This window comes from Pollachius pollachius (assembly GCF_949987615.1).
Source record: "Pollachius pollachius genome assembly, chromosome: 8".
Taxonomy (NCBI): Eukaryota; Metazoa; Chordata; class Actinopteri; order Gadiformes; family Gadidae; genus Pollachius; species Pollachius pollachius.
Window position 1 is genome coordinate 8109518 of NC_136941.1, and position 60000 is coordinate 8169517.

At 41.6% G+C, this 60000-nt stretch overlaps 4 protein-coding genes across 5 annotated transcripts in view; 1 reads left to right on the forward strand and 3 right to left on the reverse strand.

Annotated features, from left to right (window-relative positions):
• LOC307079029 (serine hydroxymethyltransferase, mitochondrial-like) overlaps window positions 1-4243 on the forward strand; it is a gene marked incomplete at both ends in the record, with an annotated part of 9933 nt that extends 5690 nt beyond the window's left edge. Inside the window, 8 exons of the mRNA XM_079741087.1 lie at window positions 309-390; window positions 562-684; window positions 1249-1388; window positions 2047-2209; window positions 2507-2606; window positions 2937-3092; window positions 3694-3801; window positions 4116-4243. Coding sequence (XP_079597213.1) covers window positions 309-390; window positions 562-684; window positions 1249-1388; window positions 2047-2209; window positions 2507-2606; window positions 2937-3092; window positions 3694-3801; window positions 4116-4243 — 1000 coding nt within the window. The remainder of the gene's footprint in view (window positions 1-308; window positions 391-561; window positions 685-1248; window positions 1389-2046; window positions 2210-2506; window positions 2607-2936; window positions 3093-3693; window positions 3802-4115) is intronic.
• Window positions 4244-12427: 8184 nt separating this feature from the next.
• Window positions 12428-16276, reverse strand: LOC307079474 (NADH dehydrogenase [ubiquinone] 1 alpha subcomplex subunit 4-like 2). The gene is made up of 4 exons (XM_079741838.1): window positions 16128-16276; window positions 13452-13537; window positions 13226-13286; window positions 12428-12995 (listed from the first exon to the last, which is right to left on the reverse strand). Exons 1-4 carry the CDS (start codon window positions 16170-16172, stop codon window positions 12939-12941), a joined length of 249 nt encoding a protein of 82 aa, XP_079597964.1. The 5' UTR covers window positions 16173-16276; the 3' UTR covers window positions 12428-12938.
• Window positions 16277-24347: 8071 nt separating this feature from the next.
• On the reverse strand, window positions 24348-42805 carry LOC307079700 (uncharacterized protein). Of its 2 annotated transcripts, XM_079742182.1 has the most exons (15): window positions 42684-42805; window positions 40347-40373; window positions 37119-37149; window positions 36793-36826; window positions 35377-35487; window positions 33922-34035; window positions 32028-32102; window positions 31711-31748; window positions 30911-31567; window positions 29277-29963; window positions 27350-29147; window positions 26733-26909; window positions 26439-26612; window positions 26257-26303; window positions 24348-26088 (listed from the first exon to the last, which is right to left on the reverse strand). In XM_079742182.1, the coding sequence occupies exons 1-15, from the start codon at window positions 42708-42710 to the stop codon at window positions 25553-25555; spliced, it is 4533 nt and encodes a 1510-aa protein (XP_079598308.1). In that variant the 5' UTR covers window positions 42711-42805; the 3' UTR covers window positions 24348-25552. The 2 variants fall into 2 exon arrangements, with proteins under 2 accessions (XP_079598308.1, XP_079598309.1); XM_079742183.1 differs by lacking the exons at window positions 36793-36826; window positions 37119-37149; window positions 40347-40373; window positions 42684-42805 and having other exon boundaries at window positions 33922-34030; window positions 35377-35467.
• An 8464-nt stretch (window positions 42806-51269) lies between these two features.
• LOC307079703 (uncharacterized protein) lies at window positions 51270-55635 on the reverse strand. Its single transcript, XM_079742186.1, has 4 exons — window positions 55155-55635; window positions 54580-54739; window positions 54065-54218; window positions 51270-53712 (listed from the first exon to the last, which is right to left on the reverse strand). Exons 1-4 carry the CDS (start codon window positions 55440-55442, stop codon window positions 53526-53528), a joined length of 789 nt encoding a protein of 262 aa, XP_079598312.1. The 5' UTR covers window positions 55443-55635; the 3' UTR covers window positions 51270-53525.
• Window positions 55636-60000: the final 4365 nt, after the last annotated feature.

Sequence of the window (60000 nt, forward strand, 5' to 3'; positions counted from 1 at the left end):
CACACACACACACACACACACACACACACACACACATACACAAAGGAGCACAAGCACATGCACACGCACACAGACAAACACAGGGGCCCATGCACATGCACACGCACTGACAGGCACACACACACACACAAACACACACACACACACGCACACACACACACACACACACACACACACACACACACACAATTTCTCTCATTTGAGCATTCATATCTCTACTCTGGTCCTTATCATTGAGCGGCTGTTGTTCTATCATGATGCATGATGTGTTTGGTACCGTTGCTCTTTGCCCCTCTCCATCCCTGCAGCCTCACCCATGGCTACATGACCGACACCAAGAGGATCTCAGCCACCTCCATCTACTTTGAGTCCATGCCCTACAAGCTGAACGTGAGTGTGTCCTGCGTCCGAATCCCCAGTCACCACAGCCGAACCCGGAGAGACATCCTTTTAGCCTCCCCAAGAGGATGTTCATTAATGACCGGCGTCTGAATTCACTGGTGGTGGGGGATTATACTGGTGTCCTGCTCTGGGTCACCCTCCATGTTGTCTCCGCCGCAGCCAGAAACGGGGACGATAGATTACGACCAGCTGGAGAAGACGGCGCGTCTCTTCAGACCCAGGCTCATCATCGCCGGCACCAGTGCCTACGCACGGCTCATTGACTACCCCCGCATGAAGAAGGTGAGCAGCTTTCTCTTCTATCCTCAACTTTCTAAGCCTCTCTAAAAAATGTCTTCTCTTTTCTCAATAGAACTACAACTGGAAGTAAATATAGCAACATAGAAATACAATGATACAAATCCTACCTACTAACCTACTATATTTAATTGAAATTCTATTATTAGTGTGCAGTTGCTTCATTTTTTATTTTAAATAAAAATATATATATTATATAAAAAATACAGATACAAATGGATCATATTCTCTTCTAATCCTTTTCTGAAATGCATGGGCCTGTGCTGTTAGTGTTGTTATAACCAGCTGAGTCCAATCAATAAAGTATAGATGAGTTCAACCCAATACAGTAAAAAACCCATCAAGTCCTGAATTCATCAATTTAGAAAATAAAACAAAAAGGAAGGGATGTGTTCATCATCGCATTGATCCTCCGGTAAAGTTGTGTGAAGTGGACTGTGGACGGAAATGAGCAAGACGCTATTATCCGCTACAATGCGTCTCTCCTCTTTGAGGCTAATGTCTTCCTGTTTATTGCCCCTCACCAAACGAGCGGTGTGTGTGTTCCAGCTCTGCGGGGAGCTGAACGCCTACCTCCTGGCTGACATGGCTCACATCAGCGGGCTGGTGGCGGCCGGGGCAGTGCCCTCCCCATTCCAGCACGCCGACCTGGTCACCTCCACTACACACAAGTCCCTGCGTGGATCCAGGTGACGGATCAGACAGATCCCATTCGTTGAGCTATGGCGACGCTACCCACGCTAAGTCAAAGATGGACATGGAAAAAAGAACTATAGTGGTCAAACTTACTTTATTATTATCATAAAGCTGTTGACACATATGTTGGTTATATACAACCTCTATTGAACCAGGTTAGCCCCACTGAGATCCAAGCACTCGAGGACGAGGTAGACCTGACGGGAACACATGATGAGCTTTCAGCGCTTTCCTTTAGGGAATGAGCGTTGACACACCAGCCCGTGAGAGTTGACACTCCCCTGGGCATGGTGGGCGGCTCTGATCTGCCACCTTTCAACTCTTCTTTGACCCTGTCTGCCACTGACTCCTGATTTAAAATGGGAATTTGTATGAGATGGTCATTAGCTGTGAAGTTCTCCTTTTTTTCGATTTAGTATTTTGTAGTTATTTACTACTTACAGAGACAAAAGCTTGGAATTAGACATTTTCATTACACTAAGTATGTAATGAAGTAACAGGTTTGTTGTGGGTTTTTATTGTCCACTTGAGGCCAGCCAGAAAAAATAGAATGATACCTTAGGGTAAAAGTCAAGTTTAAAACCGCAGTGGTTGTGAAACCTTCCCCAAACCTTGGGTTCTAACCCGTACCATCTCACCTCTACATCCCAGGGCAGGGCTGATCTTCTACAGGAAGGGGGTGCGGTCCGTAGATAAGAAAGGCCGGGAGGTGACCTATGACCTGGAGAACAAGGTCAACTTCGCCGTCTTCCCCTCCCTACAAGGGGGTCCTCACAACCACGCTATTGCCGGGGTTGCAGTCGCCCTGAGACAGGTTTGGATTTATCTTTAATCCCCCCCCTCCAAGTAGAAGATAGGATGTTTTCAGAATGGATGGTGTGTCAATCTTCTGAACTTTGCCTTTTAAAGCTTTGATGACAATATGTGTATGTGTTGACACACAGATCTCAATGTGCATTTATATAGTCTGTTTGAATAAGAGATGGTCCCTTGCCATAGACCACCGAGAAGAAAAACATTTATTTATTTGTATGCCCATGGTCAGTGGAGCTGACCTGCGGTTATCAAGTTATAGTAAGAAGTGTATTAGATGAATCGGCTCTCTTTGCAGGCGACCAGCCCCATGTTCAAGGAGTACATCGCCCAGGTGTTGCTGAACTCTAAAGCCATGGCAGATGCCCTGCTGAAACGAGGCTTCACCCTGGTCTCAGGTACATTGAGGTCCTAGTAAAGATACCTGCTTTTCCCTTCTTCGAAGTCAAGTGGAGTTTTCTTTTCTTTGAATCTTTTAAACAATTAAAAATGTTTAAATAAGTGTTATGATCTGGGTTGGGGGTGTGTGTATGTGTGTGGGGGGGGGGAGGGTACAATACTGTTAACAGATGCTCCAATTGTGCATGATCAAAACGTGCCAACAAATGTCATTTTCATAGCAAGCATCAATAATGATATTATAATAACAAAAAGATTATCCCAAAAAAAGAAGATGTATTAAAACAATACAAAAACAACACACAACACATTGACATCCCATAACCCAGGGGGAACCGACAACCACCTGGTCCTGGTTGACCTTCGACCCCGGGGCATGGACGGGGCCCGGGCCGAGAGGGTTCTGGAGCTGGTGTCCATCACGGCCAACAAGAACACCTGCCCAGGGGACCGGAGTGCCCTGACGCCCGGCGGCCTGCGCCTAGGTAACACACCTGAGGATCCACCAAGGATATCCATCATCGGTTTGATGCACGGATGAGTTCCATCGCGTTGGTCTGTGTGTGTGTGTGTGTGTGTGTGTGTGTGTGTGTGTGTGTGTGCATCTGTCTGCTTGATGTTGGTGGTAATTCTTTCTATCTTCCTCACCTCCCCTTCAGTCATCGTTTCTCCATCGCTGGGTGTGTGCGTGTGTGTGTGTGTGTGTGTTGTGTGGTTTGTGTGTGTGTGTTTGTGACACTACCTTTTATCCCCCTGTTTCCTTGGTCTGTCTGCCTGTCAGTCAAAATCTCTGAGGTCTTTCATGTTCATCCCTTTCTAGAGTACATTTTTATACGCCGTGACACCATCACTCACACAACGCATGCACACATGTATACACTCACACACACACACACACACACACACACACACACACATACACACACACACACACACACACACACTCACTCACTCACTCACTCACTCTCTCTCTCTCTCTCTCTCTCTCTCTCTCTCTCTCTCTCTCTCTCTCTCTCCTCTCTCTCTCTCTCTCTCTCTCTCTCTTTCTCCCTCTCCCTCCCTCCCTCTCCCTCCTTCACCTGACAGGGACACCTGCGTTGACCTCAAGACAATTTAAGGAGGCAGATTTTGTGAAAGTTGTGGCGTTTATGGACGAGGGAATCCAAATCGCTCTGGATGTAAAGAAGAAGAGTGGTAAAATATTACTTTTATTCATTCTTAAGCCCTTAATACTAGGACACACAAAACTCACTATTACAATTTTGAAAAATCAACCTCATTTGTTTTAAAATGTATATATATTATATTTATTCACTTTTGTCTTTTTTGATTTATATTCCAAATGATTGTGATGTCAAATGTGTTGTCAAATGTAATGTGGCTTAAATGTTAGCATTACATCGCCAAGCATTAGAATGTCATGAAATGAAGTTTGACAGGGAAATAATATATAAAAATAAATAACTACAAAAATAAACTTTGCCTAATCTCCCTTCTGGGTCTCCTAGGCAACCTGGCCAGCTTCAAAGCCTTCTTGCTGGAGGACACTGAAACGGTCTCACGCATTTCGGACCTCCGCCAGCGGGTGGAGACATTCGCCAGGCCCTTCCCCATGCCTGGCTTCACTGACCACTGAAGAAGACAAGGCTGGGCTCCCATGAACCCGTGTTCCAGATCCTTCTCTAGTAAATCTACACGGCTAAACAATGAGCCGTCCCCCACTATACAGTCAGAGCTTTTACAGTCCAGTGTAGTTGTTATCAATTACAAAAATAATAATTTGAATATGAATAGACCAAATTATAATAATAATTATTAATAAGCTTTATTAAAATATCTTTGTTTACCTTGGATTTTTGAGGAGTGTAATTGCTGTGTATAGCAAGCCTTGTTTGCCGAATTGCTCATTTACCTCTTTGGTACAGAGGGTTTGTAGAATGCATCATGGGATTTTTTGTTGACTATACTCTGCCATATTGATAGGATTCAAGAGAGTTGCAGAACTGAGAAATCCTAAATAAACGTATCTGTAACCTAGTTCAATCAGAACTTTGTTTGGCCATGTCTCACAACAGAATCACAGTTGCACGTTTCAAACACAACAACGTCTCCTCCCCATATTCTTTTTTTTTTCCAGATTACTTACTTAACAATGACTATTAAAAAGTATTACTACCACCACAATAAATAACTAACCTAACTTCAACACACCTGGACCCCGAAAGCAAACAGCACCTCCCCTATTTCCCCTTTTACCCCCTTTTTAATTGATTTTCCATTCAGTACAGCTGTCCCTGGACACCAGCCAACAGGGACTCTGATGGGATTAAGTTAAGGGGTCCTCTAGTGTCCACGTTTATATGGAGGGCCCTTGATGTCAGCCTGTGGTTTGGCCCCCTGAGAGACCTCCATGTGGTGGTTTGGCACACAGTCCCTGCCTGAACAAAACATAGCAAGTGGGTCCGTGTACTTTGCGGCCAATGGATTTTCGTTTTGAAATGAGAAAACCAAAATCGGGAAACGAGCTGTTTCCCGATTACCATATAGAGATAGGAAAACAAAATTCCGAAAATGACCCATTTTCCGAATTTTGTTTTGATAATAGAAAACGGAAAACGGTAAAACGACCAGTTATCTGATTTTCTTTGATGTGCTTAAACATGGACATCGGGAATTAAAATACTGCGTGGAAATCTTCTTTCTCAATTTTGCGAAGATTTTTGTGTTTCGACCCGGAAGCTATCAGTAGTTGGCGGTGTATTTAATTTGGAGCCAAGCTATCAGTAGTTGGCGGTGTATTTAATTTGGAGCCAAGCTATCAGTAGTTGGCGGTGTATTTAATTTGGAGCCAGACATCCTTGAGACGCACCTCGAAATGGCATTGCACGAATATGCAGGTTTTATTTCAGAACACCGAAATAATGGAATGTCCTGTGGGGATATCGCCACTGCGTTATGCACCCAGTTTGGAACTACACGGGGGTTTTCCGAGGAAATGTGCGGAGGTGGTGTGCTGAGCAGGGGCTTGTCAGGGACTTCTGCCCTGATAGTCAACTTGAAGTTGAAGTCGCTGAAGTTATTCTCGAGGTAGGTTTTTTTTTATCATCCACCTTTCACGATTACCGCTTTTGTTAAACATAAAAAGGAATGCTACTCTTACATAAAAAGCTGACCACAGTTATATGCAAAGTCGGGCATCTGACTGGTGCTAATGCAATTTTTGGATTTAATTCATAAACACGTTGGTTGTTAATCAACAGAAAATATTTCTGTATTTTTAAAAAAATGCACGTATTAATCACATTATTATCAAATGTAACATTTAGGATAAAATGTACATTTAAACTAAGATGATTTATTATTTATAATTAAATATATATATTTAAGCAATATAGTAGGCTGCGAGTGGGGTAGGTAAGGGATATTCCCACGGGTGGTGTTCGGCCGTAGGTAACAGCAGGTAACAATATCCCTTACCTACCCCACTCGCACGAGTACTATATTGCTTTTATAAAACAATTTTATATTCAACCAATTAACATTTCAACACGAAGTTATTGATTTAAAAAATGTTAATTTCACCATTGTTTCACCGCAACAAAAAATAGTTCCAGTCAACGTCTTGGTTTGGAATTACAAGAACTAACAGTTATCATCAACGCGCTTTAGAATGTTTCATCGCAGAGTGATTTATTATTAGCTGTGAAAGTCCGAGTTGGGATGTCCTGGGATATTCCAACTCATGGAACGTCTCTCGTCCAATCAGAAACAGCTTAATAACTCGATAGAACCCAATTGTTTTATAATATGTATATATATTATGTATGCCAAACATCATACCTACCCCCCCCCCCCCCCCCAGACTGGATCGTCTTTTGGTCGAAAAATGATGACTGGTATCTGATATCTATCCGCAAAAGGGGTTAAAGCTTCTGAAGGCAGAGTGGGCAATGTGTTGAGAAGTATTCATCAACCCTACCACATTGCAAGACAGCAGGTAAGGTCAAATAGCATTGTGTTTTCTACATTTCAATAGAACATACGTGTTGAGATTCTAATCATACGAATGAAAGATTATTGAGTTTTTATTATAATGTAATTCTTATATTTAAGGGTGCCCGGAATCTGAACCCCATACCCTACAATGCAGAATACATGGGTCACAAGCTGCATGTAGATCAGAATGAGAAGCTTGTTATGTTTGGAGTGACTCATGTTATGGCTATCGATGGTTTCAGCAAGAAGGTGGTCGGTCACTCCACCATGCCAATAAAGAACAACATCGTGATTTATGAGGAAATGTACCGGTAAATTAACTTCACAGACTTTGTAAGGTGGAACCCAAAGTTGTCTCCTTAGGAGGACCCAGACTTGAACAAGTACATTAAAAAAGGTTAAAACCTAGATTTGTAATATGGAAATAATTAATTTGGAAAAAACAAAAAACTTTTTCCCTCTTCCAGTTTCTTAGTTCATTTTCCAGTTTTACTATTATTGATATCATTCCAATTTTGACAAAAAAATGTAATTGTCACTTTAGCTGGCCATGGCTAAGAGACTGATGCTGTTTATGTATATTTTATGTTTGTCTGTGATTTATCTTCAGGCCTGCTGTTCTTTCCTATGGACTATGGGACCAGGTCAGAGTTGACTGTGGGAAAGAATTATATCTGGCTTTATTCATCCAGGAAAAACTGGCAGAACATCGACACAATACTCAAAGGCAGCCCTACCTTCAGACACCTTCTACAAGGGTAAAATAAATGTGTTGTTAAAAATGAATCCTGGTTTCTTGCCATTGAGGCGTATTTCTAATGAGGGCAGGCAGACTGACACTATCCTTATAACCTGCACAGAACCATGTGATAGAGAGAATGTGGTCGGAGGTGAATGCTTGAGTCAACTACCCTTTGAAGACAGCTCTGGTACAGCTGGTGGACCAGGAGGAACTGGACATGGAGGACAACACATCCAGGTATTGTGTGTCAAACCTGACATGCCAGCTGGCTAGGATTGGCATCACAAATGTCGTACAGGCATGGAATGCACACAGGATCCCAGGTATGATTAATTTCATTTTACTGGCTGTATTACAGGCATAACTTGCTAATAAAGCAGTGTAAATTAATTTTGATGTTCTATTGTAGAGTTCAATCTGAAATGGATTCACAAATGTGTAGCTCAAATTGCAACACTGCAAATCCAGTACTTACTGTAGAGGGGCAGATTCAATTAGTAAAACGTGTTATTAGTTAGAATCAAGTTTTTTGGACATTGACCATGTTCTTGCTATTTTAGATGACTTCTACAGGTTTGGAGTTGAATGTAAATGAATACATGCTCAAAGCACAGACATTCATCTTTAATTTGAGGGCATTTACATTGGGTGAATTTTGTAGGAATGACCCTCATCTGAATGAAGCTTAGTCATTATTGTCAACTCCAATATGCTGTGAAAGACAACTAAAATAACAAGTCAAAACATCATTGGCAAAATGATTACCTCCCCACAAGTGTAACCCCTTTAATCTCACTACTCACTTTACTGTCTTGCAGGAAGGGGAATACCAAACGAACTGGCTAAAGAAGGGTGTCCTGCAAAACTTTCTGAGGAGCTTCTGCCAGTCGGTGCAGTTGCAGCTGACCTGTATCAGCAGGAAATGGGATCAGCCTTGAAAAGAGAATCCATTTTTGGAAGTGATCCTTTCCCCTCTGAAGAAGCCCAACAATGGACTGAAACTGAGTTTGGTTCTCTCTTTGATTTGCTATCCCTCTACCAAAATGTGGTTAACCATAACTATGGCCCTTTTAAAAATGCGGTGAGGTCTCTGATTGATATCACCTCAAGACATGTGCGACCTGTTACACAGTGACCTGCAATGGTCAATGAAGAAGCAGTATACCAAAAATAACAATTTATTACAACAATGATAAAGTGGAAGTTGTCTTTTTTTTCTTCTTTTTTTTTTTTTTTTAAAACGGTCACATACAATATAAACATTACAACAAACAACATCTTTCTGGTCATGTACCCATAATAACATCCAACAAACAAACTGAGGTAGTTCCAGTAATGCAAACATAACAAACAATAACAAACAATTATCTATCAAATCAAATCTATTCAATTATTCTCTCCTTGAAAAGTGACAAGGCAGCAGAGAGACCCTTCACTTCATGTATTTTATTTTCAAAGTCTCCTGCCCTGCATTTCAAGCAGTGGTCTGATGTGACTAACCACAGCTCCACACAGGTACGACATCCAATTATCGATTCACAGCATGTGGCAAACATGGGATCTGCCATTACAGCTGCAAGATTAAAAAAATATATATTATAAATTGATGCAGAAAATAACATTTAATTGTTAGCTGCAATATAGAAGGAAATTAACTGTAAGCAATCAGAAGTGTGTTTTATCGCCGAGTGAATGTTGAAGATGGCGATGAACACCCGTGACAGCTGGTCAGCGCAGTGCTTGAGGGTGGCAGGCGGCTATGTTTTGTACTGTAGAATGACCTACTGTTACATATCTTACACGTACCTTTACACACAAGACATGCAAAGGCTTCCTTTAAGGGCTGCAAACCGACATTTGCCATGATCTCCTCCTTTTGAGACTTGGCCAGCTGAGACTGCTGGTTGATTGAATTAGTGACCTCTTGGAGACTCCCGGCGGCTTGCTTCAGCTGGTCAACACGTCCAAGGACCTCCTGCAGGCTTGAATCTCCATCCCTTCGACTTAAATGTATGAACAGAAAAGAAAGGATTAAAGATTTTTTTAAAATGGTGCATATGAACAAATGTTTGAATATCTTTCTGAATATTTAGCTGGCCATGGCTAAGAGACTGATGCTGTTTATGTATATTTTATGTTTGTCTGTGATTTATCTTCAGGCCTGCTGTTCTTTCCTATGGACTATGGGACCATGGACTATGGGAACATGTCCTCTTGCTTCATAGTCAGCCGTTTGGGTCCGCGAAACAATATGAAGCTCTCCATTTCCATTCCATGCTTAATTAAATGTAACGGTTAAGCTTGTGAGAGCAACTTCCGGGTCACAACACAAAATCTTCGCAAAATTGAGAAAGAAGATTTCCACGCAGTATTTTAATTCCCGATGTCCATGTTTAAGCACATCAAAGAAAATCAGATAACTGATCGTTTTACCGTTTTCCGTTTTCTATTATCAAAACAAAATTCGGAAAATGGGTCATTTTCGGAATTTTGTTTTCCTATCTCTATATGGTAATCGGGAAACAGCTCGTTTCCCGATTTTGGTTTTCTCATTTCAAAACGAAAATCCATTGGCCGCAAAGTACACGGACCCAAGTGCAACATTTAAGTAAAAATACATATTAAAAAATACATTCAAATACTTTTAAAAAAAACGTGTTTGATACTTTGATCTCCATTTGATTTTGTTTAGTGATGACCAATGAGTAAGGATGAATATAAAATGTCAAGATGAATTTGTATAGAAGCATGATCAGTTTCACAGTGAAAACAACTTTTAATTAAAAGCACCTATCATTATAGTATTCTCTAAAATGAATGATATAGGTTTTATCTCAATAATAGTTATCTGTCTATTCTCCTGTTTGTGGGGTCGGTTGACCTGGTTGAGCTACAGCACAGAAGAAATGAGGAAGGGAAGGGACTTTTCAAACAGACGTGTGCTAAACGGCTGCCATTTCCTGTAATTGCTTCATCTCATTCTGAACTCTACAAGCTTGTCAGATCATCAAAATAATCTCGCAAACTCACGGCTAATTCTGTTACTTAGTTTAGCTCCTCATCGTTTTGAGATGATCAGGTTCTTAGTAAGTTAAGAGACAAGCTTGTTATGTTTTATATTGAAGACATGTTTAATACAGACTTATCAAATATATTCAGTATTATATGTTTTGTATAACAGGACAGATGCTGTAATCAGCTCAAACTGAAAACTTTCCATTCAAGGTCTATATGGAGGCATAACTCAATGCATGTGCGTGTGTTGGTTGACATAGTCTATTTATTGGTTGGAACCATGATTGTCCCTTCTGTGAGAGCCAAACAGTATTAAAGATCAAAAGTCAAGGAGGCCTGCAGATACTGTTTTGGGAAACACACACACACACACACACACACACACACACACACAAACACACTGATAGGTCACAGGAGTTGTTAGGTCGTGAGAATCCAGGGTGATACAGCAGAAGAGCATTTATTTATCTTTTCGTGTGTGTGTCTGTGTGTCTGCGTGTTTGTGTGTTAAATTCGGCGCTTTAAGACCCCACTTGGGAAGACATTTAATCTGTGTGTTTGTGCGGTTTCCCATAACAAACCATGTGGCGTTCAAAAGCACTTCCAGTGCTTGATGTTCGCTTCTCTTTGTACTCCCCTCTTTTTCCGAATACAGCGGACAATGAGAGCTGTTGTGCATCACAGCCCAGTCAAACCAAAAGTTCTTAGGAAAGTGCTCAGAGACAAAAGACCAATGAGGAAGAAGAACAGACCGACTAATCATTTGTTGAATATGTTTGATAAGAAAAACAGGGAATGAAGATAAACTATTGACCATACAGAACTAGTGTCGTTTTTTATCGTATTTGTCGTGTTTTGACCGTACACATGGACAGTACCAGCAGAACAACATCTACCGTATGCTGGCTTCTGTCAACACTTTTATTAACTGGTTCTATCTTCACACAGGTGTCTCTTCCAGACATCTGCCTTGGTTATTATAGGAGCACCAGTGTAGCCAGGCATTTCCCTCCAGATCAGACCCTTCCACCAGATAAGCTGTTCCTCCACCAAACAATGACATCACGTGCACACATTGCACGTTTACATGACTCCTCCACAGCTTAGTGCAGTGTGAAGTATATCAGCCACGATTTCATGACAAAGAATTTTTTAATTTAGGTTGTATTACAAAGCTTTGACTGTTTCTGGCCTCCCTTTGGTTAAAAGCTGTAAAACGACTGAAGGTAAAAGTGAAATATTAACACATTAACAAGTGGGGGATAATTTAAGATGGAAATGAAATGGCTGAAGTAGTGGGTGTGAGAGTGTTAGTGGGACTGCAGGTTGGACAAGGCTTCCAAGTGTGTGTGTGTATGTGTGTGTGTGTGTGTGTGTGCGCGTGTGTGCGTGTGTGCGCGTGTGTGCGTGTGTGTGCGTATGTGTGTGTGTGTGTGTGTGTGTGTGTGTGTGTGTGTGTGTGTGTGAGAGAGTCTGGACAGGGGGAAAGGTACACAGCGTACTGTGCTGCCACATGTCTGGTCCCTGACAGGTGACTCTGTCACATCTTGACATGGTGTCTGTGGCTCCCTGATCAAACACACACCGGCTGCTGCTGCTGTTGCTGCCGGCTCTGGGTTTGAGGCTATGGATACACCATGTGTGCTGAATAACACGTACACGCACACACACACACACACACACACACACATACACACACACACACACACACACACACACACACACACATACACACACAGACACAAACACAGAAAGCGAGGCTAAATTGGGTCACAGGAACACCATATATAAAGGGTCCTCATGTAGTGTTGACACGTATGGCATTCAGTGTTAAAGTAGACCTAATGAGCACTTGTTATTTAACTGTCAGTGGAAAGAGATTTGTATCTGTGGCAGAGATCCATTTTTAGATTAAGAATATAATGGCTGTGTGTGTGTGTGTGTGCGTGCGTGCATGCGTGCATGTGTGTGTGTGTGTGTGTGTGTGAGTGCTTGGCATGTGGTGTTGGATGAGGACAACACACGCAATGAGGATCACACTTTTTAGAATAAGCAAAATGTCTTTAAATTATTTTATTACTTCATGACTCACATAAGCCAAAGAAATTCGGGGTGCTGTGAAATCAACCCGACCGGTGTTCCTAAATCTTTACACACTAAGTCTTTAAAGAACAACATGACAGACAAGTGTACATCTCAGGCTATACTGACTGACATTCTCCGATGTCCACGTGTCAATGAAGATGGAACATTTCCAAAGACAGGAATGTCACATGGATAAGAGACAAAAGCAGTCGAATATGTAGAGACGTTTCTGCAACCATTGCAGACCTCCCAGCATCCAACATGGCTACCGCAGAGGTTTTCTATACAAGCAGCAAGAAATAAAACAGAGGAAGATCCGTAATGGCTACATTATACACTCACACACAGCATTTCCAAACTTTGTTACTTGCACTCTTCATGCACCCTAGTCTGCTACTCGCAGACTGTAAAGGATGCAGCTTAGCACACAAGAACATTGTGGCCTACCCTGAGTATTAAAGACCAGGGCTTTAGATTTATATTTGAGCATTATTCAGAAGTTTGGTCCCTCCTTCTTCAAGTTTTTGTAGTCTGTGGTGATGGCTACGAACTGATGGAAACACATACAAGATCACACACAAGGATTATTACACAGTATTGTTAAAAATATATTTAATAGGAAAAAAGTCGAAACAACTGACTTTTGTGTGTATGTGTGTGTGTGTGTGTGTTTGTGTGTCTGCATGCATGTGTGTGTGCATGTGTGTACATGCATGTGTGTGTGTGTGTGTGTGTCCCTGTGTTTGTGTGTTTGTGTGAGTGTACATGCTTACAGCCTACCTTGTACTGGTAGGAGGGGTCAAGCTTATTCCAAGGTTCAGGGTTGTTGGTCTTGTTCCAACTACACAAACACACACACACACAGACACACACACACACTTTTATAAACAAATAAAAAGCATTTCTCTATACGTGAGACATCATTAATAAACTCTGCTCCTATCCTCTGGATGCAAACCCCTCTGTGACTCGAGGGTAGGAAGCACCATGTGTGTGAAGCACTTACGTAACATGGGGACCCTTGGCCAGCCGGAACAGATACAGGCTGGCTCCGCCCATTCCCAAACAGATGAAGAAGAACTGCGGGATGAGCTGTGGGAACGCCAGAGCCGCAGAGACAGGAAACGAGGACGATAGAGAGATAGAAAATAAGTGAGGGAGAGAGAGAGAGAGAGAGAGAGAGAGAGAGAATAAGTGGGAAAAGCGGCAGAGAGAGAGAAAGAGAGAGAGGAAATAATTGCAGAAGTGGCGGAGAGAGCGAGAGGAAGAAAGAAATTAAGGGAAGAAATGACAGAGAGAGTGAGAGAGAGAGAGAGAGAGAGAGAGAGAGAGAAGAAAAATGGCTGAATATATAAACATGGTTGGTTTGTATTATATTCTTTAATCACATCACATGTACTCAACCAAAGCAAATATGTACACCAAAAATAAACCAATATTTCAGGCAGTATCCTTACAGATATTTCTGCTTGTTTAGTTTCACACAGTGTACTACGGTAGCCACCGGGCAGGCCTACTGCGAACACCTAACCAGGAAAGTAAAGTATACAGACAGCGCTGTGATTGACGGCTGAAATCATTTTTTGAGACATGTTTATTCCACTAGGTTCCCCTTTAGTTGAAGAGTGTACTAAACTTCACCAAACTTTCAGGGCTGTCAGAGAGGAGAGAGAGAAGACGTTTTTGAACACAGGACTGCACGTCACTGTCGGCAGTGAAGGAGTTTTTGCTAAGTCGCTCGAGGGAAGATTACATCCTATATCTTGAAAGTACAACTTGGTATATGGCTGGCACTTAAATGTGCTTCGACATAGGTTTAGATGCGACTTATCCTCTGACTTCTCTGCTGTGGGACAGATACAAGGCAATCCAATATCATCTGTGAAATATAACTAGTTTTGACTAGCACTGCCTGGACAGGACAAGATAGGAAAATTAGACAATTTTCTCGTAGTAGCTGTTCATCGGACAGTGAAGAGACCAAGCCATCGTCATTTCGAACTTTGTGTAAATAGGAATGCATTGCTCAGTTTATGAAATCTATATTTGGTAGAAACCGAATGATATCACAATCGGCCTCTGGATAATATCACATGTTTTGGTTTCTCAATTACAATATAAACTCGTATTATCTAATCTTGAATCGCTTTGGAATCTCACCATACTGCCCACCATGCACGTAACCAAGAGTTACATTTTTTTGAGCAAAAATTGAAATTTTAAATACAACTGTATAAAACAATCTGCGATTGAGCAGGCCTACTACTCCGAGATGAATGCATGTCTAATTAAGTTAGAAAGGTTGACCGCTGTGTGTGACATCCAGTGGTGTGTGAGGGAGCCGAACACATACCCGGCCCGCCTGATAATAATATACAATATAATAACATTAAAAATACCAAATTTTATGGATCCATGCCTATAATTTCTTTTTTACACACTTGCAAAAGATTGGGATTAGCTGGTCTAGGCCAAAATGCCAGGGACGATTCTCTGTCCCACTCCAGCCCAGGTCCAGCCTGTAAGCTAATCACATGTTCTCTAGGTGAGGGACGACGCATGACAGAGGCAAGTTGATCAACTGGCCAATGAGAACCCGGGGATTAGCCTCAATGTTGCGCCTCCTCGTTCTGTATCATCCTGATCCTTAATGTATAATAATAGCATGAGGTCACACTTTGAACGTCTTTTCTTAACTTATGAAAATATAACCTACGTCGTTATTGAAGGCATAGATAATCGCAATCGTTCAGTGTTTTTTTTTGCTGTCTCATACGTACTTTCACTTTTTATAAATCTACCTTTCTGTCAGATGATATTCTGAAGCTCACTGAGGTTCACAATGAGCTCTCTCTCTCTCTCTCTCTCTCTCTCTCTCTCTCCCCCCCCCCCCCCCCTCTCTCTCTCTCTCTCTCTCCCCCCCCCCCCCACTCTCTATCTCTCTCTCGTTATGCAGCTGTCCTCCCCAGAGAGCCAAACCACAATGACGAGACTTGTCACCCTCGTCATTGGGAATGACGGCACGCTGATTATCCCAAAGTCAACTCATCCTAGACATGGTCGTTCAGAAGTTCCCAAGAAACGAACACAGTCCTGTTATCCGAGGTGCAGTACGTGGAATTTGCACTTGTCAATGTTTGAATTTGAATTATTAGACAGTTGCGAACTCGTATGCTCCTCTTCCTCGTTCCTAATGCTGGAAGTTTGGCACTATTTCAAACAAGCAATAAGAACATATTAACCTAATTAGGGTGAGAGGTTATGGCTACTTGGCTAGATTAAGTACAATTAGATTGTTGGCTTGGCCAGTATCGCGATGAATATAGGCTACTAATTAGCTTACCCGATGTCAACAAAGGTTAAATCCCCTGGAATAGTTTATACCTGGATAAAATTGTATGCTACTTGTCAGTGTGTTTTTCCTGGAGCTGTCCAGATGCTGACCCTTAAAAAACTATCAAAATACATTTGATTCATTTGCATGAGCAAAGCCTACATGTTGACTAAGTAACACAATCAATTTATATATATTTTTAAACTGTTAACATCTGAGAATCTGTAGCCAATTTCTTTTAAAGCATTTGAAATATAGGCTGGATTTTTATTTTTAAGTCAAATTGACCTATACCTAAATTTTAATATACACACAAAAACAACAGAATAAGAATAAAAAGTTACTTACTCCAGGGTGCTTCTTAGCATGCTCTATTGCTGTCCGGAACACCATTTTGCAATGTTTATATCTGTGAAATTCACTCTAGGATGTTATCTTTCCAGGTTGAACTTAATTATTCTCTGCTTCTGAGCAGTATGCTTCACATCAACCTTGGATCTGAAACAAGACCTGTTGCTTTTGCTGTGAAGGAGGGGTAGGCTTCTGTTGAGCAGAGAGAGAGAGAGAGAGAGAGAGAGAGAGAGAGAGAGAGAGAGAGAGAGAGAGAGAGAGAGAGAGAGAGATATGTAACGGTGGGGTATGGAGAAGGAAGGTAATTTAAACAGATAAATCACCAGATTAGACCCCAAACCAACAGGGTCATGAAAAAAACCCATTAAAAATGGAAATGAAATGTAATTTCTTTATTGAAATATGATAAGCATCTGTATGATCACGCACAAACACACAAGCAGAAGCACACACTCACAAACATCTACAGAGGAATCCCCACAGATTCTCCTGCTTATGTTGGCTGGCCTCCGCTGGCCCCGGGGGCTCTGGTGTGTGGAGCCCTCAGCTCCTCTGGGAGGAGGCCGGAGGAAATGGAAACGCACACAAATACTTGAAGAGCTCCGGCACACCGAGATGGTGGAGATGGCCAGCAGGACAGCACGTCATAAGAGCGGTCACAACAGCTGGTTGTTCTTCGCTGGGGGAGCTTGTTATAGCTCATTATTTGTTGGGTTATATAATGGTTTTATTATCATTTTCATTGTCATTTGAATATTCTGTGAAGCCGTTTTGTTCTGGTTCTGGGATGCATACCCAGAACAACCAGATTAATTGAATGACTTTATTTTTCCTTCCTGTTTCCTTAAGCGTCATCTCTTCAGTACTAGTTAAGTCATTCAGCACACATATTTAATCAAAAAGCAGAGGAGAGTCATACACCTGAACCACTGCATAGACGTGCATCTTCTATGCTTTGCCCCCAAACGTTGACCACGGTGTCGTAGGTTTGCAGCTTTTAGATTATGCTTTTGATTAATGGTGGCTGGTAATAATTAGCACTTCAGGCTTGGTTCCCAGGTTCAAACCAATTAGACGGACTAAGAGGAGGCAGACGAATAGCCTGGAGATTGGAGACGGGCATGGCTGAGGTGCTTTGCTACTAATAACCTGTAGTAGAAGGGGGCTGCAGGCTCCTTGATTGGCTGATGGGAGCAAGTGGAGGGGGCTGCTGATTGGACGGCCTATAATGATAAAGAAAACCGTACATAAGCTGCCTCTCCAGAAACCCTCCCATCTGCAAGCTATCGACAAAGGGAACAATTTACAACCCTTGAAGTGTACTTTTTGCACTCTTTTCAGCCGGTATTGATTTTGTTATGGTGTTGTAATTCCATGTGTCTGCTGGGATCAAGTAGATTCACTGTAGGAATAAGTGCAGTAGGCAACTATCTCTGTCTCTAATTCACCCTCTCTCCATCTGGTAACACATCTATCACCACCAAGTTCTTTCCTCCAGAAAAGCAGCTTACTCTCCAATGTCCTCGGCTGGAGAGGAAGCAGCTCAATGTTAAGTCTTCCTATGTTCCGAACCTCCTGGCCAACTCTTCAGCCGGGTGTCAGGGCTTATAGGAATGCAGTAAGGGAAGGAACATGGCACAGAGAGTTGTTCAGAGGTGGCTGGGTGTATGACGGCACCATGGAAAAACTGTTTGTTTTGTCTAATTGAGTAAGCCAGGAATCAGTTCCATTTTCTGTATATCCTGAAAATAAAAAAAATCCTTAAAATAACTAAATTAACTCATGATGTACATTGCAATTGAGTTATTTGGAATGAAGAGACATACAAATGCACTTTAGATGAGTTTAGAATGAGTTCACATAAATCGGGAACACCATGTCTACCCAACAATACCAAAATTCTCGTACCTCTGATTTTTGTCTTTAGACTTGTGACATCTTCGGGTAGAGCTCTGTATTGCAACATAAATGTGATTTTACACGTTTCATTGAAACGCCACGAGAGGGCAGCATAGACTGCGGAAACGTGCAAGATTGCAGGATTAGATCAACTGCATCGCACAACTGTTGTAATTGTCCTCCTCTGCCGAAGAGAGACAAATTAAGCCAACAAGAGTAACGGGGAAAGAAAAAAGTAAGTTGATAGCATAAGAATGAACAGAATCATTGTATAATTGTAAACCATTTGTCAGTTGATGTAATGAAAGTAGAAATGTAGCCTCAATTACGAAAACAATGTATACCACCCTAATAATAGGATGGTCACTTAAATCAGTGGAATTGGTTAATATTGAAATGAGCATCTTAACCTATGAAGATAACTTGTCTGCAGACAATATAGCAGACTATCACCAGAGCTGCGTTCAGAATCGGCGAACATACGTGAACGTTCGCAGCGAGCGCGTTGACTTTAAACAGTAACATTTGAACGATTTTCAGACAACGTTCTATATTTTTGTTTTAAACTGTAAACAAACTGTAAACAAACAAATGGCGACAAGAAAGGCCATTGTATTAGCTGCAGCCTCCGTGCTAATTGACGAGTTTACAGAAGAAGGTCTAGATATTGTCGATCTCGTAGAAAGTATAGGCCTACTGCAGACAAGGAATTTGGACGATTCAAGAATAGAGGGCTACGTCACCGAAGGTGTGCCCAATTTCTGCAATGTTACGTTCAGATCACATTTTAGGATGCACAAGACATCAGTTGAAGTAAGGGTGTAGATAGGCTATATGAAACGATTTATCTATTGCTTTATGTGTAGGGAAGGTATTAATGTTAATCTCCATCTAGGAGCACATCTCTTGCAGTCCGTGATCCATGTCTGCTTGCGGAGAACTACCTCTTCTGACAGTTTGCCTATGTTCGCGAACGTTTGAAGACATCGGCACGCTTAACAGAACATGTTTCTAATCGTTTGCGAGCGTTTGCCTATGTTTGCGACTTTGAACGCACCTCAGGACATCAATGAGAATTGCAGGAATGCTTTTACGTGGAATCTCCAAAAATATATTATCCTGAGATGAAGGAGGTAGAGTCAGGCTGCCGTATCTTCTGCTAACTGGCAGCTCATTAATCTGCTGCAACTCCTAATTGGTTATGACACTAAAGTTGAGGTCAAAGTTCAGGAGGTTGGTGAAACAGGACTGTACTTCTGAGGGTTGACCCACGGATAGAGGTCAAAGGTTGTGCATGACAGGCAAGCCCCTTCACCCACACACGCACACACAAACAAACATGAACGCCTGCACACGCACACACACACGTATGAAGACACACGCAAGCACACACACACACACACACACACACACACACACACACACACACACGCATGTGCACAGTGGTAACTTCTGGACAGAAGAAACAAGAAGACAAAGATAATGAATGCGATGAGGACATGAAACAGATGGAGAACCGTTTCTGGCTTTATCAACGATGTGTTCAAAGTTATGGTGTGAGTCCACATTTTAATGTTAGCAGGAATAAAAAAAGAACAACACACTTATCTCTCGCGACGTCCACAACCAGAACACTCCAATCGTTATTAAAGACGATTGGTTGCACGTGAGAACCTGAGTTACGCAGAACGCAATTCCAAAAAGCACGGCCTGCTTGACCTTTTGCACTGCTCACATCAAACATTTATGTTTATGAAATGCAAGGTCTTTTTTTGTCTCTGTTCCCATTTCTGTGTGCGGTGTGGCCGATCAACAGATTGGGGAACAGCTAGAATTGGTTCTTCATGAACAAAATGTTTACAGAGTTTGTGTTTGACTAAATTAAGGCTTGTGTGAAATCTTTTTATGTTTCTAAACAGGAAAATAATTTGAATGTAATTTTTCTTCCTACTGGATTGTTTATCTACTTCTCTAGCGCACACAAATACATACAGGCATAGACACACACACGCTCACACACACACACACACACACACACACACACATGGGCATGCATGTACAAACAAATGAAAAAACGAATTAATCATTTTGACGTAGAGTTGTTGTTCACACGCACACACACACACACACACACACACACACACACACACACACACACACACACACACACACAAAGACAACTTTAAGTTGACCCCAGTTTGGCTAATGTTGGCCCACTTAGGCAGTGTTTTCCCAGTCCAACTGTAATGGATTACTCCATTAGTGTTGGTGGTAGCCTAGGCCAGTCCCCACACCCTGCCTTTAGTAATCAAGTTTTAGGGAGGTGCGTGTGTGTTTTTGTGTGTGTGTTTGTGTGTGTGAGAGAACGTGGGTGTGTGTGTTTGTGTGTGTGTGTGTGTTGAGGGGGCGGCTATTGTATCATTCACATGTATCAATCAATTGTTTGCAATTGACTTTAAATGTATAAAAGGTTCCCACAGTCCCCATTAACAGACCAATAAGAGGCAGGGAAAATAAGATCTACGACTAAGATTGGCCACCGGAGCGCAAACATGTTGAACGGTCTGGGTCAGATTAGCACCAACAAGCTTGTAATGAAACAGCCAATAGACCTTTCCCTGCAGTGTGTTCTATCACTTCATCTGCATCTCCCTTCAAGTTAATATCTTTGCCAGATAGAGAGAGGGGGAAGAATCGGGAGAGAGGGGCGATGTGATCGCGGAAAAACAAGTTTGCTTCAAAATGACGCTTTTTTTTTCCATATACCTTTGGTGTCTCTTTCATCTCTTCAAACTATTTAACGTTTCCCTTAACCTCTGTCTTTCTTTCAATCTTTTCATATTTCATTCTCTCTTTCTTAATTCTCGTTTAAATGTTTGTATTTCTTCCTCTCTTCCTTTTCATTCTTTCACCTCTATTTATGTCTGTCTTTCCTCCTCCCTTTCTTGCCTTCCTTCCCATTCTTTCACTCGCTTCCTGTGCTGCTCTAATTGCTGTTAAGCGTGCAGCTGCTAATGGTTATTGGAGATTAGATACGATGCAGCTCTCATTGTGGAGCCAGTCTCAATATCGGCCTCAAGCTGATACGCAACAGAGAGGCTGCCTGGGGGACTCGGCCTGGGAACTGCCCCCCTGTTTATGTGTGCTGAACTTCTTCGCTCACCCTGTTATATATGCTTATTTGTGTGATGTGTGTGTGTGTGTGTGTGTGTGTGTGTGTGTGTGTGTGTGTGTGTGTGTGTGTGTGTGTGTGTGTGTGTGTGTGTGTGTGTGTGTGCTTGTTTGTGTTGATGTGTGGAACGGCCATGTAACGTTTAAGGTTTAGAAAATGAAGGACAAATGAAGAGCCAAACATAGATTTGGTGCATCAGTGAAAATAAATCACTATTTAACATAGAATTGGATGAGACAGAAATAAAACATCTAAATCCATCTATAGGCAAATGTATTTATCATTCAAGCAAACATAATGTGCAATGTTGATACGAATTAAGAATCTAAATAATTCTTGGGAAGTGTAGTTTATAAAGCACAATATTAGAACGGTGGACTGGAACTGATTAAGAAACATTGGGAAAGAGCAGAAAAGGTGTGCAGAATTCAAGGAATCGGCATGCGGCCATGAACTCTCCTAGGGCAACAGCAAGCTACTTCTTGACACTTGTGGGGTCAAAGGTTAAAGCTTGGTCTATAGGGACATCTGGATGTCACCTTTAGCACTGTCTCCTCATGGATCACCATTGTCATGAGCCTAAGGATGTGTTTGGTGGTGTTTGCGTGGGTGTGTGTGTGCGTGTGTGTGTATGTTACAGGACAAAGTATTTTTCCATATGTACCTACCAGCTAATTTAAGACATTGATCTAATGTCTGTATTTTAATATGCACTTCTGTGTGTGTGTGTGTGTGTTCTTGTGTGAGTGTGTGAGTGATTCAGACAGGTCTTTAACTGATGGATAAAAAGTACTTCTCTCTGGAATGCACGGTTTAAATTGTTCGACTTTTTCTGGGCACTTTTCGCCACACACACACACACACACACACACACACACACACACACACACACACACACACACATGCACACGCACACTACTTCATATGCAAACATCATGTGCATCTTAAAGTGCATGCACTTATATGGTGGTTACATGGTCTTCAGGAAATACATTTACTGATTTGATGATGAATCTGCAGAATGGTTGGGTAAACTGTAAACAGTGCGGCACAGCATTCACACTGATCCACTGATAAGTGAGTCAGTCGTGACACTGCTACCAAATACATTCATACCCAGCATCATTTTGCCAAAATGGATGCAAAAACAGCCAGGGTCAATCAACACTTTAATACAGCAGCCCTGTAAAATGTTGCCTTTGCATTCATAGTAGAGTCGAGTTGAATTGAAGCATATCTACATCTGACAAAGATTTGTCAGAAAATGAAAGTTTGTTGAGGCGATATTAACCAGATCTCCAATTCGATGATATATATTGTATGTGGTTTTTGTAATTTTGATAATTTGTGATTTCTGATGTCTTCATTTCTGGAAAGAAGCTATTTATAATTCCTTCAAAGCTGTGCTCTTCAGTATTCATCAAATTCAGCTCCCGGAAGGGAAACGTAAAGAGAAAATATATGCCCTGATTGACTGTGTCTTCCGCCCAGTCCAACATGTACTTCTGTAAACAACTTTGTGATTCCAATTACTTTAAAATACTTTAAAGTGATTCCAAGCTCCACATTAAGAGACCACTGTGTGTGTGTTTTTATGTGTGTGTGTGTGTGTGTATGTGTAATAAGTACACGCGCTAATCACATGTGACAAGCTGTCTAGTAAAACGTCTCTGTCTTGAAATCCTCGTGGGGGTCAGCTTATGTCACTATGGGGCACATGGGAATAAGAGAGTGCAGAAAAGGAAAGCTAAGGGGAGCGGAGGACAATATTGAATCCTTTGGTTGTTTACTTGGGGATGCCGGCAAAAGAGAGGTAGGCCCAGGTACTTTCATACTTTCAGAGAAAACTGTGAAGAAATCCTCTCACAAATCCTCTCACGAAAGGATCTCATGAAGGTTCACTGCACATTAACAATGTTTTGATTTCATAGTGAAAAAAACAAATCGATTAATTAATGTATTCATTCATGAGTTAGTGCCCTAGATCTGAATCTACAAGGTGCATCTTTTGCTCATAGCTCCAATTGCGTACGACATTCTAGAATGTTCTCCGGTGAAAGAACCCTATCCAATGAGCCGCTGGGACTGTGAGCTCGGGTTTCTGATTGGAGGTGATGATTTGCTCCCGGTCTCCAAACAAAAATCCCCACCCACATAGAATCAGAATTCAGATGTGGGGGTCTGAAACCTTTAGAATGATTATGGAGATGTTTCAATCTCTGAGGAGTAACTAACATGCTGGGTTAAATACCTCAATCCCTGATGTGCCTTAGGATGAATGGACTTGATATGACATAACTTAGAACACAGATGTGTCCATTTAGGAGCCTGTTTGCAGCCAAATACTTCATCACTTTTGCACTTTTGGTCCTGGCTTGGACAGCATTTGATCCCTATACGTTAAAGCAAATGACCTAGCTATGTGGAATGAAGTTCAAGAGAAACACACCCATAGCTAAAGGGGAAGGATCATTCCTGACGGGATAGGCGCAATCTACAAGTATGGTTTGACAATAAGCAAAGCGACACTTATTGCTATCAGGTGATAAATACTTAGATCATTGCATAGTTCTAATTCATGTGTGTACACTAAGATCAGCCTGGCTAGTGAGCACTGATCAAGTGCTCAAGTGCTCCTAAGTGGGCCCTATAGGAACACATTGTTTGGGGTGTCCCTTAACGGATGCTTGTTGAAGCTGGCCTGGATTTAGTGGTGTCCAGAGGTTACTAAGCTCCTGCAGTATCCTCCATATATGAGCATGTTTCTGTCTATTGCTGCATATGCATGTGCTATATCTGCGGACTTACATCAGTTTTGTTTAACTAAATGTTCAATGTTTCTTTAAACAAACATACATTATTTGTGTTAAAACATTACATTTGCGTCAAAAGTTTCTGCTTTCCACTGAGTTTGACATCCTGTATTGACTGATGGATTAACTGAGGATGATTGAACTGAACTTTTGAATGATTAAAAATGTAAAACAAATGTGAAATACGTGTGAATGAGAGCAAAGGCTTTGTGTTTGACTTCATATTTAATCACATTTCCAGACAAGAAGTCAAATAATTGTATAAAAAACATATAAAAAAACAAGAAATATATGCCTGTTTCAGGCTGTTTACAGTACCAACATGTATAGGAATGGTCCTCTGTCTCAATGTCCTCTAAATCAGTGGTTCCCTTCCTTTAACTTTAGGAGTACCACTAAATGGATCACATGGTATGTTTCAAAGATTCATGACAATATAACGAAAACAACTAAATCATAATAATAACGAGAAAATGCATTTCCTGCAGAAAATGCGGTGAGGGCTGTAGTACACAGTGAGGTTGAAAATATTTTTCAATAAAACCACATAGATTAAGACATAAGGACATTAAGACATACGTTAAATGGCTTAAATCAAGTGAAGGGATTTGAACAAAAGTTCAAAAGCCTAAATGGAGTAAACAATGTAAAGCCGGTATGAAATTAAAACTGTGATTCTGAATAAAGCTGAAATGATATCGAAATTCCGTTTGGATATTATTGAAGATACAAGTGTGTAGATTTGTTAAATGGTTTGAACGAAGGTAAACGGTTGAAATTTGACAGAGTTACGATGTCTTTAGTATTTAAGTGTCAGAATGGGCAGACGGCTTCAATGGGACCAACTGTAGAATATGACGGTTTGAAACTAAAACTGTGATTCTGAAGAAGTTTAAATGATATCGAAATTCTGTTTAGATATTATTGAAGATACAAGTGTGTAGATTTGTTAAATGGTTTGAACGAAGATAAACAGTTGAAAATTGATTTAGTTCCGTCTTAAACAGTTGGAAGTACCAGAAGACGTCCTCCCATTGACTCCCATGTTAAAAAAAGATAATATTTTAAAAGTAGAATATCTTAAAAAGTATTAAATATTTAAAAAATCTGAAACAAAGCTTGGGATTCCAAGCTATTCTTAATATTTGAAAATTTAAAAAATGGAGGAAGGAGATAGGTCCCAAAGTTTGTAGAGAATAATAAAGAAAGAAAGAAAGAATAAAACTTATGAAGAACAATAGTTGAGCGCTGCATGCAACACTCACCTAATGAGCATAGTTAGAAGGCATTTTTACGTTTGAATTTATGTTTGACACATTCAAGTCGAATAAGCCGGCTAGTCGGCAGTGGCGACTAGCCGCCATCTTGTCATCTTTATTCAAGTCATCTTAAATTTTTTCCTTAGCCGATATAGTGCAGTTTTGAGCCGTTTCAACTGCAACTTAAACTACCATCAGTCCTCAGATTAAGACTGATATGCTTTTGCCTGAAAGAGTTTATTAAGAGTCTGCTCATTTTAAGACAAATGTTGAATGCACTCATATCTCACAGAGTGACACATGGCCTTTACCCAACCAGAACCCAGCTAAGAGCTTACGCCCGTCAAACCGAACATTGAAAGTGTGAATATGCTCCTGCTTTTCAGATGAAACATCATAGAACGTCAGCATGCCCCTATCCCTGTCCAGAAACACTCCGAGTCTAGGACCCAAGGGGCCTGTTGTATTACAAGGTTTCCCGCTCGTTGAGTCTGTCCAAGACTCGTACGTCGCTTTATTTCCTTTTACTTTGCCGACCAGACTCCAAGACATCTTATTGGTTCCAAACCGCTCCTTCCTATTGATTCGACTATCAACCACAGCCACACCCACATGCCCGCTCCACTCCACCTCCCAGTAGCAGAGGCCAGGCAGTTCCTCCTCACAGAGCACCTGGGGCCTCATGGACGGGCGCTCGTGGTCTGGGGAGAAACCCTCTATGTCCTTGGCCTTCTTTCGCCTTGCTGTTCTACCATCCTCAGAGAGGACCAGTCTCTCGCCGGCCGTGTTCCCATCAAGCGTGAGCTCAATGCCATCTGAAGGACAAAGAGTGAATACAAGACGGTGTTACCGTTGTATCACAATGATTACTATCTTACATCTTTCATTTCGTATCAATATTCATATGATCCTATCATCCTAAACCAGTAAGCAGAATGTTTGATTATGTATTGTGTATAGATGTATTCCAGCTTAACACTTACACTTCTTTGGAGCTGGCTTTAGCCTGCATTCTCCCCCGTGGTCAATCCTGTAAAAACACACACACACAATTAAAACACTTCAGTAATACACACACACACACACACACACACACACACACACACACACACACACACACACACACACACACACACACACACACACAGGTGCTACACACACACACCTGAGTGTCATCAGACTTGTTTTTGGATCAGCAGCTATGGCAGAAAGCTTCTGTTCTCCAGACTTTTCTGGGTAGTTGTAGCTCAGGTCCAGCTCCTGCAGTGGTGAATGATTGAGCTCAAGCGCTGATGCCAGTGACAGACAGCCAGTTTTTGTCACTCGGCAGCCTGACAACCTAAAGGCCAAGCATCAGGGCAAACAAGGTATAATCATACAGAGCACTAAGCGTGTGGTCATGTTTGAAGTTTAAATTCACGTGTTCATTTATGTGTACAAAGTCACAACATGCACTTACTTGAGAACCTCAAGCCTGCAGCATTTGCTCCTCAGGCATTCAGCAAGCTTTTCCACTCCTGCATCTTTGATATCATTGTGGCTGAGGTCCAGCACTGTTAGGTTAGAGGAGCTGGACTTCAGGATAGAGGATGCCAAGCCTTCGCAGGACTTGGCAGTGAGGTCACACCAGTTCAGCCTGTAGCAAAAATGGGATAGGCATTGAGGTTCAGGTTCAACATCTCGGAACCAAACCTTTTGGTGCCAAACTGATATAAATATATTATATCTATGTAATTGATCAAAAGAAAATTGAAAAATGCAGTCCAAAAAATAGAATCCAGCACACAGCATCTTTTCGATATAAACGTGCAAATACATTTTTAACCAACATCCAAATAGTATATAAATATCTCTTTCTATATATATATATATATAGAGATATATATGCAATAAAAAAAGATGCAGATGAGTCCAAAGCCTTGAAACCCCAAATGTAATACCTGCTAACCTCACAGTTAGCCGAGTGCTGACCACTGTTTTTCACTTAGTACAGTGTTTGCTTAGCCGACCGAAAACTGACAATATTAACCACACAATATAAATCAAAGCTGATTAACAATATGTGGAAATACTTACAAAGCTGTTCTGGCGATTTTCACTAGGGGGAGCATTCCTTCAAGAACCTCCTCTGATTTGACGTATTTTTTTAGATCAAACACATCCAGATCCGCATCTGATGTCAATAGGACAAACATCAGGGCGGACCACTGTGGTCGTGTGAATTTTTCAAACGTAAGGCTTTGTTTCCGAAAGTGGTCCTTTATTTCCTTCACTAGAGAATGGTCATTGAGCTCGTTCAAGCAGTGGAACAGATTGATGCGCTTTTCTGCGTTGATATCTCCATCAATCTTTCTCTTGATGTACTCAATTGTGTCCTTGTTGGTCTCAGGCTGGTTTCCTCCTGCCTGGCTCACTAACAGATCACGCAGAGGCCTCTGGTTTGTCTCCAGGGAAAGACCAAGCAGGAAGCGAAGGAACATGTCCCAATCTCCATTGTCGTTTTCCAAAGCTTTGTCCACAGCACATATGTAGAAGTCGGATTGGCCTCCGACTGTAATAGCAGGCTCAGTGAGCACATTTTCCCCTTTGTTGACGAATGTGACAAAGGCATAAACCGCAGCAAGGAACTCCTGAATACTCAGATGGACAAAGCTGTAAAGGTTTTGCTTTACCAGATCATAACTCTCCATTGAGTTCTGTGTAAACAGGCCAGAGTAGACTGCACATGCTGTGATGTCCATTTGACGTTGCTTTAGGTCATTTTCTATGAAGACCAAGTTACCCCTCTTCAGCTCCTCATATGCCAGCTTCCCGAGGGACAACACAGTTTCTTTGTTTTTCTCGGTCCAGTATGTCTCTGTGCCATGAACGTCCTCCCTTTTCTCATCACCACCCTGAAATTTCTCAATGCTTAGTTTGCACTGTAACAAGAGGAAGCATATGTACATGTCGGTCAAAGTCTTGGGCATCTGCTGCACGTTCTCCTCGCTATGCATCAAGTCTTCCAGCACAGTGGAGGTAATCCAACAAAAGACTGGAATGTAGCACATGATGTAAAGTGCCCTTGAGGTTTTGATGTGGGAGAGGATTCTCTCGGCCAGCTCTGGATCATATCTTTTCCTGAAGTATTGCTCCCTTTGAAGGTCATTGAATCCACGGACTTCGGTAACCAGGTCGATGTACTCTGGAGGAATGTTTCTGGAGGAGGCGGGCCGCGCTGTGATCCAGAGCTGGGCTCCGGGAAGCAGGTTTCCTCTGATGAGATTCGTCAGCAGGATGTTCAAAGGAGCTGGCTTTTTCATGTCCGACCAGTCTATACATTCACTGAAATTAAGATCCAGCCGACACTCATCAAAGCCATCCAGAACAATAAGGATTTTGTAATTTTGATAATTTGTGATTTCTGATGTCTTCATTTCTGGAAAGAAGCTATTTATAATTCCTTCAAAGCTGTGCTCTTCAGTATTCATCAAATTCAGCTCCCGGAAGGGAAACGTAAAGAGAAAATATATGCCCTGATTGACTGTGTCTTCCGCCCAGTCCAACATGTACTTCTGTAAAGCAATTGTCTTTCCACTCCCTGCAATTCCATTTGTCAGAACTCTTCTTATTTCTCCATTTTGTCCTGATTTGAAGACGTCATGATGTTTGATTGCCGTTTCCTGTCTACCACTTTCAAATGATGCTGCTTGAACCCGCCTGCTTTCGTTCTGACCAATGACATCGTCACTCTCACCCTTTATGATGTATAGCTCTGTGTAGATCTCATGTAGAAGAGCTGACTTTCCTTGTTGAGTGATCCCTTCGGAGACTCGTTGAAACTGCTTGATCAAATGAGCTTTAAGTTTGCGCTGGCTTGCAATATCCGGCTTTTCTGAATGGAAATAAAATGTGAAGGAAACAAAATGGATTTAGTGCACACTTAACGTATAGTGGATTGTAGATCATATGCTGCTTTTGGTTTTATAAACATATTAATCAGTATTTACATATAATTGCTTACCTCGTATTTCTGTCTGTTTGTGGATGAATTCAGAGGGGATTCGCTTGGCTTCCAGAGGCCTGGAGAGTATCCAGAGCTGGGCAGACGGAAGCAGATTCCCCCTGATGAGATTTGAAAGCAGCCTACTAACAGGGGCTGCCTCTCTCACATCGCTCAGGGTTTTAACACTGTCGTCAAAGTCTAGTGGAAGCCCATCCAAACCGTCCAGGACAATTATGAGTTTATACTTTTCAAAGTCAGATATTACAAACTGTTGAGTTTCTGTGAAGACGTCATTGAGGAGTCCTACCAAGCTTATTTCTTTGAACTTAGATAGTTGTTGAGAAGTTAGATGGAATACTATTTCTGTGTCCTGTTCTTTTCCCCGAAATAAATTAACAACCTGGATGGGGCATGAGGTGACATGTCTTGCCCACTCTCTGGTGAATTTCTGTGCACGAAAGGTTTTTCCAATGCAAGCCTCTCCAATTGTAAGAACCGTTTGGATTGGTTCACCATTTTTTGCTTTGAAAATATCAGCTCCAGCAACAGATATTGCCTTGACATTCCCCAAAGCATCGCTGCGCTCCTTTACAATGTGTTCAGTGTTACTTTGGTTCGGATGAGCCAAATCGTTGTTATTTGGAAAGTCAATAGTGAACCGTTTCTTCATGCTCTTAGTAAGCTTCTGTCGTCGCTTCATAGAGTCTAAAAGAAATATAAAAAGTAAGCAGAAATGTTAAGTAATTACTGCAAGATAGAAGTATAGATTGATGATAGATAAATGTATAGATGTGTGGATAGCTTATATATACTGTATAGTAGGGCTGCACGATTAATTGTCAAAAAATCGTTGCCTTGATTCTTAGCCCAATTCTTTCTTGTAACTGTATGACCATGATTCTAGCGTATAAGCATTATTGTGCCATCGACCATGAAAAGAATGGGATATGACACGTAACAAAGTGTTTAGCAGAGCACTGAGAACAGGAAAGAACTCTTTTGACTGACACAAGAGTTGAAGCATTGGTGATTAAATTGGTGTGGGCTTAAAACACTCCCTGCCCTATGCTATCTTATAATTCTGCTCTGTTTTTCTGAATTAACAAGTTAATTATCTCAGAATTCTGAGTTTTCATGGCAAAAATAAATCCTGCTCTGCTTTTCTGAATTAACCTAAATCGTTGTGTAACTCCCGTAAACCTAACCCTCAATCGGACACGGACATTAAACACATCGCTGCTCAGACGGAGCTTCACCAGCCACACCAGTCCAGGTGTTGATCCTGGACAAACACTGCGATGTCATCAGATCAGAACATCAGATTAGAATGGGCTTTCTGTCTGAACAACCCCAAAGTCCTGAGGTACGCCAAGTCGGAAAACCAACAACAATGACATCAATATTACTCAAGGACATGAGTCATTTATTTGGGACATGGAAGGTCTTAGAAAAAAGTACACACTCAGGCACCCTCTGCAGGTGCATGGGCAGCTCCCCTCTAGCTGACTTTGGGATGTAAATTGATATACTTTGACATTTTCCTGACAAAAGATTCAGTAGGTGTGTATTGGATATATCCCTCTGTATATCGTCATTTTTTCCAGAATCGTGCAGCCCTACTGTTTAGATCGCTGGATAGACGGATAAAATACCTTGACACTCAGTCACTCGGTCAATGAACTCAGGGGGAATCTTATCAGCAGCTGAGTGTTGGGTTAGAATCCAAAGGCAAGAAGAAGGCAGCAAATTTCCCTTGATGAGGTTTGTCAGTAGCCTGTCCACAGAGGCTGCCTCTCTGCTGTTAGTCAAGTCATTCTTGGGATCAAAGTCAAGAGGAAGTTGACACTTATCCAAACTATCAAGCACAAATGCTATTTTGTAGTCTTTATAATCTGATGTTCTATGTTCACTGTCTTTTCCCAAGAAATTATCAAGTAGTTCCTCCAGACTTTCAATTTTTGTTGATTTTAGTTCACTTAAATTGATTGCAAATAACATATCAATTTTTCTGTTAACATTTCCCCTTCCCCAGTTCAACATGAATATCTGTGACTGAAAGGTTTTACCAATACCGCCCATCCCCTTTGTTAGCACTCTTTTTATAGAGCCTTTGGATTTGGATTTAAATATTTCATTATATTTAATTTGTGTTCTTGTGTCGTCGGCTCCAGTTTGGATCTCTCCACCTCCCTTTTTGTTTTTCTGCTTTCCTGTGATGAACAGGTCAGTTTCAATATCCTCATTCCTCAGGCGTTTCTCGTACTGATCGATGATTCTCTTCTTAAGGTTTGTTGTGAGCTTGTCCTTGGCTGAATAAGGAGATAAGATGATACAACGACTTGAATGCAAAAGAGAGAGCTATAAAATGTTGCAATCAGAAAAAAAGTAGGAAAATAATTCATAGCCAAGGACTGGTGATTCCATTTATGTTTTATCCAAATTAATATCTTACCTTTTCTCTTTTCAGCTTGCTTTCTTTTTTCTTGAATGCTAGGGATGACACACATAAAATAATAAAAATAAAACTGCATTCCAGAAAAGATCATAATCTGCCACATCCAATCCATACAAGTAATGATGTAAGCCATCCACCAACATACCTATCTACCTAGTAATCCTACTTAATCAACTGACTATTTATGACTGACTGTCTGCTTAGCACCCTTTCACACAGTGGTAAAGCTTTTGATTGACTTCTTGAAAAAAACATTGTATGGTGTATTTTATTGTAAAAACAAAGATGTATTACTTTGCTTTAAAAATCCTCACCTTTCCTCCGATTCTCCATTGTTAAAGTCTAGTACGTCATCCGTCACAGAGGCATTGCTGGGACGCTCATCTCGGCTACATGAGACAAGAATAGGGGAAAAGTTTTATAAATGACTGATTATATACATCCCCACATAGATGTTTGAACAGTGGAAAACTGATACAAAAAAAACAATTAAAGAGGGAGTCATTGATTTTTGAAAAAAAGAGGGACCAAAAGGCATCCATAATGAAAATGGTATCTCCTGAAAAAACGTACAATACCTTAAGGTATATATCCCCAATATATACAATATACGATCACAATTCATTTAAATGTGGCTCCATATGTACTCATGCATCTGTATGCATCCAACAATATGTGTACTTCAATGTGTCTAAGGGCCCTATTTTAACGGTCTGAAACGCAAGTAAGAAGCGCCAAGCGCAAGTAGCTTTGTGGGCAGTTCTATGGCGATGTCGCTAGTTTACCGCCGCAAAAAATGACACTTGCGCCCGGCGCAAATTTAAAAAGGGTTGGTCTGAAGTAGCCTAATTACCCGTAGGTGTGGTTTGGGCGTAACGTGCAATAAACCAATGAGAATGCCAGCTCCCATCCCCTTTAAGAGCCATGAGCGCATTTGAATCTCTCACTTCTCACTTCTCACTTCTTATGACAAATGTACTTATTGTAACAAATGCACTTATTGTAAGTCGCTTTGGATAAAAGCGTCTGCTAAATGCCCTAAATGTAAATGTAAATGAATCTGACAAGTTGATATTTTGACAGCGCGTCTGCAGTCTCCGATGAGACAGATGCACATGAATTTCAAACTTCAAATGGCTCAGTTTATGGCCAAATAATACAGCCTAATTCACACATGGAATAAGGTTTTCATCAGTATTGTATGCATTATCGTTATCGACTTGTGTTCCTAATATGCATGTGTCCCCCCGTTAATATACATTGCCATGGACTGTATTATGCGTTACGTGTTTAGTTTACGTCTGTTTAAACAGATGGACGCAAACACACGCGCCCGCATTCATTAATTATTTTACACATACACACACACGCGCGCCCGCATTCATTCATTCTTTTTAACACTCACTCGCGGTAAAACAATGTTTTCTCACGATCAAATACTCATCAATCCTAAAAGTTATGGGCATGTACACGATTACATTTACATTTACATTTAGGGAATTTAGCAGACGCTTTTATCCAAAGCGACTTAAAATAAGTGCATTTGTTACAATAAGTACATTTGTCATAAGAAGTGAAACAATATATCGCTGTCGGTACAGTAAAGATGTTCATAGAACCAAGTGCAAGTATTACAATCGCTAGGCTAACCCATTCCCTGTGTAAAGCAATGATAGCAGCTACTGTAGATGCTACACAGTTAAGTACCTTGAATAAGTGCAATGTACAAGTGCCAGGACGTACAACATTCAATGGTGGCTGTGCATTGGTTTCTATGCAGAGTCGAGGTGAACTCTGAACAGGTGAGTTTTGAGTCGATGATTAATGGAGCGGTCACTCAGGGAGAGACCGCTGAGTGTAGGTGAGAATGCTCTGAGCTTATCTAGGCTACATGGAAACACAGGAATGTGAAAACAGTGAAAAACGGCTACAAACAAAGTAAAACCCCATTAAAGAGGCATTCACTGATTTCTGACCACAAGAGGGCACAAAAGGCTGCAATCCTGAAAATGCTATCCCCTAAAAAAAGTACAATAGCTTAATTTCATTATCCCTTATATTTATTATCATAATTTCTGTAACGACAACAGTTGACATTTTAGATGTGGCACTATATGTGCTAATGCATCTCTCCCATCAATATGTCCATTTGGATACAAGTGCCTTCCAACTGAGCAAATTGCAAAATATAATATTACATCTCCTCACCTGGACCCTTCCGCTGATTCTCCTTTGTCGAGGTCGGGTGGATGCTCAATGGATTGGTCACTCTTCATCGAGACACCGCTGGGTGTAGGTGAGGATGCTCTCTGCTTATCTAGGCTACATGGAAACACAGAAATGAAACATTAAAAATGTTAATGTTTTACAACTGAATTATCCTACACATTTCAGAGATATTTAAACAGTGAAAAACTGCTACAAACAAAGTAAAACCCCATTAAAGAGGCATTCACTGATTACTGACCACAAGATGGCACAAAGGCTGCAATCCTGAAATTGCTATCCCTAAAAAACGTACAATAGCTTAATTTCATTATCCCTTATATTTATTATCATAATTTCTGCAACGACAGAAATGTGGCACTATATTTACTAATGCATCTGTACCATCAATATGCCCATTTGGATACAAGTGCCTTCCAGCTGAGCAAATTGCAAAATATAATATTACATCCAGTGGCGGCTGGTGATCAAAAATGTTGGTGGGGCACAGTAATAGACAGCGGGTCTGGGGTCTGGGGTCTGGGGTCTGGGGTCTGGGGTCTGGGGTCTGGGGTCTGGGGGGGGAACCCCAGGGGCTGGCCACTACCTATTTACCTACTATTCATTCAGACTCGTAGCCTACATCCTGACTTGCAGGGCCTAGACAAGCTTACACTGCATATGACCTACTTTATGGCAATTCCACCAGCCATTGCTATTTGACACATTGTTGTTATTCTGATATTGAGACAAATCATGATCACTGTCCTATAGTGTCAAATGCAGTTCGAAATTTGGTTCATTTTGTTTATATGCTACAGGCCGAAAGACTAAATTAATATGTAACTTACTTGCTCCTTTTAAGTATAACATTGCTAAGGTAGTCCAACTCCTCCACTGAAAAGGGTGGAAAGGGCTTACAACTCTCTGCTTGTTAGCGATCTATCTTTTCTCTGTAGTTGTGCATGTAGTTGTGTTGCGCGAATGCTGCTGAGGGATGTAGCCTATTTGATTGATTCCCTGAATGGTCCAATCATGTGGTGATAACAAAAAAGAAAAGCGATACCATTGGCCTAGGGCGCACACTGGTGCGACCCGAGGGCGAATTTTCTTGCGCCAATGAAAAGCTGTCTCTGCTTGATAGACAGCAAAAAGTTAGCGAGCTTACAATGACTTCAACATGGCCGGCACCCCAGACTTGGAGGAGGGCTTTATTTCGAATGACCAATAACTACCCTAGCCCAAATCATTGACGTTCAGACGCATTTAAATGGTTGCTGGCAGTGACAAGTACATCACACAATTAAACGAGTATAAACGCTATGTATTTTTGTTGATTTATTTTGTATTGATAATAGTTGATTAATAGTTGGCAGATATATTCAAGTGAATATTTCATGGAGGGGCGGCGCTCTAGCGCCCTCTATTGACCCACCGCCACTGATTACATCTCCTCACCTGGGCCATTCCGCTGAATCTCCTCTGCTGATGTTGGGTGGATGCTCAATGGAGCGGTCACTCAGGGAGAGACCGCTGAGTGAAGGTGAGAATGTGTTCTGCTTATCTAGGCTACATGGAAACACAGGAATGAAACACAAAAAATGTTAATGTTTTACAATTGAATTATCGTATACATCCGAGAGATATTTGAACAGTGAAAAACTGCTACAAACAAAGTAAAACCCCATTAAAGAGACATTCACTGATTTCTGACCGCAAGATGCCACAAATGCTAAAAAAATCCTGAAATTGCTATCCCCTAAAAACGTACAATAGCTTAATTTCGTTATTCCTTATATCTATAATCATATTTTCTGTAACCACAACAGTTGACATTTTAAATGTGGCACTATGGGCCCTATCTTGCATCCCGCGCAATTTACTTTTCACACCGACGCATGTATCTTTGCTAGTTTGCATCCGGCGCAAAGCCGATTTTCCCCCCAGCAAACCTGCGGCACTAAACTTGCGCCCTGAGAGGCGTGTCGACGAAAAGCAGAGGTGTGTTCCAGCGCAAATGATACATCGTACTATCTTACAGATCGATAAAGCAGTTGCGCAACTGACCGACAAATACCTGGTCTAAGTGCACTAGCGGATAGCGCAGTTGGTGTTGCTATTTTGACGTACCATGGCAGGTCGGAACTGCAAATTTTTTCCATAGGGGTTGCATGAATGAACACTGTAATCAGTCCCTCCAGAAAAATGCTGTGTTTTTTTTGTGATTGTTGCTGCCAAAATCCTTGATTATGCGGCACGTTTTCTTAAAAAATGCGATGAAATACGCGGCATATTTATGCAATTTTATGCAATGAAATTGCGGAAACTTGCAAACATTGCGGGAACTTGCAAAAAAATGCGGGAACTTGCGAAAAATGCAGCTTTTCGATGACATTCACATCGCGTCATTACGTCACTTCATAACGTTCCCATGGCAACATGGGGAAATAGCTGCTCTTGTGTGAAGTAAACGCAACATTTTTCAACTTTCTGCTAAGATATATGTGACTTTTTTGCAACGAAAATGCGGGGACTATGAAATCATGCAAGCCCCGCATATGTTGTGCGTAAATCTGCAATTTATGTGGTGAAAGTGTGGCATATTTGTAAAAATGCGGCCCCCGCATGAATATGCAGACTTTGGCTGATTATGCGTTGAATTATGCGATCGCATAATCGCGTTTTTCTGGAGGGACTGTGTAGTAGGTTATGCCATGCATTAAAATAATAATAATAACAATGATAAACTCGAGCAAAGTTGGCTATATCCCAGCCCTTATATTTATTATCATAAATATAATAAATATTATACCATTTGGATACAAGTGTCTTCCGACTGAGCTAATTGCACAATATAATATTACATCTCCTCACCTGGGCCCTCCACCTGATTCTCCATTGTTGAGTTCTGCCAGAGTCATGAAGATAGATGAAGACACATGAAGAATAATCATATACATCCCACAGAGACATTTTGGAATTGATTGCTTTAAAATTGTTTGCAGTTGGACAGTATACAAATACAATTTACTAAATGTTCATTGTCGCCTTCCTGGTTGTTTCGACACATTTAGAACCACTTTGTCAATGCCGTTAATAGGCAGCCCACATTGTGTGTGTGTTTGTATGTGGTTGCCCCCCATGCTATTTTTGGAATGAATAAGTACATAAAATAAGAAAATTTAAATAATTTAACTTACTGAGATTTGTCTCGCTCCCAAAGCTGATGGCCTGTAATTTAAGCGGAACAGGACAAAAAATATATATTAATTCAAACATCGAATTAATAGAAATAGAAGTGCATTTAACATTTAATTTATTTTCCACCCCATTCAAACATTTATTTAATAAATAAAAATATATATTCCATTCAATTCAAAATTGCAATGTGTAAGAGTAAGTCTTTGGGTTACTTAAAGTAATCCCTGGTTCTTTTATAACAGAGTGAGGTGTTTCACTATGGGAATCGCTTAGGCGTGACCTACTATGGAAGCTCCAATTGCAACACGTCTGTCCTTGACAGACAGGTCGGACTGTGCCACAGGGCCCCGCCCCCTGCACTTTTATAGTCGACCTTCCCTCCTCAAATCATTCTATGCCGGTTTCTTTCCGTGTAAATGCTAGGAGGGACGTGTTGGTGAAACACCTCACTCTGTTATCAAAGAACCAGGGATAACGTTAAGTAACCCAAAGTTATTTTTCTTACTTTGCTCTGTGTTTCACTATAGGAGATATAGACCACTCCCGTATTGCATACGTCTCCCGAAGCCATGCAAATTCTTCCAGGCAGCAAATATCAGTCTGAGTCTGGTGAGATCGTCTCCAGCACGGCTTGAGAAACAGAAGGCCCTGAGACATCTAGCCTATAAAACTTAACAAAGGTGTGAGGTGCAGCCCAGCTAGCCGCAGCACAAATGTCACGCACTGTTACGCACTGTTACTCCTCTGAACAAGGCCAATGAAGTAGCCATGCCCCTTGTGGAGTGGGCCCTCAAGCCATGGCGGGGCTGCAAGCCCCTACATCCATAAGCAAGAGATATAGAAACAGCGGACACTGAGCGTTTTCCCGCGAGGCGAAGAGATCTACGGCTGCCACGCCGTACCTCTGCCACATGAGTCCACTCCCCGTACAGGGGGTTCGCTTTGGACAGAAGACCTGCTCCTCTGTTCGGGACACCTGGTACATGTGTCGCCCGAAGGGACACGAGCCTGGTGCTGCTCCTCACGATAATTTCCCGAGCTAACTCGTGTAGTTTCAGTGAGCGAGTGCCGCCCTGCCGGTTGATGTATGCCACTACAGTGGAATTGTCTGTCTTTACCAAGACATTGTGGCCCCGGATAAATTGTAGGAAGTGTTTAAGAGCAAGGAACACTGCCCAAAGTTCCAGGACGTTTATGTGAGCCTGAGCTAGATTGTGGCTCCAGGTGCCATTCACTGCTCTGCCCATCATTGTCCCACCCCACCCTGACGAGGACGCGTCCGTTGTCATGGTTACCCTGGACGACACCGCCCCCCAGCGGAACGCCCGCTGTTCTACAAATACATATATTACAAATACATATATTCTACAAATACATATTTTACTGTTTAAATGAATATTCCTTTCCCGGGGCTCATCTCTTAAACCCATGTGGTAAGTCATGGTGATTTAAGAACAGGTTAATAAACAAGGCGATGAATGGATTTTAATCAAAGACCTCACTTCATATAACTGTAATGCATTATATGTAAACTTCGTATAATTAATGTTTAATATGTAACTCTTTGTATCTAATGCTTGAATGTATGCCATACGGGTCAGTAAAGTTAAGTTAAATGGTAATGAGGGGGGGTAGGGTCCTACTTCTTGTGTGTGGGGTAGGACCATTAGATTAGAAGCTCTAATTGGCCTAGATAATCACAGCTTTAGTTACCTCTGAGATCCCGATCCGAAGAGCTCAGTTCTTTTGCAAACCAACTCAGGTGATGTTAATACTCTCTGCGGTGACAATAAAGCCTTGATCATTCAAACCTAGTCCTTCTCGACCTCTTGTAATTTGTTAGAGTATTAGAGTATTAGGTAGTGGGTTTTATCCACGACAGTAGCGACCCTTGGCAGCGTTGCTGTAACACAAAAACAACTGTTGTGTAGCACGGAACGCGGCTGAGCATTTCACGTACATAGCCATTGCCCCGCACCGGGCACAAGAATCTGGCTTTATAGAATGAGGCGGAGGTTGCAAAGCCTTCAGCACAGTATTGGGTCGAAGCAGTGCAAAGGTGCCGTCCCCGTTAAGTAACAAGCAGCTCGGGCCGACAGACAGAGCGGCCAACTCACCGGCACGTTGGTAGAAACCAAACCCAATAAGAGCGGCGTCTTAAAAGACAGAGAATCCAAAGGGGCTTGAGACAGAGGCTTTAAAGTGTCCCTGGATAACCCACACAACACGGTGTAAGCACGTGAGAAAACAGGCTTAACAATCTCTTGACCAGTGGGTGATTGAAAACCGGTTACCGTCCCAGCTTGTGTGGCCAGCAGAAACGGCTGCAGCATAGACTCAGATAGTGGAGAAAGCCCAACCTTTCTCCAGTAAGCACTGTAGGAGAACAAGCACGCCTCCCACCTCACAAAGAGACACCACTTAGAGAAAGCGCCCCACCACATCACGTAGAGGGAGGAAGAGGAAGGCGCAGGCACTCTGGATATTGTTGAAAACCACTGCTGGCAGTCTCTGCCCTGCAGGATAAACCTCTCAGAAGTCAACCAACAGCCATCCCGACACATCGGGCGGGTGGTGCACTGTCCCATCCCGTGGCCTTGTGGTCTGACAGACACCAGCCGTGGCACTGTGCGCGATGGCTCCTCTAGCTCTGGAAAACCACAGAGCTGAATGGCTCTCTAGGGCCATCAGAATGAGGGACAGATCCTCCTGTCTGATCCGTTCCAAAAAAGAGGATAAATCAGTTGAAGCGGCGGGAACGCACACAAGAGAGCCCGCAGCCAAGGTGTGTGCGCCATCTAGTCTACCCCCCAACGGGGGAAGATCCTGATGGCTTAGAGAGAACCACAATCTGCAGTGGCTGTTCCGAACCTGAGGAATTTGGGATGGAAGCACGATTTCTTTCCAAGAGACACCTGGGCCCTTCATCTGATTCTCCATGGTTGAGTGGAGTGATGAAGATAGATGAAGATAGATGACGAATTATCAATATACATCCCACAGAGACATTTTGCAATTGCTTGCTTTAAAATAAAGTTGTTACAATTTACTAAATGTTCAATGTCGCCTTCCTGGTTGGCACTTAGAACCACTTTGTCGATGCCGTTAATAGGCGGCCCACAGAACTGGGCGTGTGCTTGTCCCCCATGATATTTTTAGAATAAATAATGACATAAAATAAAAATATAAAACTATATAATACATAAAATATAAATCATTTTACTTACTGTGAACAGTTTGTCTTTTACCCCGCCCTGTAATTTAAGCAAACGGGACAAAAAATATATATTAATCCAAACATTGATTAAATAGAAGTGAAGTTGACATTATACATTTATGTTCCAAACCAAACCAAAGCCGCAATGTGTAAAGCCGGCCATACACCATCACCGAAGCGCAGCGGTGCGCATTTCACACTCGTCAAAAGCCGCCCCTAGTGAAGGGGCGCGCTGCAGCACCGTTGAAAGAAGCAGAACAACAAACTTGGTCGGTATAGGCAACCATAACGTCATACCAGTTGTTTTATGACTACATATATGGCCCTGATGCCCATGATCCTCTGCTTGTGCTTACAATGATAGTAACATTAATTCATATTTACTTTATGTAGGGCCTACTGTCGGGCACTTTACTTTATACGGTTTAGTCAGTTTACACACTTGATTTACTTGCATTGCTCATTCTTTTTGCATTGTGGAATTATTCATCTAGTGCATCAACAATCTCCGTGTACAGGACCTTGTATCAAGCTGGGATTAACAAAACAGCTTTAACCTTGATAAAAGGTCCTGTAGCCTACACATGGAGATTGTTGATGCACTAGATGAATAATTCCACAATGCAAAAAGAATGAGCAATGAAAGCAAATAAAGTCTGTAAAGGGACTAAACCGTAAACAAAATGCCCGAAAGTACTTAAAGTAACTGTGACTATCATTGTAAGCACAAACAGAGGACCATGGACATCAGGGCCATATATGTAGTCATAAAACAACTAGTGTAGTTATAGGCTACTATAACATAGTTATAGTAGCCTATAACTATGTATACCGACTAAGTTTGTTGATCTGCTTCTTTCAAAACGGTGCTGCAACGCGCCGCTTCCTATTGGTGCTATAGGGGCGGCAATTGACGCGCGTGAAATGCGCACCGCTGCGCTTCGACGCCGGTGTGTGGCCGGCTTTAGACGAGTGGTTCGAATCTCCCTGTGCACATACGTTATTTTAACAGTTAAACAGTAGCGTGCGGTGACCCTTAATTTCAGTGGGGCAGAAACTACTGGCGTATGACAACACCCACAATTTGTTTTTGTAATATGTATATTTTAGGCCTATATAGGCTACATATATAATATTGTATTAGCCTATATATGCTTCACATCACTCACCCCCTTGGTCCATATATCCCCTTGTCCTATGCACACACTTGCTCGAAAAAGTAGACATGGGAAACAAAACACAGCGTTTCTCTTTGACCACATATCAATTAAACCATGCTCGGGTTCTGTTGTAAGTTTTCACCCTATCCTTCGTTTGTTGTAGGCCTATAATGTTTATGTCCGGTCTGTCTGGGACAAGTTGTTTGCTTTCTAACTTCTCTTCCAATTGTAACCTCTCAAATGTTGTTTTTTTAAACAGAAACTCAACACTGTTTATCGCAGGTGCGACACCACTCGCCATATCTGCATCTGATATAGAAACGACGAAAGATACGCGAGGAATAATTTGAGTTAAAACCTTTTTTTTTGTTATTATATTTCTAATTGTGCCTTGATTGCCTGGAATAAGTTGCATTGGTCAATCAAATTAAGTTTTTGTTTTATAGCCGCTTGTTCTGGATTGTCCTGTGTTGTCTTATAGGTAGTGTTGTATAAGGAACATTGTTTAGGAGGACTGTGTGTGTGTGTGAGAGAGTGAGAGTGAGAGAGAGAGAGAGCGCGCGAGCGCATGTGTCGTGTCGGTCAGATTACAGGCGTGTGTAAATTCTGGTAAAATGACCAGGCGCTCAAATAGCTCTTGTAGTTACATTTAATAGATATAAGCGGCGACGTACTATTTTCTGTTCCCCACCTTCAAAAAAGTATGTAGATTACAGGTTTTGTCTCATTTGGCTTCCTCAAAGAAAATCCCCACGACACCCACTGTGCAGGGTTATGCGACAAACCATACGGAGGAACGCGGTAGCTGAGCATGCGGCCCACATTGATCGGAAATCCTTGAGAGAATATAGATAGTTAATTATTATTAAAAATAGACTTCGAGCCATGATTTACTGAGGAACTATTTTTTTGGAGCATGATTTTGCAACCTGCACCTGCCCATATCGACGGCACGCGCCTGCAGTTGAATAGGCCAATTATTAAATATGAACAAATTCATTCCGTGGCACAATTCGTCCTCCATACACGTCGACAGTAACACCGATTGATTTGAACAAGGTCTATCTCGAAATTCTGCAGGACACACAATGCCATTAATGCTATATCATTGGTTTGGAAAACGATCTCGATCAATTATTGGAAAGATAAAAAGATGTACCGAGTGTATATGCCTACATTAGACCTACCTCGATATCAGCTGTGTCGTTGGACATTCTTTAACTTCATTTAGATAGCCTTCATATTTCAGAGCAGACATAAAACACAACCCCCCACCCACCCACTTGTTGGACTGCGGAACACGCGTTTTGAAAGTAAAAAAAATGCGAAACAACTATTCTTTTGGTTACCGAAATTAATAATCCAATGAGAAATATAAAGTAAAAATCCAATTGCCTTCTTACATCATATGAAAAACGGACTAATCACACTTGGCGGATAGTGTGTTCGTGCTTAAAACTCAAGAGGAAGTGACACTTAAAACGGGGAATTGCATCTTTAAAGCTGTACCACCATGCGTCATTATTTTAACAGTAGTAGTAGAACACATTTTTTATTAATTTGTATAATCGTCAGGGACAATGCAGAGAACATTAAAGGTCTCCAATTTGAATAACTTTAAACAGATGCCTTGCAAAGAAGGTTTCTAGCTTACGCTTATTTATAACCAGTGTCTCTGGCTATGCCTTTCTGCATTACAAGTTAAAGTACAAAAATACAGGTTTTAGACAAAGTATTTATCAAATGAAACAGATGCGTAACTGCAGGATGGCTGAACATCAACTTAGAGCATGTGTGAAAGTTTAGTTCAGTGCTTCTTTGGTAAAGACACGTTGTGCTGCCTTGACAGTCAAGTCACGCTAGGCTCTGTCTTTCTCCATCCTCTGCCTCTGCTTGAAGCCCTGGTGGGCGTGGCCAACACGTGAAGAGGCCTGAGCTGTTGCCAAGCGTGATCCCAATCAATGTGGTCACTCACAATACAGAGAAGCATATTGTATGAATTGTTCATCCTTAACTGCAAATTATTGTTTTATTAATTTTTGAGTTGTGAGGCTTAAATAGGCGACGCCAGGAACACTGAAGCCGTTCCAAAAGGGATAGCCTACTGACAAGTATTGGCCATCAACAGAGCTGCTGTAAATAAACACATACCTCCAAGTACTTCAACAATCAACTTCTATGCAATATCAACTTGGACACGTGCGACTGTGTATTAGACGCTCATGTTTGTCACTTTGTTGGTAGCAGATGTCTCTGGAAAATGAATTATAAGTCAGGGCTCGACCTGGACCCTTGTTAGCTCCAGGGCCTGGTGCTCTTAAAAGAGTAGTGCAATGTGATTTAATACTCAAAACTAAAGAAATTCCTGTCTCTGGGCCTGAGGTCATAGACTCGATATTCCCAAGAGATATTCCCAATATTAGTGGGAACAGTGTGGCAAAAACAAAAGATCACACAGCGTTGTGTTTATTTCTGACTGTGCGTTAATATTAATAAACTGCATTGTTGGGGAGGTTGTGGTGTGTTTTTTGCACTTGTGTTGGAATCCTGTGAATGTGTTTGGGTTTCTATGTGCATTCATGCTGGTGTATTTGGGTGTGTGTGTCTATGTGCATGCACGTAGGTCTGTGTGTGTGTGTGTGAGTTTCCCTGCTGTCATCTAATCCGTCGGGGATTCCTCGGCTCGTGCCCTGAGATTCCACCCCTCTTTCATCAGCCAATCACATCTCTCGTGCCTTCACCTTCCCAGGATCCCGCAGGTCTCGGGAGCAAGGCTGCAGGGCGTTGCCATGGCGCAGGGGTTGAAAGGTCGCTCCACTGGAGGTAACGTGATGAGTATGAGAGTTGACAAGGAGAGAAATAAAATACAGACAGCGGGAGACGGACACGGTTTTATGCCCTTGATAAATGCCGGTGTGTGTGTGTGTGTGTGTGTGCGTGTGTGTGTGACTGTCTGTTCAATCATACGCATATATCTCCTTTTATCAGGTTCCCCTTAATCAAAACACATGGTGCTGGTTAACTTCTCCCATACCTGATCACAAGTGTTCCTGGATCTGCGGCCGGTAAACAAGAGAAATGTGATCCTGCCAGAGATCATTAAAGATAGAGCTTATTTGTGGAGGCCATAACCATGACCAAGGTAACAGTAAACAGCTCCAGAACATCTTATGGGTGTCTGCACGGGCCTGCTGTTGATTCACTGCCCTGTTGATAAAGGCTGGTTGAGGCTTAACATCCTGTGAGGGCTGGGGTCTCCTCATCTCACACCTGATTGCATCATATGATCAACTAGAAAATAAATTTCCTGCAGAAAATGCGGTGAGGGCTGTAGAGCAAAGTGAGGTTGAAAATATTTTTTAATAAAGCCACATAGATTAAGAAATAAAGAAACGTTAAATGGCTTAAATCAAGTGAAGGGATTTGAACAAAAGTTCAAAAGTCTAAATGGAGTAAACTATGTAAACACGCACACCATTTAAGAAAATGTAAATGGTTGGAAACAAATAAAGTGACAGCTGAATGAAAAGCGCAAAGCATTGCTAAAAATGCAGAAATGTAAAATGAATTGAACTGAAGAATCTGAAAGGTCAAATGTATTGCCCTGGTGTGCGTGTGTTTGTGTGTGTGCGTGTCTTTAAAAGAATAGCGAGCCGGTGCGTGATTAAAAGTAGCCTAATAGAACGTGAAAAACAGCCCAATCTGGCACCACTGCCTGAACGTCCTCCAAAAGTAGACCCATCTGGCGGGAAAAACTGCCCAATCTGGCAACACTGCTGAACGTCCTCACGCTCCAGCATCAACGTCAATGAGATCAATGAGACCAACTGAAAACGAAGCCGGTATGCAACTAAAACTGTGATTCTGAATAAAGTTTAAATTATATCGAAATTCCGTTTAGATATTATTGAAGATACAAGTGTGTAGATTGGTTAAATGTTTTGAACGAAGGTAAACGGTTGAAAAATGATTGAGTTACGATCAGTGGCAAACTTAGGCCTTTGGGGGCTCCAGGCGAACAGTAATTTTGGGGCCCCTGCATCTACCGGTCTAATGTACCTAATATGGCATAATGAGATACTCCATACAAGGGATGAGCAAAAGTCACTATCCTTCTTTCATGCAACTGTTAATTATTTATTTACCTAAGGTTTCCAGGAGGTCACAGCAGGGGGTTGGATAAGGCATTGTGGTCTATTTGTGTCACCTGCAAAGTGAGAATAGCATACAGAACAAAAAGATTAGTTATGGTGACACATATTACACTGACTGTTAACCTAAGATGTCATCCTTTACCTTAGGTATCCAGTAGGTCACAGCGGGGAGTTGGACAGGGCATTATGGTCTATTTTGTGTCACCTGCAAAAATTAAAAAGCATTCATAACAATAAGATCAATTATGGGGACACATATTACACTGTTAACCTAAGATGTCATCATTTACCTCTTCCGTCTCACTGTTTCTTTGCCTCTCCTGTCTCTTAGTTTGTTTTTCTCTCTCTCTGTCTGTTTGTCCTCATCAATGAGCTTTTGTCTCCTCTCTCTGTTTGTCCTCATCTGTGAGCTTTTGTCTCCTCTCTCTGGTACGCTTTGGTACGTTCGCTTCATTTCTCACTCAATTTATCTCTTCTCTCTCTCTTACCGCTATTTACTGCTTTGAATTTTACATCATTTCCGCAAACGCGGGATGAGCGTGATGCGCGTAACATGGAATAGTCCATGTAGTGCAGACTGAAGGGGGGTGTACACGTCAAAACATGAGTAATTAGACATCCCGATGCTACTATTGTGAATAGATTTTTATAAAAACAATAAATACGAGGTAAAAATATAGAGAGGGCATTTTGGGGGCCCCCAAAAGCCTTCTATGGGGCCCGGGGCTCCAGGCAAATGCCTGATTTGCCTAGTACAACTCACCTCTGGTTACTATGTCTTAAGAAGTAGGTGTGTCAGAATGGGCAGACGTCTTCAATAAAAACAGCTGAAAACGAAGCCTCTTGAAAAAAAAAAAAAACTGAAACTGTGATTCTGAAGAAAGTTTAAATGATATCGAAATTCCGTATTGAAGATACAAGTGTGTAGATTTGTTAAATGGTTTGAACGAAGATAAACGGTTGAAAATTAATTTTGTTACGTCTTAAACAGTTGAAATACTAAAATAATAGATAGTATTTTAAAAGTAGAATATCTTAAAGTATAAGGCCCCGTCCACACTAACCCGGGTAAATGTAAAAACGCACATCCGCAATGAAAACGATCTCCGTCCACACTATAGTTTTCGGAATGTTTTGCATCCACGTTCCACACTGAAATTATTTGTTGTCATTGTTACGCAACTCCGCCACGCCTCCCTGTTTAGATTACAGGTGCGCGATCAGCTGACATTTACAGTTGATCAGCTGGTTAATCATTTTCGACCCGGTCTTGTCCAGAAACGCCGCTTCAAGTACGGTTTGAACTGCCGTCTTTCGGGTTTTTTTTTACCATCACTAAAGAACATCAAGTACAGCGCTCGCCTCCGGCGTTGGAGAAACGAATATGTTTGAGCCAATATGTCGACTTGTATCTGGAGATAAATTAGAACATTGTACAGAGAGATCATCATTTGCATTTCACCTGCCATTTTTTTGATGAGCGTCTCGGTCGCGAGCGCAAGCTTGTAGCAGCGTCATGGCAACCGAACGTCATCGTTTCGGAAAGCCTCCGTCTACCCTGTCCACACTACAATGCGAACTCAGCGTTTTCACATTCATCCACCTCAGCGATCGTTTTCGAAAAGCATCGTTTTCAGTGTCGGAATTCTCCGTTTTAGTGTGGACGGAAGGGCTAAACATATAAATATTTTTGCGTTTGTAGATTTACCCAGGTTAGTGTGGACGAGGCCTAAAATATTTTAAACATCTGAAAAGAAGCGCGCGATTCCCAGCTATTATGAATATTTTAAATTTGAATGGAGTCTCTAGGTGAAAATTTGAGGAAGGAGATAGGTCCCAAAGTTTGTAGAGAATAATAAAGAGGAAAGAAAGAAAGAAAACTTATAGTTATATATATTAATAGTTGGGCGCTAGGGATGGGCGTAACAATTATTTTCCGGGAATCAGTTCTTTCAGTTCCGTTCCCACGATTCGTTCGATTGATTTATTCGTTTGACTCGTTCATTAAGTCAGGTGTCTGGCCCAGCCCCCCCCCCCCCTTGCTTATAAGTATTGGGTACGCCCGCCAATTAAGGCTTTTTCATAGCCTGCCATACCATAAGGGTACTGTCGGCGGTTGAAACGCCAGCCGTAATTGAGCTGCGCCAAGCCGCACCGAATCGAACCGCACCGTGTGGTGGAAACGAGAGGGAATAAAACGGAAACAAAAAAAAGTTTTCAGTCACGGTGCACTCGGAAAACAAAAACAGCGAATTTCTGTAACATTAGCCTATACGACGACCACCGACCATTTCCATGGTAGGTAAAACAATACTTTATTAAAGCATGCAATTGTGTTGTAGAACAAAATAAAAAGAAAACTTTGGAAGTAAATCTGTACCATCGGATTTTGAAAATAAAAAGCCATTGAATTCTAAGCACTGAATATTTATGCATTGAAATAATGTATCTGATATAACTCAATAACTGATATTCAGCTTTATTTTTCAATGTTAAAAAATTTAAAATCAAATATTCAGCGTTAAAAAATTCAACGTCCCCAAATTCAACATGCCAAATTCAGCTGCAAAATTCAATGACTGAAAATTCAGTGTTAACATCCGGGGGACCCAAGGAAGAGCAATCAACCCTAGATGGTAGATCGCGGTCAAGCAAGGAGAGCGGGAATAAGAGCGTCTCTCGCTGGTTCTTTCTTTCTTGATACAAACGTTAATTCTAAACAGCATTTTACACAGTAGCCTATAATAGGAAATGCTCAAAGGTAAATCAATGTCATTAAACACTGACTGTAGCTTTTTATGGGGAGAGAAGCCACCGAAGGGTGTGACCCTAGGGGGCGCTGTTGCACATTTTCTGCAACATGCACGAGTTTGAAGTGTAGACAGGCATGAAGTCGTTCACGTGCGGAAACATGCCCAAGCTTAAAACTTAACGTTTTTATCGTCATCGATCACTCGGATTGGAGGTATTCTTTTTGTGACACCGGATGCACGTTAAGTGGCTGGAGCAAAACGGTTGATATGCCTCTGTGGAGGCATAACGAGAGCGCAACGAGCGCACAGAGCCAACACTATTCCGCACCGAGTGACATGATACAGATATGAGGATGACAAATTAAAAGCAGGTTGCTGTCGGGCGCTTCTTCCCGAGGCACGCCGTGCTTCCACTGGAACTACAGGCTGCTGCCGCTTCAGTTGCGCAATACTGTCGGCTCTGCGCTCTCGTTCCACAGTGGGCAGCGGGCTTCAGCATCACATCACAGATCGCCCCAGCATCAGACCAAACGTAGGCAAAGTGACCTCGGCGGATTGCCCCAAATTGGTTCCCTAATAAATTGGGCTCCTTGACCCAATACAATTACTCTTACGTTGCATGTTAATCCAGCCAAGTCACTGCAATAGCACACCCACTTCACATACAGGCATTAATTCATTGTTTACTTCATACTGTAGTAAGAAAAAACAAAAACGGTGTGCATTATAACAAAAACATAAATAAAACATAAGATCCCCCCCCACCTTGTTATTAAATGTGCTTAATAAATACATTTGATTTGATTTGATTTGATTAGCATTTTACAGACCGATACAATGGATAGGGCGTTTAGTAAGGTCCACCACTGTTGCTTCTCTCCCCATAAAAAGCTACTGTCAGTGTTTAATGACATTGATTTACCTTTGAGCATTTCCTATTATAGGCTAGTGTGTAAAATGCTGTTTAGAATTAATGTTTGCATCAAAAAGAAGAATCGAGTGACGCTCTTATTCCCGCTCTCCTTGCTTGACCGCGATCTAGCACCTAGGATCGATTGCTCTTCCTTGGGTCCCCCGGATGTTAACACTGAATCTTCCGACATTAAATTTTGCAGCTGAATATGGCATGTTGAATTTGGGGACGTTGAAAATATTCAAGTTGAATTTTTAACGTTGAATATTTGATTTAGAATTTTTAACATTGAAAAATAAAGCTGTATAGGATTTATTGAAAATTTTAAGAGTTAAATTCATAGGCAAAAAATCCAGATACGTTATTTCAATGCATAAATATTCAGTGCTTACAATTCAATGGCTTTTTATTTTCAAAATCCGATGGCACAGATTTACTTCCATAGAAAACGTGTGCTTACATGATATTGAAGCCTACAGCGATTGTTAGTTAACTTGTGTGGCGGTGCCTTGTCATTTGTTTACCCATGTGCCATGGCAACGCAATTGCTACCTGCTGTAGTACTCTCATTGGCTGAATCTTTGAGAACGTTTTAGACTCAATCAATATAAGGTCGCGGGGAGATGGAGCTCTGTTCGTTTGTATATTTTATTTACGTGACCATATTTTTGTTTTATGTTAAAAAAAAGAATCAAAGAATCAGTTCTCTTGTTTTGGGAATCAGCTCTCGTCGTTCACATTCGGGATTTGTTCGTTGTGAACGAATCGTTCGCGACCGACCCATCCCTATTGAGCGCTGCATGCAGCGCTCACCTAATTATGAATCAAAGCTTCCCTGGAAGTTACGACTTAGGAATCAGGGTCGCACACAAAGTACAATGTCACAAATAGGACATTGGTGCATCTATTCTACTTCGTCTTTTTGTAATGCACATCTGTTTATTATTTATTACATTTTTATCAAATAAGTTATAAGCTTTTTATATTCTATAAGGTGTGTGTAGTGAAAAAATACACTACACACACACAAAGTGTCTTGCTCCAGAGCAGAGGCAACAAGAAAAATAAAAGAAAGACCAGAAAATGTAAATCATTCTACAAATAATACTTTATGTAAACATGATCAGAAAGTATGTCAATATCCACACAAATGTTGATAAATAATAAAAAACTAATTTATAATACATAAACTACAGTTAAGGTAGTTGAGGGGGACATATTTTCAGTGTGTTGCATTACTTCTGTTGGGTGAAGTGTTGGGAGATGGGTCGTGACAACTACTTCTCCCTTCCCGTCTGTAGTTTTTGTTCCTTTAATCCGTCCATTACCACCCCTATATACATTCATTTACATCTAAGGTTATCGCCGTGGCGACATGTGTTTTCCCCATGTAGCTCCTTTGTCATGTGACCCACATGCAAAGAACAAAGAGCAAACATGATCTACGATCAACCGGTGCTTTGCTTCTATCGCCACAGACACACAAACACCCATGTTTGTGCGTCTGTGCCGATGGAGGCAAAGCAGCTGTATGGAAAACGGTTACCACACACACAAACACACACACACATTTGCAGAGAGAGTGCAGACAAGCAGGATTAAAGGAGAGGAGGAAGGTGTTAACAGATATATTACTGGTGCTGTCAGTTAATCACCACATGCACTCCTCACCTAAGACACACACACAATTGAGTGTGTGCGGAACCAATACACCGGACAATATTTGCCTGGTCTGTGATTAGATTAAGGTGTCATATGTTTTGTAGCCGCAGGCATCTCCTTGATATTTGTAGGTCTCCTGCTGAAATTCCAAACCTATTAAAACAATACAAAGCCTTTCTCACCATGTGGAGAAAGCCCAATAAATCAAGAAGATATGTTTTGGATAATTTTGCTCCCCCAACAGAAATAACAGTGGTAATCTCACACACAGAAAAAACTAACCTAAAGCAATTTAGAAACGTATGTTAAGATACTTTTATTTTTAACCAACACCAGTAGCTACAGAGCAATATGATGACAATTTCCTGATAATCCTAAAACATTAAGAGTGTAGAGGAACACTGTGAACTCCTAGAGGACCAAAGGTTCAATAATAATTTAGTAAGTAAAAAATAACTTAAAACAATTTAAAAACTCCATAAACTCCAGCAGAACGCAGACTTGTGCAGGTAGGTGTGGTCCTTTGAACAGCACGAGCGCCAAGCTTCCATGGGTCAAAGAAAAGACCCTGCATCAGTGCAGCTGGCCTATTACAATCAGGAGAAAACACCCAGCATCTTCGGAAAACAATAGATAAGTGCACCGACAGTGAATTGCAATAGAGGTGTTTAAGAGAACAAGCATGCTGTGTGAAGACCTCAGAGAGCTTTTATAAGGCAGAACAACGTTGTTAAGACACTGCTGTCAGTTTACAGTACACCTCCACCCTGGAGACACAGTTGGGTCCCGGAGGGTGAAAAGCAAGGCGTTACCCAAACTATCCAGACACTAAATCAAACCAATATGAGGGTCAACACATAGACAATGAACTTACGTAAAGAAAATAACTTTAAAGATCTTACTGTGCACTTACAGATCACCCCCTGGATCAATAGGAACACATTGGTCATAATGAGAACGGAACAGCCCTTCGCTTACGATAATAAGCTACTTCCCGCCACCAAAAGGGTTTAATGTTGATATTTGCTGACGTAAACCAAGCTTTCTGGTTCACCTTTGGAAATGTATGATATAGTATAGTGATGATAACAGTTGTATTCTGTCATAAATATGCTATTGATGTTAGGCAAATCTATATATGCAGTGTTTCCCATACATAGACCACTGTGTGGTGCAGCGCCACAGAATCAACACCGAGCGCCACAAATTGATTCTGCTTTTTTTTTTTTAAACGCACTGACAGCGGATTCGCCCGCTCCTCCTCTCAACGTGCCTACAAACGCAATCCCGAAGCAGCGGGATATGTAAGGGATAATGTATAGAACGCCGGTCATTATCGGGAAAAAGAGCCCCGAAAGGGCGTGTGTCTGTGTCTTGCTTCGGCCCTGAAGGGGCTTATTTTCGATAATGACCGGCGATGTTCTATACATTATCCCGCTTATTACATGGCTACTTGCCAAAACGAAAAAAGAACTTCACATGGTGTGTCTTTTTACAATTTATTTGTTACCAGCATTCGTAGTGTTGATCAGCAGACGAATAGTCTGCCAAAGACGTTGACGTCGCTTAGCAACTGAAGACGCTGGGGTTGACAAGTTACCGGTACTTGCGGAGTGATACCAAAGACGTCATTAGAGGAAAAAAATCCTTTGTTTTCCTTGACAGCGGTCAATTATACTCATGATTATACTTAGCAACGGTGAATTATCAAATATAATTCACCGCCGGAAGTTGTGAAGGGCCCATGCAAGTGAACGGAGCTTTCCATGGCATTGAGAAGACCCGTGTAATAATTGCGATTAATTTGAAATGTGGTTATAGTTTATATATATGACGGTGTTAGACCCCCAGGCCGTTCTGCCGCCGATTTTAATTCGCTCTGCAGCAGAGGCTGGAGATCGGGGGGTCCACTTCCTAACCCCCCCTGCCACACATTGCTACCTGGTCTGTGGGAAACACTGACATGTATATAAGTGTTAATATATGGAAACATCATAGCTAAGTAAGTCATCAAATTGGTATACTGCACCTATGATGGGCTAACACGATACATAGAGAGCCGTTGGTTTATGCGGTTGTCTGGTAAAGTAAGCAGCACACATGTATCCACGTTAACTTACTGCACCAAGTGCATTAGTGGACAAATTATGACCGAGGACAAGGCTGATTAAAGGGTTGGATCATCCCCCATGACCTTACCATTTTACCTCCCTTATTATGTCTGAAAAACAGAATAAAAACGCAGGCTGCGGGTAGGGGAAGAATTTGAGTAAAATACAACCAAACGGTTAGCTGAAGTTCTGTATCCAGTTGGTTCTAGTAGTGTTCTCCCGAACAATCATCTCCCGCAAAATAAAACCCTGACAGCTTGAACCCTATAACTTATCACCATTATTATTGCCATCATCGTCCCAAAATGGATCCTCAAAAGTCATGGCGAGCTCCACGTGTTACTGCAAGGGTAGGCAAAACTCTCTACCTCCACTCTACCTCCCGTCCGCATGATACACTGAGCCGGAGCGACGGCAGCCGGCCTCCCTGTGCTCCTCAGTCCAGATGTCCTTCAGAGTGCTGAATGCTGAACTCACAGTGCTGGCACTGCTGATGGACGGAGAGGAAGGAGCCCTTGATGCGCGTGTTCACCTGACATTTGTGGCTGCAGGTGGGGCAGCGGTCCAGCAGTCGTAGCAAACTGCTGTCGTAAACGATGTACTTCGAGACGTCGCTGGTCGACCTGCGGCCGGAAAGGGGACACATCACGGATCTATCTTTTGGACTGTGGTTAAAATCGCATGAAATCATTTCCTATTTTGTTACTGATTGTTACCGCTGACGCCAAGCGACAATGCTCATGGGAAATGCAGTATTTATTCGTAGAAAAAAAACAGTCAACACTTTTCTTGTGACTTACCGCGACATACATACAATAAAGGGTCATCAGTGCACAGATAAAGCCTGAATAAAATTACTATTTACTATTATTTAGCACTATTTATCAGACACTGTCATCCAAAGCTAACAGAAGAAACATTGGAAAGAGCACAGACCCGCTATGGGTTTACAGTTAGAAAGGGTGGAGGACATACTCAGAGATGCCCGACTCCTCCGAGGTGGCGTCACTGGGGGAATCTGAGGAGCTTTCGGGGTCACTCAGGGACTCTGGACCCTCTTGGTAACGATGATGATCCGGTAGAGGTTGCTCCGTGCCCACTCCCTTTATGGTTAGCCTGGTTTGGCCACCTGTTCACAAGGCAAATTAATGTCAACACTGGCACAAAGCAATACAAGGCACTTTGTGATATTTAAATAAACAGAAGGAATGATGACAAATTAAAACAAAATTTCAACTACAAATATACAATGTGGCCTACTATTTTTTTTTACCTGATTTAGATGCATCTTAAAAATTGTTTTTTATGCTTGTGAAAAAAGCAGGTGAATAATTCTGTAAACTGCTTTGGTGAACATTAACATATTTGGAACTACTCCAGTATTGATGACATGTTTTGGTTGTTCTCAGCCTCACTTAAGTCACTTTGGATACAAAGGTCTGCTATGTGACCTAAACAAATACATATAATACAAGTATAGGTAGACCCACCATGGCTTTTTCTGTTCATTAAAGTTCCCTCTGACAACTGGGTCCCAACCGTGCGTACGCTCTTAGCAGGTAAAAAGCACTGGAGGCCGATCTCACGTGCACATACTGGGTAAGACTGACAGGCCACGTCGGTTTTTTTGACAAGTGAAACTGCAGCTCCCTGTACAAATAGACAGAGATTGAAATAATGTAGATTTTGGCTAGCTCAGTTGTTAATTTCTCGTTTTCTGACAGTTTGCAGTTTGTCTGATGTTGTGTTTTGCCCTCTTCATGAATACATTAATAACACTACAATTGCCTGCAAGTAGCATGGATTCATCAAGTCAAAAACACACCCTTTACATGCAACATAAAATGCAATCACGAGATAGTCATGAGATATATCCACACACACACACACACACGCACACACACACAAACACACACACACACACACACAACAATGGCAAGGCACAGGAGGACACGGAACAGGCGAATGTAAGGGTTGCTAGTATATTGTTATAACACCGATTTAGACAGCAGTACAGGCTAAATAACAATACTTGAATTCATCCCATCAATGACATAACACTTACATTTTGGCTGCCACTTACTGCTGCGACATGTGGATAGATGGTTGGAATAGCATCGTGTTTCAAAATCAACTTTTTTGCAAAACCCATCGCTTTCTGCATGTGGTTTTGGAAGCTGTCATTGCTGAAATGGGCACTACACACACGTATTCCCTCTATGTTTTCATCGACATCGACACGGTATTTATAAATGAAATCCAACCACTTCTGCTTCTGAACGGGGTCCTTGGGTAAATAGTGAAAGGATGTTCCTAGCTCTGGATGGCATTTTAATACAGCGCAATCTGACATGTTGGGTTAGCATTTAGCTACAACTCATTACTGGACAATGGGACTAACCTATTGTCACCATTTTCGTCACGTTTCCATGTAAATGTAGCATCAAATGTAAATCATTTTTTGTTTGGCTATTTTGTGAAAAACCAACGACTGAGAGCGAATTTTTACGCCTACTTGTGAAGATGTACCACTGCACCAACAGCTGATAAACAGTAACCACAAGCGCAGGATACGGAAGCTGCTCTGGCGGAAGTAGGGATAACTTAAAAAAAAACGCAAGCGTGACTATTTCTTCACATCACTCATGGTTAATAATTGTAATATACTTTTTAATATTTCACCACCTCAAGCAAAAAACAAGTGCTGCTTACTATCTAATGTTGCTATTTATATTATTGTGTATTAAAAAAAAAACACTACAGCAGGTCTGTGACAAATGAAAACGAAATGTTAATGAACATTTATCAAGAATATCACACAAAAGTAGAATGTTTACAAAAAATGCTTATCTACAGCAGAAATAATGGTAAGATAATATATTCAGTCCTGTGTAATTAATCATAAAGGACCATTAGCCCATACCAATCATTACATACGTTATTTAATAAAGTTATCAAAGAATAGCTCAATGAGTAACTATTGTATACATATACCAATCTACCTCCCTTCTGGAAGTTGACATATTCTCATGTTCACAGACCAGATCAAGGTTGAAAGATTAAATACCATACTAATATAAATTGAAAAATATGTTTTTCTGGAGCATAGTTTTTATTTTGTACGTAATATATACCTTCGTGTTTTTCCTAAAAATAAAGGCGGTGGATATTGTCATTTGATAACCTAATAATTGAATTATTGTGTAGCTCATTTGTTTGGGAGTTCTTTTGGCAAGATAAGGGAATGCAGGGAAGTACAAGAGACAATGTTATGGGAAAGTCGACACTCGACTGATGTGTGTGTAAAACATCTGTGATCCCAAGGACAAGCTGCAGTGTTCAGTCCATCCAGTGGGAACCGGTCCACAGAACTTTATGTCATGTCCAATGTGATTAGACATGATATAAACGTCTTGAGATGAAGCAATGTACTTGAGCGTAAGGCCCAGGTGTCCAGTAGTGTAGACAGTGTTTGTGTGTGTGTGTGTGTGTGTGTGTGTGTGTGTGTGTGTGTGTGTGAGTGTGTGTGTGTGCGTTGTCTATCTTAGTATATTGTTTACATCAGCTGCTGCAAATGTGATAACATTGTAATTCCTTGTCGTGTGTGTGTATGTGTGGGAGTGTGTTTATGTGTGTGTGTGTGTGTGTGTGTGTGTGTGTGTGTGTGTGTGTGTGTGTGCGTGTGTGGGCATGAGAGAGAGTGTGTGTGTGTGTATCACAGATTGTATTAAATAGGGTTGCAGCGATGTCACAAAATAAATCTCAACACCCCAAAAGAGACCACAAACACACACACACACACACACACACACACACACACACACACACACACACACACACACACATACACACGCGCGCGCGTACGCGCACACACACACACACACACACACACACACACACACACACACACACACACTCAAGGTTCTGCTGATTACACATATCTAAACAGAGCACGCTCAGTTGAGGGTCGCCTGTAGCCTTCAGGTAAAGGGTAATTGGTTCCAGACTGACCTCTTTTCTTTCTTTCTTTCTTTCCTTTTTTCTACCAGCTTTATTTCTTTATATCTTGCTATATTTTCTTTTTCTTGCTTGCTTAACGTTCTGACGTTATTTCGCTCTTCCTCGCGTTCTTTCTTTCATGCTTTCACGTCTCTACACGTTATCATCCACACACACATCCTGCAGCACATGTATGACACATGCACAAATCAGCGGCTAAGCCCCTCAACAGTGATAACGACCCGGCTTCCACCGGAGCGCTACATTGAATTCCAGGCCTGTCATGAGGGGAATCATCTGTGACCCACCCCAGACGTTACACTGACCCCGGTTCCCAGTGTTTAACCCGGACCCTCTGGCCCATGGACACACACATGTCTAAACAACATAAATCACTTGTATCCCTCCCAAGAAAAAATGGAAAAACCTGCAGCAACGCTACTCCATATACCTGCCAACCCCCCCCCCCCCCCCCCCCGAACACCATTCAACAACCCCCCCCCCCCCCCCCCCCAAACCTCCTGTCCTCACCCTGCTCACCCCACCCCAGCCACTCTTCTCCTTCTCCTCCTCTCTTTCTTCCTGTGATTTGTGTGTTTATGTCATCGCACCACCAGTGGACTCTTCATGCGGCCCATCAGTCATTATCACTGCTGTATTATATATAAACACAGGGTGCGCTATAGAGAAGCTTTCACGAAGCAATTGTATTTCAAGTCACTCTCCTATCTTCCCAATCAGATTTGTTTATTTAGTCATTTGGTCTTGAGTGTGGTGTGTGCTGTGAATCACCAAATTTGATAACCCTCTTATGTAGGTCCTTGAATGAGACACCTAATCCACCCGTGGCTGCTACTCACTTCTCAGCCTGGACCTTGTGTTAATCTCTCTTTTCCCCCCGGCTGTCTTAGGTTCTCTTTCTCTTCCCTCTTGCACTCCTCCTGCTCCACAGCTCTATACTCTTCTCCTCTTCCATTGGCAGGAGAAGATGGATGACGGAGCAACAGATCAGAGGGAGGAATGGAGGAGAGGAGCGTGGAAGGTCAGAGCTCCAGGGGGTCGCCAGGCCTGCTGTTGCCCCCCCAACGGGGGATCACTGGACGGGGTTAACTCCTACTCTCTCTATCTCACTCACAGACTGCTCGTCTGTCTCTCCCCTCTGTCTGCCTCTCTCTGTCTCCCTCTCTCTCTCTCCCGGTCTTTCTTTTTATTTCCATTTCTTCAATGTGTCATTCATGTCTTCCTCACTCTCTCTTTTCTCTTTCTTTCTGTTTTGTGACAAAGACTTCATGCTCTTACAGTAACTTAACAAGAGCATATTGTTCATTTTTGTGCCAAACATTGGCTGTAAAATAACTTATACGCGTATTAAAGAAGCCTTTATTAAAACTGTAAGAGGAGATTTTAGCCTAGGGTTTATGTAATGGGGGCTTACACCAAATCAGTTGCACTGTAACTGGGAAGTGATATCACAATCCACCAAAACTTTTCCATAATGGTTTGCTTACCTGGAGGGTACTTAATGTGTTTATGCAAGTGCGATGCAATGTCAATATCCATGGGTAATCAATATATCCTTCATGGTGTAGTTTGACTTTGTTTATACTCATTAAATGTGCGTGTTTGGGAATAATGTCTGTGTGTGTGTGCCGTCCAGGCTGGTATTTACACAGGTGAATGTATAAGATGTTTATAAAACACAATATCCCCAATCTAAAAGGAGAAAGTCATCGGTGCATGCCGATCATTATTTCATTAATGACGTAAATGTCAATGTAAGTACAGATGGAGTGTTGTGGAACTGAGTGGTCTCACGGGCCGATCCCGGTCCTCTCAAATAAACACCAGGGGAGATTACCCTCCTGCAGCAATGTTTAAAGTTGGAAATGAGGTTAAAGGAAAAAACCAACATACTTGAGCTCTTAAACATACTACTTCTGAAGCAAGGCATAGAGCAAATAGCGTTCGCAGACACAGTAGTGCTTGCACAACGTCTCCAAGCTGAGAAAAAGAAAAAAAGATATTATGCTCTGATACTGGAATGAAATACCCTCGGGAAGAGGCTTTTCTCCCTCATCCGTATACATTGAAATCCGTTTTGGTTTCGTATAACCCTGGACTCTATACCCTCATTTTTATCGTTAAGGATCTGCAGGCATCGAGACCAGGGACTTTTGAATTGGAAACAGCAATACCCTCATAATACACTGGGGCTAACTGCTGCTACCACCAAACAGTCACACCTGAAGAGCCCATGTTTGGGCTTCATGAGGGGGATCCTTACAGTGTGCAATCTCTAGACCGCTCCACTGGGCCTGAAATGTGTGATCATGTGAAGGGAAAGTTGTTGAGGGAAAGATGGCGTTTTTGACTTTTGAAATATGAGACAAATATTCAGAAGTTTAGAAGTATCGACAAGAAAAATAACAAACTATTAAAAGAACCAAATTGTTCAAAGACTTTTCTCCTGTATCTTATGGATTGAATTATATGAAAGTATAAAGAAAAAATAATATTTTTCCTGTGTGAACAAAAAGACAAAACCAGAACATGCATGAGTCCTGGATGACAGCATGATGGCAGAAGAGGATCTCTCTTCTCAACAAAATCCCTTCAAAATATAACTTTCTCACCCTTGTGTGGTTGAATTCAGTGAGTTTGTCAGAGCAGGTTAACGGAACACAGTTGTCCTCACCTGCTTGACTTTCTTTTGGGACTTTCAGACTTTTCTTTCTGACTGTTTACAACGGTTTACATCATTGTTTGTGATTTACATTTACCAAAGCCTCAATCCGAATCAATGGGAACCTAAAACGTAGGTTGGTTGAACTGTTGAACCGTTGCAATGCATTAATATTGAAATATGTGAGTCATACAACATTCCCAACATGCACACTAACAGGCAGGCCGAA

Excerpts from the sequence above, each read along its gene's own strand:
- LOC307079474 (XM_079741838.1), bottom strand. The coding sequence starts at position 16,172 with ATGGTGTTCCGGACAGCAATAGAGCATGCTAAGAAGCACCCTGGA. Across the intron at positions 13,538-16,127 it reads ATGCTAAGAAGCACCCTGGA|CTCATCCCGCAGTTCTTCTT; the intron begins GTAAGTAACTTT and ends GCGTTCCCACAG. Across the intron at positions 13,287-13,451 it reads GCCAAGGGTCCCCATGTTAC|TTGGAACAAGACCAACAACC; the intron begins GTAAGTGCTTCA and ends GTGTTTGTGTAG.
- LOC307079700 (XM_079742182.1), bottom strand. The coding sequence starts at position 42,710 with ATGTCCAACGACACAGCTGATATCGAG. Across the intron at positions 40,374-42,683 it reads ACGACACAGCTGATATCGAG|GGCGGGGTAAAAGACAAACT; the intron begins GTAGGTCTAATG and ends CTTAAATTACAG. Across the intron at positions 31,749-32,027 it reads AATGGAGAATCGGAGGAAAG|CATTCAAGAAAAAAGAAAGC; the intron begins GTGAGGATTTTT and ends TGTCATCCCTAG.
- LOC307079703 (XM_079742186.1), bottom strand. The coding sequence starts at position 55,442 with ATGTCAGATTGCGCTGTATTAAAATGCCATCCAGAGCTAGGAACATCC. Across the intron at positions 54,740-55,154 it reads CAGTAAGTGGCAGCCAAAAT|GGAGCTGCAGTTTCACTTGT; the intron begins GTAAGTGTTATG and ends CTATTTGTACAG. Across the intron at positions 53,713-54,064 it reads GAGGAGTCGGGCATCTCTGA|GTCGACCAGCGACGTCTCGA; the intron begins GTATGTCCTCCA and ends TTCCGGCCGCAG.